A 70,816-nucleotide genomic window follows, 5' to 3' on the forward strand; every position below is an offset into this window, starting at 1 on the left:
AACTTCCTTACCTCTCCACTGGATAAGAAACAAGATCGGTGCTTTTCCTTGTGTCCCCAGTGTGGCCAGGGTACTGGAGGGCGCTTCGTGTCTCGCTGCAAAGCATCAGGTTTGAGTATCGCCTTATGGATTTATCTTTGCTCTACAAACATCTTTGCTCCTCCCCAAATCAGAGTCTTCGCCAGCAAAGCTCCTCTGACCCATATTAGTCCCAGGAAATACAGAGCAGGTCTCCCTGGCGGTGTCAAGGCTCTGGGTGACTTGGCAATGATACTGTTTCAACAAGATTTCAGGGATGTTTCTGCGCTCAGACTTTCTAGCCCATTTATTTATTCCTTCTTTCATTGCTTCATCATGTTTTTGGGTCTGCTGGGGACCAGACAGGCAGAGATGGTCTCTGGATCCCTCCTCCAGTCTCTTCCTGTGTGTGACTATGAGCTTGGCCATGTGTTCGCCTGGGTGACCTTGTGAAAGTCCCCTAACCCATCTGGGTCTCAGGTAACTCTTTGTCTTGTTTCACGGAGTAAGTAAGGAAATGCATGTAAGGTGCTCATCAAAATGCTGGGTGGGTGGCACTGTCCGGGACCCCTTCCCTGGCTTTCGTTTATCGGTAAGCTGAGCTACAGGTCCCGGAGGTAAGAGCCACGACCTACCGAGCATCTGCTCTGTGCCAGCCATGGAGCTCTGCGTGTAGGAGCAGAGTCCCTTTTCATCTTTGTGCTGACCACCCAGGTGAGTGTTTTTATGGGTATTTCGGAGAGCGAAGTGACGGGTTCCAAATCCTTGGCCTTCGGGACTCCAGAGTTCTCTTTCTGCGCTGCTCTGTGGGGTCTTAGATCTCCTCCAAGGCCCCTGTTGGCTTTAGCAGGCTCTGTGAAGAGGGAAGGCACAAGGCTGCTGGGAGTGGGGTGAGGGGTATGGGCTCCCCTGGTGGAGCTGGTAGTAGTTCTGGGATTATCCTCTTGCAGACATTTAAAAGAGGTTTCCAGCAGCAACGGTGAAAGCCAAATGGGGTTTCCAATATCCAGAAAACACAATTTACCAGATAATTCCCATCCCTGGGCACTGTCATTATAGTAGGGGTTTTGTTCAAAGGCTGTTTTGCATGGTGGGGGGGGGTTTGACTTGTCAGGATTGTCGCCCTGGCCAGAGCCCAGTCCTTCCATCTCAGAAGGCTGAGTGGCCAGGTGGGCCTGATTCCTTCCGCCTCGCTCCAGGTTGGGAAGCCAGGGCATCCGGCTTCCCTTGGGGGGGGTGTTGAATATGAGTTTCTGCAGGTGTGTGTGCGTGCTGGGGATAGGGAGTTGGCAGCTGAAGGAAGGAATTGGGCTGCAGGCTCTGTGCCCTGGGGAGTCACCTGGAATCTGCCTCAGTCTCCTCTTCTGTAAAACGGTAGTAGTCACCGGTTCTATTTTCATAGACTTGCCGGGATTCAGTGAGTGAATAGAGAACACTTAGAAGATGCCAGGCGAATAAGTACCGTATAAACTAATGTTTACATGTTGCGAAGCCCAAGAAGTGGGAAGAAAGGCCGCTCCCCTAAAAAAGGTCTAGAATCTTGTGAGGTTGGAGCTCTGAGTGACCTGATCCAAACCTGAGTCAGCGAGTGACTGTACCAGAGTTGAACCCCGTATCCCCATCACAGGGCTTTCTCTGTGGAGACTTCATCTTCTGAAACCCAAGTCCAGAGCTCATATGGGGTCGCGTTCTCTCTCAAACTTCCCTGTATAGCCTTTTACATCTGGCAGCCACCCTCTCAGAGAAAGAAGAGCTCCTGTGTGAGTCATGCCTGTGAGGCTTTTGGGGTAGACCAGAAGCCCGAGCCCCGGGGAGGGCTCCCACAGGTGAGCGGAGATGGCCCCCTCCTGCTTCCTGCCTCTCCCCCCTGGGCAGGGCACCCTCAATAGACTCTTTGTTCTCAGGACTCGCCCCAGCCCCGCCCAGTGTTTAACTGTCCCACAATCTGGGCTCAGAGCTTTACTTAAGCCACCAAGCCCTTGCATCAAAACCACAAGAAGAAAACCACATGCCCTTTGAATTGGGCTGTTTTCTCTTGTTTTGTTTTGTCCTTTCTTTCTTCTTGCCTCCCTCTTCCCTTCCTTACCCCCACCCCCCCACCCCAACACACACACACACCCCCTTTCTCGCCACAGCAGCTTTCCCATCAGGAAGCTGTTTCCCGGTGTCACGAAACAAGGCTGCTCAAGATTGGGTCCAGGAACGTGTAAGCAAAGGGGTGCCCATAGCCCTTAGGACACCCAGGGGACCAGCTAGCCCCTGTCTTGGACCTGGGGGCTCACCTCTGCTGCTGTTGGCACTGTCTGAAGGCAGGGCGGGGCTGGGATGGGAGCTGCCTTGGATTGGCGCTCCTAGGGCCAAGTGGCAGTGACCCAGCCTTGCACCCAGGGGCCTTGGTCAATGCCAGGCCTGTGGCCTGCAGGATCTGGTGAGGACTGTGGGATTAGTGCTGACAGCCTGGCTCCCCTTGGAGCTGCCCACACTCAGTGGAATTCTGGCCTTGGGAACACAGGCTGGCCTGTGTAAGACTGTTGAGTCCTTTGCAGGGTGGGTAGGGAGAGAGACAAGGTCGGTGGAGCAGGGGAAGGGGGAGTTCCATCAGGATAGCCGGCTCCTTAGTCTGAATTCTCACTGCAGGTGAGACCGTCGTAAAATACCTTCTGAGGAAGAGAAGACAACGTGCCTTTAACACAGAAAGGTGTCAAGGCACCAGCCTGAAGTCAGAGCAGAGTGAGATGGGCTTTACTGGGGCTCATAGGTTCAATGCTTGCTGGGGCCAGGCAGTGGATAAATATGGGAAGAACCAGATGTAAGGGATAGGATACATGGCTGGCTAGATATCTAATTTAAAATTTTTTTTTAATTTTAAAAACAACTTTTTAGCCAAATAAAACATATTTCCTGACCAGATACACTCCTGAGGCTGTGAGTTACCAGCCCTCTTGTATGCAATCTACACTTCTGCTATTCTGACCTAGACGTTGTAAGGGAAAGTATCAGAGTCCCGTGATAGTTTCTTCTTCTTCTTCCTCTTCCTCTTCCTCTTCTTCTTCTCCCCCTCCTCCTTCCCCTCCTTCCCCTCCTCCTTCCCCTCCTCCTCCTCCTCCTCCTCCTTCTTCTTCCTCTTCTTTTTTTTTTTTTAAAGATTTATTTATTTATTTTAAGGGGGACCGCAGAGGGAGAAGGAGAGAGAAACCCAAGCAGACTCCTTGCTGAGTGCAGAGCCCAGTGCCAGGCTTGAACTCACACCCTGAGATCATGACCTGAGCCAAAATCAAGAGTCAGATGCCTAACTGACTGCACCACCCAGGTGCCCCCCCCCCCCGTGAGGGCTTCTTAAAACACAGCATGGGACTGGGCATTGGTTGAGGCAGTGGTTAAAAACACAAGCTTTGGTGTCCAGCTCTGATGACCATCCCTCCCTTGCTTCATTGTAGCTGTCTGATCACTGGATAGGTTACTAAACCTGGCTGGGTCTCAGTTTCCTCATCTGTCAAGTGGGAATAATGGGACCATCTATCCCCTAGGATGATGAGCCGTCTCCAGAGGGGTGTGGCTCAGTCAGTGGCTGCTGGGCCATACTGCACCCCGTCTGCTACACCCACACAAGGAGCTGAGTGCCTTGTGCCGAGGAGCAGTCGTCTGGTGGAGTGAGGGTTAATGTCTTCTGTGGTTCTGGTCCACAGCGAGAGGGGTGAGAGTCAGGCAAGGTCAGATCCGCACAGACCGTTTCCCTGTGAGCACAAAACAAACAGTCTCTTTGCAGCTGGGCTGTTCATTTGAAATTCAGCAAAGGACTGCTGCTTGGGGCAGTTTTGCCCTGGGGTCTTGGACTTTCTCACAGACCTCTCTTGCTCATTTCCAGCTGGGGGTAGCCTGCCCATCTTAGGAAGCAGTGGCCCATTTGCCCTCGATCTTAGCAGAAGAAGTGGGTGGACCTAACTCCATGGGGTCTGGGAGGGGCGGAGGAACCCATACTTCTAAGTGCCCTGGAGATATTTGACGGAGGGGCTGAGCACTGCTGCCCTCCCCCCACAGGACTGTGCCCTTGCCCTTGTTACTTGCAGCCTCCTTGAGGGTAGAAACTATCTGATCTGCCTGGGTTGTCACAGCTCCTAATAGCATCCTGGATAAAGAACAGGCTTCGTACGGGCTGGAGTAACTACACCACACCCTGGGAAGCAGGAGCACAGAGACAGTCTTCACTTTTCTAAAAGGAATCTCTATTTCACAAAACATGAAAAGAGTACTTCATTTTATTTTTTTTTAAGTTTTATTTATTTAAATGATCTTTACACCCGGAGTGAGGCTCGAACTCACGATCCGGAGATCAAGAGTTGCCCTTTCGACTGAGCCAGCCAGGTGCCCCTACAAGGGTACTTTAAATAGAAACTGCTTTGGTTATTGAACAGGAGATTTTGAGGACCTCAACCCTAACCGGTGGGCAAGTTGATTGGCGCTGGCCTCCCGCGCCTTCTCCTTCCTGGCCCCCTCTGCAGTTCGCGTCCCACGGTCCTTAATCACAGCGAGCTCACGAGGACTGACGTGCTTTGCCGTGGACAACCTGCTCCGTGCTGTGCAGCTTATCGCATTCCACCATCATAGCCGCTGGCTGGCCAGCTGTTCTTGCCCCATCTTACAGAGGAGAAGATGCAGGAGGGAAGAGTCCAAAATTACTTGCTCGTAGGAGGGGCGGAGTCAAGACCCACCCCAAGCCCGAGGGCTGAGCCACTGCTCAGTACCAGCTCTTAGGACGCACACCAACTCCTCCACAAAGGCCTTCCTGACCCTCAACAGAAGGGAATGTCCCATTTCTCTGGCTCCCGGCAATCTCTTCTCCTCCCGCCCTGCACTGTGCCCTGGGCGGCAGCCACTGCCTGCCCCCTTCTCCCCCCAGCGTTCACGCAGACCCCGAATCGCCAGGAGAGTGGGGAAACTTGTCCCACTCCTGCATGCTTTCCCAGCAGAATCCGTGCCAGCCCCCCGGGCCTCACCAAGTACTGAGTTCCTGGCCTTGTTTCCTGCCCCTGAAGATGGCACCGATGTTCTCCAAGGGGGAGTCTGGCAGAAACACAGAATTTTCGGTGGGAAGCTCATGCTGTCCAGCGTTCCAGGCAACACCCTGAGGTGTTCTGTGAGGCTGCTTTAATCCTGACATAATCTGGGAGCAAGCAGGAGGGTCCCTATGGCCTTATAGTCCCCTAGCCACCTGCCTAGGCTCCTGAAAGGCCCCCCGCCAGCCCTGGAGGGCATCCCGAGTTTTGGCCCTTCTCCTCTCTTAGCCAGTGCTGGACCCACGCCTGTTTCCTGCGGCCCTGTGTGCAGACCCGCTGAAAGAGGGACAACAGATCCCAGCCTGGCCTCACCCTGATCACTGCAGGCCTGAGTACGCCACGTCCCTGCCCCTTCCTTCGTCAGCGGAGCAAAGGTAATAATAATAAATTAACCTGGAACCCTCGGCGGTTCATCCTGGACTTTGCACCCAACGTCTCCCTGGCTCACACTGGCAGGCCCCAGACAGTAAGCAGAGGTCATTATTATCGTTCTCACATGCAAAGGAACTGAGGCTCAGACTAGTTAAGGGAAGAGGCAGGGATGCAGCCTGGACGCCCCTCAGAGACAGGGGCCTTGTGGCTGGGGAGAGCTTGCCCGGACTGAAAGCCAGCAGCGTCTTGTCCCTGGGCCGGCAGGGGTGCGGCTTTGCAGCAAACCTTGGCAGCCACTGGAGCATCCCTGGAAGGGACAGAGTCGTCAGACTGTGATAAAAGTGGCCCCACCTGAGTGCCCACTCCAGACCCTGCCCAGGGACTCCACAATTACGTGGGGGATACAGGAGGTGAGTAGTTTGCTTGACTCTGCTCCAGGACTGTTGTCAGCTGCTCCCCAGGCCGCATGGACTTGGCAGCCAGTTTCCAGAAAGGGTCTCATGCCAGCAGCACCTACATCACCTGGTGAACCCAAAGGAACTTTCCTGCAGTGCCCACTGGAGGATGGGCAGGCAGAAATCTAACTGCTGTCTTCTCTCTCTCAATCTTTCTCTGTCTGTTCTCCTTTTACTGGGAAAGAGGTGTGGACAAGAGGGAGGGGTACCATTATATCTCCCTTTGCGGTTTCTGCCTTGCATTTGGAACATTCCAGCTCAAACTATCCATGGATCGGATTCGCTGGGAGAAATGAGATTTTACAATCTGGGGTACCAGGGTGACCCACTGTTTACCAAGATAGATGAGTCTTGTGGGGCCTCCAGACACCTCCTTCCATGCTCTGAATTATGTGCCTCCTTTCTTTCGGACACTGTCTACCCCCCAGGCACCACTCTGTTCATCCATCCTGGCTTGGGTCATGTGTCAACCATGAGCGGCTGGACGGGGCTCCTTGTGGCTCAGCTGCACGGGGACAGCTCTGGCCTCTAGATCTGGCGTATGGCAGGCCTTCAGAACAAATGGTGTAGCTTGTACTTGACAAGGCATGGTGCCTATCTGAGATTTAGAATCCTTTTATTTTTGTAGAATCTTAGGTTATAGAATCTTGCCCAGCAGATGGGAAGCTTGGGTTTCCATCTCTGCACACATTTCCCCTAAATCCAGAGTTTTGGATATCCGAGTGTAGTGGGCTGTGGGATTACTTAATGGGTTGGAGATATTCTATCCCATTCAATGCATACTCATGAGGAGTCTACCATGTGCCAGGCACTGTGCTGGGCCCTGAGGGTGTAAGGCAAGCCCTGGGTGTGTATACGGCTGATGCCAGACCCAGAATCAAGGCGGGAAGCATGCTTCGTCTATTACACTTCTGGGTGGATTTTCTCATTGTTAACCAGATCTACTATGGGAGAAGTTGGGGAGTTGGGCCACAGCTGGGCCACAGTTGGGAGTCTGAAGGGACCTTAACCATGGGCACTCTTCTGGGGACTTTCTGGATTGCTTCATCCTTGGAGGCCCAGTTCGAGTCCTACCTCTGCTATGCAGTTTACCTTTCATTCATTCATTCATTCATTCATTCATTTATTCATTCATTCATTCAGCAAATAGAGTGTCAACTGTGTGTAAGATTCTAGTAGGGCATTCTAGTAGGGCAGATTCCTCCATTCAACAAGTACTGACAGAGGGCCCATCAGGATCTGGGCACCACATCAGGCTCAGGGCATAGGGCCAGAACTAGACTGATGTGGGTCCTCCCTTTCCAGTGAGTTAAGCCCAGTGACAGACACAGACGTGTAACTAGCCAATCCCACGACCCTGTGCTCAGGGGCACAGTGAAGGGAAGTTCGGGGAGCAACGGAGCACGCAGATAGGCAGGCTTCCACCCCCAGCCAGAGGCAGGGACTCACCTTGTACCTAAGTAATCATAAGAGGAGGTGGTGATGGCTCGATCTCCCCACCCCCAAGCCCCCCCACCACCAGAAATGCAGACTGGGATTAGAGCTCCCCCAGGTGTGGAGAGGGCTTCCTTGAAAGGTGGGCTTTGAGTTGGGCCTTAAGTCTTCCAGAACAACTCCAGCCCAGCCTAGTCGTTCTCCAGAAGCACTCCCGGGCTGTGTCATAAAGTTAACTCAATTTTTAATGCTGTGATTGCACAATTATCCTCCGTCTTCCTTTGTCCTGTTTCACGTGTGTGTCCCCTGCCCACCCTTACATCATAAAACCCTGCAAGCCTCTGAGGATCATGGCTTTTCTTGGTCCCACCCAGACCAGCTTGATGCTGGGGGCTGGACAAAGGGCACACGTGTGCGAGCTTGCATGGGTGGGCAGCTGCTCCCCGCTGCCTCTTGATGCCCTTTCCGGGACACATAGTGCCCGAGGGAAATCAGTGTGGTGCCCAGGGATGGGGCCTTTTAAGTAGGTTCAGGGAACAGCCTAGGCTCTGCCCAGGAAGGGTCTTTAAATAGAGCAGACGAACATTGTCACCACAGCCTGCGAGAGAATTCGCTTACGCTTTAGATTAGTCATTTATATTGGGAACATTAACTGAATTAAGCTTTGAATAAAAAGGACTATTTTCAGAACAGCCGTGAGGACAATTAAAGGACAGCATCCCCCCCTCCCATCCCCAAGATCTGCCATCAAACCACGTGGCTTCGTTTTGGAAGCCATCACATGTTCCAGTCATGCGGTGTGGAAGGGTGTAGAAGCAAGAAGTAAAAGAAGGGTCCTGCCCCCCCGCAGGAGAGCCCAGGTGGCCGCCAGCCACCTGCGGCTTCCCAGGTGCCCAGAGGCATACTGAGGGGCAGAGGTGGAGGTGGCGAGCCTCAATGCTGACTCCTTTGTCGAGGCCTTTGGAACAGGTCAAGCCAGGAGGCCTGAACTCAGGCTTGAGCTCTCCAGGGAGACGGGGCCTGAGCTAAAAGGTCTTCCAAGCTCTCCTGCCCTGAGCTTTATCAGTGGGAGGTATTGCCCCAGGGTCCCGGTCTGAAGACCTCTGCAAAGAATGTTCCTGCTGCTCCTAAAATATCTTCCCACCTATCTGCTTCTATGCGTGACATCACCTATAGACGAGGTTCATTCTTTTAGGTGAGGGTATGTTTTTCCTGGAGGTTCTTTGCAATAACACAGCTCCCTCCGGCAGGCAGCGGGCATCCTTCGTCGTTCGATGCACACCTACTATGTGCCCAGCGTGAGAGTAAGAGCTGGGGACCGAGCAGCAGCCACACCAAGCTCTTGCTTTCTTGGAGCTTCCCTTGCAGAAGGGAAGACAGACTGTAAACTAATATAGAGTCAGGGACATCAGACTGTGGAGAAACGCACAGTGGGGAGATGGGGCAGCGTGCTATTGCAGGTGGGGTGGGGAGGGAAGGCCTCTCTCTCGGCCCAAAGCTTTCAGCATGATGGCAGCCCAACCTTAAACCCCCCGCCCCCCGGGGCTGTAGAAGCACCCCGATTGTCTCCTAGAGTTAAATCAGTTGTTTCTGCTGTGGTCACATACTCCGTCTCCGGTTTGCTGTGTCCTATTTTATGTGTGTGCTCCTTGCCTGCATCTTATGTCATCAAGCCCTGACTTCATTATTTATCATTTATTACAGTGTCTCTGGACGCTTGAACAGAGACCCAGGAAGGTGAGCCTGAGCCAGTTGGATCTCTGAGCGAAGCTTCCAGGCAGAGGAACTGGCAAGTGTCAAGGCCCTGAGGTAGGGGATGCTAGCATCTTGGGAACAGCCAAGAGGCCAGAAAGCTGGGTGCAGGCAGGGGTGGAGAGGGGCAGTGGTAGGTGCTGAGGGCAGATTGTGGGGCCATGCAGGCGGTGCAAAGGGCCTTTGCGTTTACCGTAATGGCACAAGGAGCCATGGGAAGGCTCTGAGCAGAAGAGGGACCCATGATGATGCCTTAGAGACACTCATTAGCCATGACAACCTCGGGCGTTGCGTGAATCTCGGCTAGAGAGAAGGATGGCAGGGGCTGAGGGGCATCAAGGGCACTTCAGGCTAAGTGAGGGACCTGGGACTTTTTCATGAGGTTAGTAGGGCTCCATGGAGGATTTTAGAGTAAGGGAATTAGTCCTACCCTTCATCTTGGAATAGAGGGTGTTTGGCACAGAGAAAGGACGTCATCTATCCCAGAACACACAGCTGGATAATGGTGAAACTGGGATGGAAAGCCAGGTCTTCGCATTCCCATTCCACTACAGTGTGAGGTTTTTCCTGACGACGGAGAGGAGACGTTTATCGAGCAAATTCTATGTGCCCACACTGCTCAGGTGCCCCGCCTACCCCAACCTCTGACCCACCTGCCAGGTGGACACGATTATTATCCCCATTTTACAGATAAGAAAATGAGGCACGGGGTGAGGGGGGTTAAGTAACTTGTCTGAGGTTACACAGCTCATCAGAGCTGGGGTTTGAACCCAGGGAGCCTGCATCCAGAGTCTATGCAGGCAGTCAATGTGCTACAGGGCCTTGTTAAGGCTTTTGGAAATGTGGGGATGTGAAGGTGGGGGAGGGGGACCCAGGACGGGTTAACATGGTGTTTCCAGGGCCGAGCCAGCTCCAGACTTGTCTGGACTCAGGTCCTGTGCTTTGGTGCTAAGCCCGATCATTGGTGAGAGGACGGACTGGCTGCAAAACGTGGTGTTGGCTGTTGCTACATCGTCCGAGATCCGATGAGGGCCATGCTGCTGTTCCGGAGGCCGGAAAGGGCTCTGCTCAGAGGCTTTATAAAGAGACGTTTCCTTAATTACTTCAACCCTTGCTGTCCTGTGCTTTTCTCTTGGCTCCAGACGGCTTTCCACATGTGTTTCCTGGATCCAGGGCTGACAGCCCACCCAGCAGGGCCATAGTAGGGACAGTGCCCCAGGGGCTCTCAGAGACTTCCCCCTTCCCCGCCTACCCCAACCTCTGACCCACCTGCCGGATGGAGGCCCCCGAGCTCAACCTGACTGTGCGTGAGAACGATATAGAGAGTTCATAGAAAGTACTCGTGGCGGGGTCCTGCGCTCCACCAGATGCATCCAAGTCTCCGGGGTTGGCCTCAGGCAACAAAGGGTAACTTACAAAAAGCTTCCTGGGTGATTCTAATCTGCAGCTGAGTTGACAGCCACTGGCTAGACTCCTAATTATATATAGAAAAAGTGGCTTGTCCATGGTCACGTGGCCATCAGTGGCAGGATGCAAATGGAAATCAGATCTTTGACTCCTAGAACCAAGTCCTTTTCCAAAAGAAACATAGGTTGGAAAAGGCAAGTCACCCTGGGAGAGGCACTTGAATGTTAGTGCCCATAGATTTTTGGATGGTGGAGGGTGCGTCATGAGGCTGCAAAAGTGGGCTCAAGGGTGGGGAACAGCCTTGAAAAAAGCCCAGGGGGCCTGGAACAGAAGCTGAGTTTTCCCAGCAGCACGGCCCAGCCAAGGCCTCGCATCGCCAGAGGTGCCGACGGCAGCAGCGTAGCCTGGAGGAACGGGCCGCAGATCCTGCCCTCTGGTCGGGAAGGGAAACATGTGGACAGCTTCCGTGGAGGGTGGGGAGCAGAAAAAATTCACCAGAGCAACTGATCAGTTGAAACAGGCATGCTCACCAGAAAGGGCTTTCGTAGTACATTTCACACATAGAAGAAGACTGTCCTTTCCCACTGAAGAAGGGTAACTGTCCTTTTCCATTGAGGCCCGAGCTGTGGGAGACAGTGAAGGAACAGGAGGGGGTGGGAGGTGGGTAGATGCAAAGGAGAAACCACCCCCACAAGGAAAATTTGCAGCTGCAAATTTCATCCTTGAGGCCTTTAGAAGATCTTGGTGCCTTCTCTGCCATAAACAGTCCAGAATGCCGTGTCTCTTGGGCAGTTTGACGATATGAATTACCCCAATTAAAAGAAGGAAGGGGATCAGATTCGGGATGAAAACGATCCCCCTGCAAACTCTGGATGCATGCCAGGATCCCCAGAGCGGGGTATGAGTTTGCATTGGCAAAGGAGGAGCCTTGTAGAAATCTCTGCCCCTGATTCTCATACCTTCCCCCTTCCTGCCAGCCCGTTTTCCTTGTGTAACAGGTGCCAAGACTTTCCAGGGACAGGCCACCAGAGGGCACCCATAGACAGAGCCAGGGAGGACACTCATGGTGGTTGGTGTCATGGCACCTCAGAGGGAAAAGCAGGCACTCAAGCTGAAATATACAGAGCAGGCCTGGGAAATGGGAATGTGGCACCAGAAGCCACACCCAGCCCCTGGCCTTCTCCGTATGATGGCCAGGACCACCCTCCCTTCCTGGTGGTTACCCCTGTGGCTTATGTACCGAAACAATACCTGTAGGATCCGGCTCCGTGACAAACTGGGATTATGTTTGTCCTTGCTTCCAAGATTAATTTGAAAAAGTCAAGTCCTCTGTGCATGTGCAAAGATCATGGCTGGAAGGGACTAAAGATACCACTTCATTACTCCACCATGAAGGCCAACCGACCCACCCCCCAAATTAATGATCGGAATCCTGATGACAAGGGCCCATGATGGTTTCAGCCCAAACTTACATACATGTACCTACATTTTTCTTGCACTTATACTGAATGAGAATTAACTGATTATTTTCATGTCTCCGGAACTCAACAGGTTGAGCTTTAGAAACCATAGGCTATGAGTCTTTGTTCCCAGTTGAACCAAAATTTATGTCACGTACATAGACCGTTGCGTCCATTTCTCCGGTGAGGCCTGGAAGACACAAGCAACACAATGCCTGATTGGATCTCAAATAGAGAAAACTTTTTATTCCATGGCCTGGAATTATTTACAAATGGGCTGGTCCATGAGTCTAGGACAGAGGTCAGCAAACTCAGTCCTTGAGCCGGATGTGGGCCATTCCCTGTTTTTATAAATAAAGTTTTATTGGAACACAGCTATGCCCATTCATTTAGGTGTTGTCTGTGACTGCTTTTGTACTACTGCATCAGGGTTAAGTAGTTGCGGTGGAGACCATGTTGCCCACCAAACCCAAAATATTTAATATTGGGCCCTTTATAGAAAACGTCTGCTGAANAACCTGATTCTAGGAGGAGAAAATGGTGTCCCAGGATCTGGCTGGCAGGAGAGCTCCTCCCTCTGCACTCTGAGGCACAGGGAAGAGGGTGGAGCTACCGAAGTCCCCCGGAGCCATGCCCCAGGTGCGCCCACCGCTCTGGGGCTCAGAGCCTTGCTGAGGAATGGAGGGTATGCACGAGTCCTTCCAGTTCCTGGTGTTCGGTTACCATGCTGGCGTCTCCTCGCACAGCACGGGAAGAGACTGGCCTTCCTAGAGCAACTCTATTGTCTCTCTCTAAAAAAAATGTGTAAGCAGTTTTCCTGAGATAGAATTCACGGACCACCCAATTCACCTATTTAAAAGGTGCAACTCAATCCTTTGGTTCTTAACCTCCTTGGCTTGCAACTTTTTTCCTCCCCACTTCCCGAGGCTACACCTGTATTCACTCATTCTCTAACGAATTCAATGAATTCATTCACACTTGGGTGTGAGTGGTAACAGTATGATCACCTGACTCGTCCCACGTTGTATCCTTTTGTCTCCGGTAGGGTTTTCCAGAAGTGGAGGCTGATAGGGCGTTTGAGGGGCTGAGGAAGATGTTGAACAGTGATGGGGACCTAGCAAAGCCTCAGCCAACCTAGCCCTGAAGTGAGCAGGCCCAGGGGTCCAAGCCTTTACACCCCCACCTCTCCTTGTCTAAGCCCCAGGGGAGGAGGCTCCCTGGAGCTGAGGCCGACCCGGAAGTGCTGACCCTGGAGGCCGTGTGTGCCCACACGCCACACAGCCGGGCGGCGAGTCCTTCTTCGGAGGGATCTAGGAGCCACATCTCTGTGTGGGGGTGCCACAGCTTCTGGTGGCACAGCCATTGCCCAGTGACCAGCTGACTCCTGCCACTACTCTCCCGGGACCAGGGCTCTCACTTCCTACTGAGGCAGCCCCTCGCCATTTCACAAAGTTCTGCGTTCCCCTCCCTGGGCCCAAAGCTAAAACAGGTGAGCACTTGTCTGGGTCCTGCCCTCTGGGGCTACACAAATGAAAAAAAAATCATCCCTGTGACAACTGGAAGTATCCCCCTCCCCCCACGGCCTACTCTGGCCTCTCCACCCAGTCTGCATGAGAGGCCATCCATGACCTCTGTCTATACGGTGGCAGGTTAGACCGAGTCCCACTGAGGTGTGGTTCGTCCAGCTTTCCAGGCGACCTGCTGGGACTGGGACCTGCAGGACTGTGTCCTTATCTGGAGCAGTCGAATCATGCTGTTGACTCGATTAAGGTTGACCAAAGTCCTCTGCTGCTCTCTCCAGCTACCGCCTATCTAACAGCAGGAACCGTTTTGCTGGGACTGGCTTCCCAGACCCAAATATAGAACCTTATCCTTGTCTTAGTTTGTCCCAACTTCCAGGCTTTTCCCAAGGGAATGGGCATTTTAACAGAAAAGGATAAGTATCTGATGAGGGAGTTCCGGTTGGATCAAAAGACTCATTTTTAGCCCTGGAAGCTCCGGTGTCGGTGAAAACGCCGGTGGATAGTTGTTTCAGCTCGAACAACTTCAGCATGAAATACTCTGCTGGAGGGCCACTTTGTTCTAAGACTGGGGCATGAAAATTTCTATTGTAAAGAACTTAGTGATGGTAGAAAAGAATGCAAAATTTACACGAATTTCTAAGGGAGGTGAGAGACTTCAAAGTCATTTCATACCTCCTTTGGGCAGCCGTTCCCCACCTCAGGCCTCCCTGGAGCAGGGCTCGTAGGCACTCTCCAGGTAGGAGGTACTTGATGCTGATAATTATTTGTCCAGTCCAGGTAAAGATGGCCACGCAGGGCCAAGACACACAGACAAGAAAACCGACCAAGTGATAACCAAACCAACACACCATCTGCTATTCTAGTCTCTCAGAGACCAGTTAGTGGATTCCTTTGTTTTACAAACAGTGAGAGGAAATCACTTGCTCAAGGTCACAGATGGGACCAAAAAAATGGTGCCCTGATTCTGGGTCCAACTCATGGCATTTATTTATTTATTTATTTTTTAAAGATTTTTTAATTTTTATTATTTGACAGAGATAGAGACAGCCAGCGAGAGAGGGCACACAAGCAGGGGAAGTGGGAGAGGAAGAAGCAGGCTCACAGCGGAGGAGCCTGATGTGGGGCTCGATCCCATAACGCCGGGATCACGCCCTGAGCCGAAGGCAGGCGCTCAACCGCTGTGCCACCCAGGCGCCCCCAACTCATGGCATTTAATATGGTGTTGCCAGGAAGGTGCCAATTGGACTATGAGGCTGGAACGTGAAGGTGGGAAGGAGCTTCTCATGTTCTGTTCTGGGTGATTGTGGGGTAATGGGCCTAGCACAGATGGAAGCTTCCAGAAGGGGAGCTGCTGGGAAATCCCTGTGCATGATATAGAGATAGATAGAAGCTCCCTGAGAGATCTGGCAGCAACCATAAACACACGAACTGGTTGCAGGGAGCCTAAGCCATTTGGTTACAACCCTGCAGCTGATTGGCAGGAAGCACCATGGGCCATGCATTTCATCTCTCTACCTAGAAAATGGTCCATTCTCATTTTTCTAGCTTGGGTTATGTGCTCTTCTTTTGGTTGGATATTCAAGTTTATTAGTGTGAACAGCATGTTAGTTATGAGTCTAACACTGTTTTATGGTGTCCAAAAGAACTGTAAAGTATCCTTGCCTATAGGGGGGCTTGTAGTCTAGGGGAGACATGATATACGTGTGAACTAGCCAATGAACACAGTATCTAACTGTGGAACAGAAAAAAGAGAAATCTCCCTATGGGTTGGGTTAGCCTGGGTCAGCTGCCCCGGGGTTCACCCCAGATCCATTGACTATATGTAAAGCTAACAGCACAGCCACCTTCTGTGGCTTGAAGAGGAGGCCAAACTTCTTGACCAAGTCATTTCAGACGGTTGAATTTTTTCCCCCGATCAGTTTTTACAAAAAACAAGGAAGCTTTCCCCCAAGTCCCAAATGACTGTTTTCTTTGATCCTATCCCTGGGGCGGAGCTCATGACCCCGTCATTTGGCAACAATGAGGAAATCCAGTGGGATTGGGGTTTCCAAAGTCCGGCATAATCCCTGCTTTGGAGAAGCAGCTAGTAATCTAGCTGAGAGAAGGCTACCATGCGTTTGAGAACAGTAAAGAACGAGGTGGTGACTCAGACTGGGATTGGGAGAACCGTTCTTAGATGGGAAGGTTGATGGCGACTGAGGAATTAGGGAAACCTTCTGAAGTGGGGTCATTTGTGTCCGGTCTTGGGGCACCAGGACAAGAGTACCAGGCTTGGAGTTTGGGGTACATGTTTAAATAGGGAGTCACTCAAATCAATTTTGCAAAGGACCAGTTCCTCTGCCCTCCCAATTCCCCACCCGTGGTGTCTCCTGTGCCTCACAGTTGTGTTACTCCCTGAAGTCAGGACAAGTCTACCCTACCAGCACGATTTCCTCAGACTGGCCCGGCTTTGGGCCACTAGAGGCTCTTTCCCTACAGTTGTGAGTCTCTGCAGCTTCCCTGGACCGCAGTTTTTCCACATATGGAATAGACTGGAGGTTTCTTCCCCTGCTCCTTTCTCAGAAGGTTGCGAAGATAAATGGCATAGTAAGGCAGACCAATCTGACACAAGCCCGGTGAAATATTGTGCAGGAAAACTTCATTCAAGCTCTTCTTTGTCCGTCAAGCATGGCCATAAAGACAGCTGGAAAAAGAATTTCAGACAAGCCTTTTGTTTTTCATTCATTCCACAAAAACGAACATTTTTGAGTCCAAAGAACGGAGGAAGGACAGCACGAGGCAAGTCTACAAGGGGGCGTCCCTGTCACCTTTCCTGAGTGGCGGAGCACTCGGGGAGCGGGCGGCGGAGGACGTGGCACTGGGAGCTGGCTCGGCTGCTAGGGCAGACCACAACCAAACCAGCAAATGCTTTTTCCAGACGCTGCAAACCAGCCTTCCTGGGCTGGAGAGTGCAAGACGAGCTGGAGGAGGGTCAGGAACCTTCTCAAGACTGATGTCCCCTTTCCAAAGAAGAGGCCAGAACACTTCCAGGACGAGAGCCTGGGAGGAGCCAGGCTTTGGAAAAGTTGGCATGAGATCTACCTTTTGCCCCCGGGCCTGGATCTGAGCAGGGTCCTAGAGTCTTGGCAGGAGGCAGTGTTTCGATTGGCACTCTCTGGCATGGAGGAGGAGGCCGAGCGGAGCAGGATATCCTGTGCCGGTTTGGGAGGGCTGGGAGTGCCTCTCAGAGGAGTCCCGAACCCCGAGCACACACAATCCTGTCGCTTTTAATCAGCAGAGAAGTGCTGGCTCTCAGGTGAGCACCAGATGTGGCTTTTAAAGAACGCATAAAAGGAACACGAGACTTCAACAAACAGAATCCCCTGCGGCATGGGGCTTGGGTGGAGTGGCCGTCTCCGGCCTGAAGTCATTTTGGCCACCCTCCTGGTAGAGAAACCAGCCCCTGGGTCTGTGCACTGCCTCCCAGAGTTGGATTTGGAGGGCTGAAGGGGCTGATTGTCCCTTGTTTCCCTGAGCCTTGAGGGGGCCAACCAGGGTACGGTCATGACAGGGTCCCTGGATGGGGATTTGGGGGTTCTGGAATAAAGTCCTTTCTAGGCCACTAAATGGTATATGGCTGCAGGCAATTGATTCCTTCCCTGGCTGGCTAATTCTAAGTTTCCTTTTAACTTCAAAATTCTAAACAGGGGTGTTCCAAGTGCAAATGAAGATTATATTTTTAGGGGCGCCTGGGTAGCGCAGTCGTTAAAGCGTCTGCCTTCGGCTCAGGGCGTGATCCTGGCGTTCCGGGATCGAGTCCCACATCGGGCTCCTCTGCTGGGAGCCTGCTTCTTCCTCTCTCACTCCCCTGCTGTGTTCCCTCTCTCGCTGGCTGTCTCTCTGTCACATAAATAAATAAAATCTTAAAAAAAAAAAATTAAAAAAAAAAGATTATATTTTTATTTCTATTTATTTATTTAAAGATTTTATTTATTTATTTGAGAGAGAGTGAGGGTGAGAGAGATCACAGAGGGAGAGGGAAAAGCAGTTTTCCCGCTGAGCAGGGAGGCTGATGTGAGGCTTGATCCCAGGATCCTGAGATCATGACCTGAGCCAAAGGCAGATGCTTAACCGACTGAGCCACCCAGGCACCCCGAAGATTATATTTTTAATATGAGCAGGGGGTTGTCAACAATCCCCAGTCAAGTGAAAGATTTTCTCAAGTCCGTAGATGTTTGATTTCCCTTGAACTTGTTGTCTACGTACTAGATATAGTTTAAGGACAGTTCTAGTTGGAGATGGGTAGGTAGAGATCCACTCCGACTAGTTCAGGAATAAAGGAGGTTTATGGGATCCCATCTAAGGTCCGAGCAGGTGTTGCAGAGGCTGGAGCTTGACACTGGAGAGTTACCTGACATGCGGACTGCCTCCCGTCCCTCTACTCTAAGCGTCTTCTGCTGACCCAGAGGCCCTGCTCCCTCATCAGTGTCATGGGGCTTTGACTCATCAAGGTGCTGACTTCGCCCTCCATTTTCCCTCGAAACCTCTCTCCGCCCCCCTCCACAGACACAACTGTGGGTCAGGCATCCGTCTTGGGTCTCATCGGCCTCCATGGGGAGGGAGAGTAATATGGCTCCTGGACTATGAACCGGGAGGCTCCTCTAGAGAGAGCTGGGATGGGGCGCATGGAAAACCTATCCAGGAGAGGAACGTCTTGGCCGCACCCCACGCTAGACATCATCTCTCCATTTGGCTCCTGGGAATGGACAACCTGTCGTTCTTCTCTTTCTCTCATGGCTACTTTGATGGCTCCTTTGATGGGCTTCTCTTGCTGCCTGTCTTAGAGGTCTTGGTGCTCCCCAAGCTTCTGTCCTCGTTCATCTTCCTTTGGCTAGGTCCTTGTAAAGGACCTAGTATGTGCCAGCCACTAGGGATACAGCAGAAAACAAGACACAGCCTCCACCTTCCCAGGATTTACACCCAGTGAGGAAACAGGAAGTAGCCGCAGTCCATGACGACAAGCCTGGGACGGGAAGGGAGGAGAGGGTAACAGCACGTAGCAGGGGTCTGAACACCATCCACCAAGGCCTTTTTCAGCCTCTTGCCAGCTCCCCTTCTCTCTTGAACTATAGACCTGCACTTACCACTGCTTGCTAGCCAACCCCACCTTTGAATTCTTGAGTTCATTTTATTTTTTTGGGGGGGGCAGGGAGAGGTAGAGGGAGAGGGAGAATCTTAAGCAGATGCTACGTCCAGTGCGGAGCCTGACGTGGGGCTCGATCCCATGGCCCTGAGATCATGACCTGAGCGGAAATCAAGAGTCAAACACTTAGCCGACTGAGTCACTGCAAGTTCTGCAGCAGCCTTAGATTTAAACATATCCACAGTGGAAATAACTGTATCCTACCGAGAGCTGTTGTTCATCCAGTATGACTTATTAGCGACTAATATTGGTGCATCGTTCCCGTCTGCAGGCTGTGTATCTGGGGGTCTTTGGACTCTTCTCTCTGGTCACCCCATCTGGTCAGTCCCTAGATTTAGCAAGTATCCCTTAGAGATGTGTGCAGGACCCAGGCCCTCTCTCTAGCATCCCCCTCCTTTTATTTAAACGCACATCGTCTCTTCTCCTCACCCTTGTGATGGCCTCCAATGGGTGTCCTCAGCTGGATTCTCCCCACGTCCCCCAATCTGTCAACCACACGGCTCCCAGAGTGAGGTTTTGTTTGCTCTTCTGTTTTTACCTAGCTCTCATTCAGCATATAAAAACTTAAATCTTAAAGTTTTGCTCTTTTTCTAGCCTTTTCCCTTAAAAAAAAAATCAACATTACATTCAACGTCCATTTTTCTGTGTAGATAACCCATCATCCCACCGGCATTTATTTACGGTGTGTGACAGATGTCTCCAATGTTTGTCACATGTTAGCGTTCCATTTGTGTATTGATATCTCTCTGGGCCCTCTAGTTGCTTCTACTGGTTTATTTCTTCTGTGCCAATAGCACACCTAATTAATACTGTTTTCTGGAAAATCTTAATATCTGGCAAAGCAAGTCCCCTGCCAGTTTGTTATTCAGTTGTTCGTTGCCTTGGCTATTCTTAGATCGTCCTGTGCGTGTGTGTGTGTGTGTGTGTGTGTGCGCGCGCGCGTAGCATGAATGTTTCCTCGATTTTGGAACAAGTTATGCTAAATAAGCACAAACAATCCAGAAGATTGAGCATATATGACAGAGCGGTGACATTTCAAAATATCAACCAGATTATAAATACTGACCTGTGCTATTGTTCCTGTGTCTCATTAGCTGGGAAGTACCTTTTTCCTCGTATGGCACGTTCCAATTTTTCAACCTGATAGAGTGGTAAGGGCCGGCATTATTTCTACCATTTTATCTTTTAAATTTTATTCTCATCAAAGTTATACATAGACAAAGCCAAACGGTTTTATGTGCTTGGCTATGAAACATAGCAGCCCCCCCCGCCCCCGTCCTTCCGCTCCACATCTCCCTCCCTAGTGACGATCATTTTCAGCTCTGATTATTTGGGTATTTATTTCCACGTCTCCAAATAATGTCTAAACTTTTGCTACCTCGTAATTTTTTTTTCAATTTTAATCATTACGTTTAAACCATGAATCTACTGGGGATGTCTGTGCTCCCTCCCTCTCCCAGCCCCTCGGTGTGGGGTGTGATTGTGGCCTCATTTTGGCTAGATCCGCATTTGGGGTTAACATGAATTGGTAGTAAGTCCTGAGGACTTTTCTATCCACACAACTTCTTGTTTCTCCTGGGAGTAAAAACAAGCCTGAGGTTTTGTTTGCACAGCTTTCTATTTACGTGGATGAATGTGATCGCAAGGGTTTCAATGGTTGTCTGGTCTCTCCTTCATAAACATCAGATGTTCAATCAATTTCCTCTTTTGAGAAGTCTTTCCTAGAGATTTCTGGTCTGCTTCAGTGCAGCCCCGCAGCCTCTGTGTCTGGTCAACAGCCATCGTCCTGGGCCCATCCTTGACCAGGGTAATCTGTCTTTCATGGTAGATCTCCTGCGGCCCATTCTTCTTTAATTCCTGGTTTGTTTCCTGGTTTGGGGGCATGTGTCCTCCGGTAGCTTCTTGGAGAGGGGTAGATGGGAGGTAAATGTCTTGAGATCTGCCACATCTGAAAATACCTCTCTTCTCCCTTCCCAGCTGATTGCTACTTTGGACGGTGACCCAATCCTCGGTCTATACTACTTACCTTCAGAATTTTGAAGGCATCCACCATTATCTTCAAGCTTCCAATAGTGCTGGGGAAAACTCCAAAGCCATTCTGATCTTTGTAAACTTGTAGGATTTTTAAAAACAGATTTATTTATTTGTTTGTTTGTTTGTTTCTTTATTTATTTCGGAGAGAGAGAGTGCACACATGAGCAGGGGGCAGAGGGAGATGGAGAGGGAGAAGCAGACATTCTGCTGAGCAGGGAGCCTGATGAGGAGCTCGATCCAGGATCCTGAGATCATGATCCTTGCCAAAGGTAGACGCTTAACCTACTGAACCACCCAGGTGCCCCCGCCCTTTTTTTCATAGACGGTGTTCTAAAATTTCACCAATTATGTTTCAACCATTGGACTGGACACTTGGTAAGTCCTTGAACTCTATAAATTCAAGTACTTCAATTCTGGGAGATTCTCTTCTTTCTTCCCTCCCTTCCTCTCCTTTCCCCTCCTCTTCTCTGTCTCCTCTCCTATCTTCCCCAGTCTACTACACTCACCTTTTCTCTTTCTTTCTTTCTTTCTTTCTTTCTTTCTTTCTTTCTTTCTTTCTTTCTTTCACTTTCTCTTTCATTCTTCTTCCCTCCTTCCTTCCTTCCTTCCTTCCTTCCTTCCTTCCTTCCTTCCTTCCTTCCTTCCTTCCTTCCTTCTTTCCTTCCCTTCCCTTCCCTTCCCTTCCCTTCCTTCCTCCTTCCTTTCTTCCACTTCCCTTTGATGATTCCTCTCTCTCTCTCTCTCTCTCATTTCCTGCTGGAGCTCCTACTGTGTCTGTATTGTGACTCCTGGACTCAGTCTCTAATTTTCCTCCCTCTTCTGTTGTCCATCCTTTCTCTTGCCTTCTCTCCTCCACTTTGCCTTCTGTTCTTCTACAGGATTTTTCATTCCCACTCTGATGTTTTTAAGTTCTCAAGAGCACTTGTTTTGCTTTCCGAATGCTCCTTTTCCTAAGGCCCTCTCATTGTCCTATGGCTTCAGTATCTTCTCTTCTATCTCTGAGGATATTCATTGTGACATTATCAGTGCTTTTCTCTCCAAATCAACTTTGCTTCTTCTAAGTTGTTTTTTTCCCATATATTCATCTGTCTTTTCTCTTTCCTGTTGGTGGCTTTCCTTATGGGTTTGGAGATCTTTGTGCACTTAGGGAGACAAAAGGCCAGTTGGAAGCTCTGGGTATGTGCATGCAGATTGTCCTGAGACGATCGGGCTAGATTAGATCTTCTCTTGGAGATTTTCGGTTATCAGTATCTTTAGGTTTCTCTTTTGGGGCTCACCAAATTGTTTCCTGTCTCGAGGGTGAATGCCCGGCCTCCATGGTTTCTGGGGGAGGGGGGCACAGGAGGGCTGTGAGTCTCAGCCTCCTGTGCCCGCAAACTTGCGAATGCTCTGGTAGCATCTTTCGGTAGGAGACTCCCACCCTCGACTCTGTCCAATCAGGGAGCCTCCTGTTTGGGAGAATAAACTTGCACGCCTCCGGCCAGGATGGGCAGACAGCGTTTGCTGTGCGCAACTGGGAGGGAGCCTGGGAATCTGTGACCCCTACAGACTTTCAGCCATTTATTTTAGCCCTGTCTTCCTGATTTCCAGTGATAACAGGTTCTCCCCTTTCCTGGGCCTTTGGATACTTCTAAAATTTAATCACGTTGCTTTTTGGTTTTCCCCACTATTGGCCTAGAACTCTGTTTTCTCAGATCTACTGAGTTGCTAAGTTATTTATTACTCTCTCATCTGCTTTTTAGTTTCCAAAATTTTGTAGCTGGGATTCTGTCCCATTCTCTCATTCTTTCTTTTTACTTTACTGGCACTTGAAAGAGAGTGGGATTTCGAGAGGGAGTAGAAGTGGAAGCATTGGATCAATCCACTATCTTTACCTTTAATCTTCTTTTTCTTCTCTGATTTTTCCTTAATACATCTTCTGTCTTACATGGTGTACTACTGTCAGGTGTCTTCTTAATAATCTATCTTATTCCTTCACTTGTTCCTATGCACTTTAGGATCAGGTCATTAAGTCACATACAACAACAACAATAAAATGAAAAACAACCTTGGAATTTTTATGGAAATTTAAATAATTTATGCAACACTTTGGGGAGAATTGGTATTTTTTATAATTTTTTATCTTCCCATCTATTTGAATAAGGTACAGTTCTTTATTTCAATTCATCTCTCTCTCTCTCTCTTTTTTTTTTTTTTTTTTTGAGAGAGAGAGGGAGAGAATGAGAGTGTGTGAGCCAGGAGGGGCAGAGGGAGAGAGAGAGAGAGAATATTAAGCAGGCCAGAAGCGGGGCTTGACCTCACGCGACCTTGAAATCATGACCTGAGCTGAAATCAAGAGTTGGATGCTCAACTGACTAAGCCACCCAGGGCCCCTCCATTCATCTCTAATAATCAATAGGAATTTGTGTGGCCAATTGCTTGCAAAGGTGGTCCTAGAACTTGTTCGTATTCAAAGATGCACAACACTTTGCAATGCGAATTTGCCAGTCCCTCATCCCTTCCATCTAGGGCTGGACTTAAAAGTTTGCTTTGATCAGGAAAATGCAGGGGAAATGCTGTCCTATGTCTTCGATGCCTGTTCCTCACTCAAGAAGGCTTGCAGCTCCTGCTTTTCCCCTCTGGGAACTCTTCTACCGCAGAACTGTGATACACCCTTCACCCAAGCTGAACCAGACTTTTTTTTTTCCTGGAGCATGACAGTCAGTCAGTGACACTGCCTGAGGGAGGGAGGGTCCAGCGAGTTTCTTGCAGGAGCTCATTCCTTCCATCCTTGGGGTCTTTAGACCCTCCTCAGCCCTCTCAGCTCTTACGGAGACTTGGACTCTGTGACCGCCTGTGTCCAAGGTGCGGGTAACCGGTAAGAAGCCCGGCACACGACCGAGTGTTCCGCGAGCACCTTCCACAGTGCCAACACTGTGGGGCTCTGAACGGGCTGCCAAAGGGGGTCCGACACAGTTCCCCACTTCACGGAACCTCCCTCTCCCTGGGAGGCAGATCTGGGCTCAAAGCACGATGATACAAGGTGGAGTTTGACCTATGCTACCTGGAGGGGACTCATTCGTGTTAATGAGATAAAGGGTGACAGATCGGCAGTCATTGGATCATGGAGCAGGAGGGTGGGGGTGGGAGATGGGTCAGGAGGCAGGGGGGTAGGGAAAGGCTCAGGTCATGGCTTCCCTCAGGGGCAGGCAGGTGGGCTCCCACATGGAAGAGTGGGGCACATCAGGATGCAGGGGTGAGAGGTGGGAGGGGTTGTGCGTTGGGGAGGGAAAGATGATGACATGGAGGGAGTGACAACCGCGGAAACAAACTTTCCCACTGCACAGTTGTGCCCAGGGCCAGCCCGGGGCCTGTGAGCCATCTGGCAGGACCTGCAATTTCACTCACATGAAACTGTCTCCTTTCCCTTCCCTTCCTTCTTGCCCTTACTCCCGCCCATGGGTGTGCGCATGATGGCACAGTGCAATTTACAAAATTAGTACATTCCGGCGGACCCCACCCCGGCCGCCTTCCTGGTGGCCCTGTGATTTCATGGGTGACGTGTTTGGCAGGGTCCCTGCAGCCCACGCGCTGCTGAGAGAAGTCAGAGCCTAGGGCTGGAAACCCACAAAGGTTATGGATCCCCTCCCCTCTCCTTCCCCAACCTCAAGGCATGCCAGGGAGCATTTTTATTGAGCACCGATTGTGCACGGAGGTGACACTGGGCGTGGGGGCTGCATGAAGGAATGACCAAGATCTGATCACTTTCTCAAAGTTTTTCTGGACCTTTCTTCTCCAAGAGTCCTGTGTGTTGGGTACTTTCCAATTTACAAAGCGCTTCCCTCTTGAACGTTACCGCATGTCCCTCTAGAGGTGTGGGGGGGGGGTTGTAGATCCCATTTCACAGGTGAGGAAACCAAGCAATCTACCCACCATCATGTCGTGAGGAGAAGGCCCAGCAAGGAACTGTGGATCTTCTAGTTCTAAATGGAGAGCTATCACGTCTCAGAAAGGAGCAAATGTCCAGACCCCGGTCTGAATGGTCACCAGGCTCACGCCACGTCAATCTTTTAGAAGGCTGTATTTCCTTCATCTCACCCTTGGCTTTTGGTATTTCTGGAGGAAAGAAATTGAAAAGGCCAAGAGAGACGTAAATAAGGGCTGGTGAGCATTAGGAAAATAGCCATGTGCCCGCCTCTCTCTGTCTGTCTCTCCCTGACTCTGTATCTCTCAAAGTTCTTCCACACCCAGTGTTTCATGGGACGCCTGCAACCTGCGGGGAGCTAGCTGACAATCGCCGAGCCCTTCCTCCGTGGCGGGCGTTGTTCTGCACGCCCCACCCCTATTACTTCATTGCCTCCTCAACAGCCCAATGAGGTAGGCACTTTATTATCCTCATTTTGCAGTGGAGGGAACAGAGATGGTGAGCCATGTGCCCAAATTCACACAGCTAGGAAGGCGGGGAGTCCAAATTTGAAACCCAGGTGGTCTGCCTGCAGGGCCCAGGCCCACAGTGCCATGGAGCAATGGGCAAGAGAGGGAGCACAAGAGAGAGAAGAGGTAAAGGGTCTTCCTTGAGGTTCCATACTTGGTCCCAGAAACTGGGGCTTCATCTGGTCTCTGTGCACCAAACTCCTTCCCTCCACACCATAGCCAGGAGGAGAGAGTGGAGCGGGTCTGTAGCGGTCTCTTGTTCTGGCTTCACACAATGGGGTTCAAAGCTTTAAAGCTGTCACAGTGAGACAACAGGCATTGGCAGAAATTGTCCCCCTAGATTGGGTCACACCGTACCAAACCTTCACCGAGGCCCGGAATGTGGCTTGCAGGGTGCTACGTGTGCGGGATTCAGAGGAGAAGAAACCAGTGTCCATCCTAATGCAGTTTATGTCAGTGCGGGAGGCAGAAAAAGAGCCTCCCCCATCCCCAGGTCTTTCTTTCACTCCACAGCTGTGGATCAAACCTGCTGTGTGTCTCACGCCGTTCAGACCGCTGACAGTCCTCAGTGAGTAGAAGATGTGAACAAACCTGCACTATGGACTTCACTCTAGTCGAGAGAGACCATAAAAATAAACGTCATAAATGAGTAGTTCATAGAGGGTGTGAGAAGCTGGTAAATCTTCTAAGAATAGAGGGGGGTCGTGGGAGGGACAGAGAGGGGTCTTGAGTGGTCAGATCAGGCCTCACTGAGATGTCACCTCCCAATGAAACCCCTTGCAGTAGAATCCTTTCAGGGTGTGATTTGGCGGGGGGGTGTCAAATTTAAAATGTCTAATATGGTTCTTTTGTTCATAGAAAATGAACTCACTTAGACCCTTTGGGAGACCCCGAGTTGGCTTTTGGACACACTGTGTTTGAGATCCTGGTGAGCCCTCCAACTATAATGTCTGGGAGGCGGCCAGACATCTGGGTCCTCGGCTTCAGAAATCAGTTGGGGCTGCAGAGGCAGACTTGGGGGTGTCAGGACAGGAGCTGGTCAAGCCACCCAGGCAGAGCATGCAGTGCGAGGAGGCCACTGCAGGGGTGGAGCATGAAGAAACACATTCAAGTTCATGCAGGTGGAGGCAGGTATGAAGGAGGGGGCTGGGCCTCCCCCCAGCCTGAGAGGGAGGGACCAGAGAGATGGTGGGAGTCTTGGAAGTTGACAGAGAGCAGGGGCTTATGGGGGAGGGAGTGGCCAGAGCATCACTCACACCAGGGGACCTTGCAGGATGGCCTCCTGCATGGGACTTAGAGCTTGGGGTGCTGTCAGTGGGGACAGGCTCTGCAGTGGGACGGGGTAGGGCCACATGGCCGAGAGGTGAGGGCGGAGTCAGCAGGTGGAAAGGGGCCCTTTGGGAAAATTGCCCTGGGTGGAAAGCAGGAGAGATTGGAGGGTGATGGAGATTCCTGTATGTTCAGACACTGAATGGGAAAAGCCACCATGGGTAGAAGGAGTGTGGAATATTCAAGAGTGGGTATGGTTGGGAGAGCGTTTTTAAGGAAGAAGGTATAGGAGTTGTATTGATGGAGGGCAGACACGCGAGGAGCCTGTGACTCTTCAGATCCCTTCACATCTAGCCAGGACCCTACGACAACACCGCGAAGCAGGCAGGGTCGGGTCTCCGTTTCCCAGATGGGGAGCGAGGGCACAGATGGGTTCTGTGCTTGCCCCAGGTCACACAGGGGGACACCTGCAATGTCTGATTCCTTGTCCTGGGCAGGACAGATCCCTCACCTTCTGAATTTCTTCCTGCACTTTCCAGATGCACCTTGGACCCTGCAGGTGCCGCCTTCCAGCCTCCAAGATGCCTTGAAAATGACACTCCAGGCAGCGCGTGATTGACAAGACCATCCGGAGAACCACGAGCTGGTAAGGACGAATTTCTGCAGTGTGTGATGGCAAGAGGGCTTTCCCAGGAGCTGGCACACCTCAGCAGGGGCCACTCATTCATTCCTCTAGTGTCTGCCGAGGGCCTCCTGTGCACCAGGCTCTGCACCTGGTGGAACTGGGAAGGGAGGCACTGGGAGTGCTGGTGAGCCTGGAAGCCTGTGAGGGCCGTGCAGTGGGGAGGCTGGGGGCAGCAGTGCTGGGTGCTGATTTACACCCTTGCCAGCCAGGAAAGGTGCAATCAGTGAACCAAGGGCCAGAGCCCTGGGCTGGGAGTCCAGAGACCTGGCTTCTGGTCTTGCCAGGGTGGAAGACTTCCCAAGTAAGCCTGCCCCTCAGAATGTGCTCGAATAATATAATGCTGCTCAACAGAATATTCTGTGAGGATAGAAATGTGCTCTTCTGAGCTGTCCGGTATGGCAGCCACTGGCCACACGTGGCTCCTGAGAACATGTAATGTGGCTCTTTGGACCGAGGAACTCACTTTTAAATTGTATTTAATTTTAACCTTAATTTCATTGTAACAGCCACATCTATAGAGAAAGCCATCTTTCTCTATTTTTGGGCTAACAATTGGGAAGGGGTGTGTTCTTAAAATGCTCGCTTTCCCTCTGTATGTAATAAAACCTATCAAGTCCAGGCCAGATCTTTCCCCGAAAGCATCCTTTTCTCTGTATCTTCACCGTTCACGCTATTATATGTGTACAGCTGGCTCTATAAGCTGTGGGTCCAGTGCCAAATGCAAGGCCCTGGGGTGACAGGGGTGGGGGGAGTGGGGCATCACTGACTCACCCCTGATGTGTCATGGCACTGCCAGCCCCAGGACCACTGCTCTGCCCTAGCCTGAGACGCCAAGGGGCATGTGCCCAACCCTGGACCTCCTTGAGTTTGCCTTGGCCTCCGAAGGGGATGGAGGGCAAAGCAGAATGTGACCTCCACCACCAATGAGATAGGGGTCAAGTGATGGGGGTTGGGGGAGGGGAAAGTGTGTGCAGCCTGAGGTGCCAGGGGGCATGGAGTAGACAGCTGAGAACCCATCCTAAGGAGGCCATGGGAGGTGGGACTGCTGAAGACCAGAGGCTTCAGGCCCTCAGTACGTCTCCGTTGTCCTGAGGACTCTATTCACAAAACACGAAGTCAAAAATAACAGGATCAAGAATTTCAAGATGGTGCCCTCTGAGCATTAAAACCCCACTTATAGGGCCCATCTGAGTATGGAGTCCTGGGCGCCTGCTCTGGTCTGGATGCCCCCCTGCCCATGTCCTGACCCCTCATGCTCACTGTCAGTCTCAATCACTGTTCACCTTGCTCTTTGTTCTTCCTGAACTACTCAAAGGAACCAGACCTGAAGGAAGTTATGAACTAGAGGTTATAGTTATATACGGGTTCTGTTGGGAGTGCATCAGGTGTGCGGTGCGGTCACAATGATGGGACGTGCCGATGGATGGAGTTTCATCAGGCAGGGGTTAGAGGTGCTTAAATGTCCCACTGTGTCTGCAACAGTCCTGAGCCCGATGGCCACCGTGCCCCCCACAGAAACACTTTCCCAGAAGCTGCGACGTCCTGGTGCTGTGGTACGTGCTGTTCCTTCCCGGGATGCCTGCTCTGGGCTCTTTGTCTTACACAAATCCTTAGCTATTCATCCCGAAGCCTCAGAAGCAGAACCAGTAACTCCTAGGTGTCTACCTTCCTGAGAGTCCCTACTCCGTTGTGCCGCAGTCGCTGACCCGCACGCCCTCTCCCTCACAGCGGCCTCTCATGGAGAGCTTCAGTCGGGAGGAAAGAGCCCGGGGCATTGGGGGGCCAGCCCTTCCCTGGCTGCAGTGCTGTTCATGCCGTCCCCGAGCGGGGAGGACCCTGTAAGTCGTCTCTCCCCTCCGAAGTTCGATTCCCTGCTCGCCACATCCTCGTCTTCATTGCCTCTGTCTTTCTCCCCATCCAGCCTTGAGCTGAAGACATAAGTCATCTTGGCTTTCTCCAGGACTCACACACCTCTCGGAGGAGAAGGAAGATGGAAAGAGAGGAGAGCGTGAATTAGCATTCACACCTGTTGAAAATAAATTATTGTGGTAAAATATACATAATATGAACTGTAACCTTTTAGCCATTTCAAAACGTATAATTCAGTAGCATTAAGCACATTTCCAATGTCGTAAGACTGTCACCATGACTCATTTCCGGAACGTATCATCATCTTAAACAGAAATTGTACGCCCTCGACACTCGAACTCCCCATTCTTCCCTCCCCTCAGCCCCTGGTGACCACCAGTCTACATTCTGTCTGTGTGAATTTGCCAACTCTAGGAAACTTCTGTAAGTGGAATCATTCAGTATTTGCCCTTTTGTGTTGGACTTACTTCATTCAGCGTAATGTCTTCAAGAGTCATCCATGGTGTAGCTCGTGTCAGAATGTCCTTCCTTTCTAAGACCAAATCATCTTCCATTGTCTGTAGAGACAGCGCTCTGCTTATCCATTCATCCCGAGATGGATATTTGGGTGCTCATTAGGGTTGCCCACCTGTTCTTTTTAAAGAAAAGTGTTTCTGGATAACCCATTGGAGTCCGGGATGGGGGGAGTGGGTCGAGAGAAGAATAAGCATCAGACCCCCAAGTAGATGGGATCTCTCAGGAGCCTTCCACCTCAGCAGTGACTGAATCCAGGAAGAAGCAGGGGGACAGAGGGAGTGGTCCACGGGGGCTCCAAGGCAAAGCTCCATGGCTTCAGGGTGCAAGAGGGCAGTGGGTGCAGATAGCAAGTGGAATGAGCGGAGTGAGGAAGAACCCCGGGGGCCTGGCTGTCAGCCGAAGGAAGGAGGGGGAGGTGAAATGTGTCCAGGAAGGTAAGTAGAGAGATGTGGCTGCTCTTGGTTAAGAAAAGGAAGGGGGCGGGAGAAGTTGGTAGGGGAGTGTGCAGAGGACCTGCTATGAAATGTCAGGGCCCAGTGCAAAATGAAAAAGCGGAGGGAAATACAGTTTAAAGGGACTAAAATTCAGAGCTTTTCCTTTCTTCTGCCATCTGTCTCAACTTAGGTTTTGGTTTTTTTTTTTTAAGATTTTGTTCATTTATTTGAGAGAGAGAGCGCCAACAACTGGAGGGAGGAGCAGAGGGGAGGAGCAGAGGGAAAGGGGCAAGCCGACTTCGGGCTGAACCCAGAGCCCAACAAGGGGCTTGATCCGACAACCCTGAGATCAGACCTGGGCTGATACCAAGAGGCAGACATCTAACCGACTGTGCCACCCAGGTGTCCCTCTCGATTTAGGTTTTTAAAATTCTTTTTCTATTTAATATTATAAATAAGGAAAAATCAAACATTTAAATTATTTGCATGAATTTTGCCATTCATCTTTACATTGTGCCACCTGTATATTCATTCGTTTGTTCGTTCATTTACTATTTTTATTCTTTAAAAATTTAAGAAGATTTTTATTTATTTATTTAGAGAGCAAGTGGGGGAGGGGTGCAGGGAAAGCATGAAAGAGAATCTCAAGCAGCCTCCAAGCTGAGTGCAGAGCCTGAAGCAGGGCTCGATCTCATGACCCTGAAATTATGACCTGAGCCAAAATCAAGAGTCAGACTCTTAACTGACTGAGCCACCCAGACGCCCCCATATATTTGCTCTTTTTAAGTTGCAGTAAAATATACACAACGTAAACCTTAACCGTCTTAACCATTTTTAAGAGCACGGTTCAGTGACAGTAAGTACATTCACACTGTTGTACAACTGCCACCGCCATCCACCACCCATTTTCTTCATCTTGCAAAACTGAAGCTCTGTTCCCATTAAACCCTAACTCCCCACTCTGCCCTGCCTGCAGCCCCCGACAATCACCATCCTACTTTCTGTTTCTATGAGTTTTGTTTATTTTTTTAAAAGATTTATTTATTTATTTTAGAAAAAGAGGGAGAGAAGGAGCGTGGGGTGGGAGGGGCAGAAGGAGAGAGAAAATCTTAGGCAGACTCCCCACTGAGCACGGAGTCCAACGCAGGGCTTGATGGGGCGGGGGCGTCTCGATGGGGGGTGGCTTGATGGGGGGATTCTACTCAGGGCTCGATCCCATGACTCAGAGATCATGACACAAGCTGAGACCAAATCAGACCCTTAGCCGACTGAGACACACAGGCACCACAGTTTCTATGAGTTTGATAAGACTAGAAATGTTCATTCATGCACCGACAGATGCTTTTGGCTGTTGTGAATAAGCAAAGGCAGTTTTTAAATTATTTTATATTTTTAAAGATTTTATTTATTTATTTGTCAGAGAGAGAGAGAGAGAGCACAAGCAGGGGGAGCAACAGGCAGAGGGAGAAGCAGGCTCCCCACTGAGCAAGAAGCCCGATGCAGGACTCGACCCCAGGACCCTGGGATCATGACCTGAGCTGAAGGCAGATGCTTAAACTGACTGAGCCACCCAGGCGTCCCAGCAAGGACAGTTTAAATGAAAGTGTAAAAACATGAGCTCCTATGCAGAATCACCAAAATTACGTGAGTCATATTTCATATCCTATACATACACGTATATTTCATTCTTACCACCAACAGGAAATGCTGGATAAAACTAAATCAGGGCGCCTGGGTGGCTCAGTCGTTAAGCGTCTGCGTTCGGCTCAGGTCGTGATCCCAGCGTCCTGGGATCGAGCCCCACTTCGGGCTCCCGGCTCCACTGGGAGCCCGCTTCTTCCTCTCCCACTCCCCATTTGTGTTCCCTCTCTCACTGGCTGTCTCTCTGTCAAATAAATAAATAAAAATCTTTAAAAAAATGAAAATAAATAAAAATAAATCAACCATGTTGATTTCACTTTTGGAAAGGCACACCGACCTCTACCTTTGGTTTACTGGTTGGTGAGGAAAGAAGAGAAGACTTTAAGGAAAAGGAACTTGGGTTGCTGTTTTGTTTTTTTTTCCTTTCTTTTTATGTCATCATTTACGTCATAAGTGGCTGGCTAATACAGAGAAGTAACGTAAGGAAAGAAAGGATATGATAGGGCTCCTTGGTCCCTTGTGGTTCCTAGAAATGCCATTGTCATCCTTCCGGATTTGAAGCAAGTCCTGGTTTGAACAGAAGGAGTGGCCCCTTGGGCCATCAAGGTCCGGCTCACTCAGCTATAGCCATGTGGACACGGGATGTGAGCACGGAACTCCTGTGGGCCCACAATGCGTGGGAGTTCAGCCAGACTCAAAGGCCGGACAAGGTGAGGGCATCATGGAGCCACAGAGCGGGCATAGCTAACACTGCATGCGTGGCAAAGGGCAAAGACACACACATTCGACGTATCTCCTCTCTTGTGACCATGCTCCCTTGTCCCATTGGTCTTCACGTAAAACACGCAAATTATAGATAAAATTATTAAGAGTTCAAGACAGCAATGGCAGAGCAGTGAACCAAGTGCGGGCCCTTCTGAGTGTGGGGTCTTAGGTAATGGCACAGATCCTGGAGGAAGATCCAGTAAAGACCCGCCTAAAAGGAAGGAGGGGCAGCAAAGCACGAGGGAAACAAGAACCAAGGGTGTACGCAGAGCAGCCCTCTTGAGCCCCAAGAGCATGAGCATAAAGAAGCAAGAAGACCAGCAAAATGGAGAAATGGCAACCGACAGTTCATAGTAAGAATGGAGGCAGAAGTACTTCCAAAATTATACAGAAGAACTAGAAATCCATGGCTTTCCAGGGCCATTCAGTGTGGTAGAGCCCCTCACACCTCAGTGAACCGTGAGCCCACGAGGGCTTTGCAGCTGAGCCCATGAATGTTCAGGAAGAGGCCTGGCTCGCAGTCCTTAAGAGCAGGTGGCGTTACAGCGAGCATTTTTTGTTTTAAAAACATGTATGCAAGGGGTGCCGGGGTGGCTGAGTATCCGACTCTTGGTTTCGGCTCGGGTCATGATCTCGGGGTCGTAAGATCAAGCCCCTTGTTGGGCCCCCTGCACTGAAGGCGGCACCTGCTTGAGATTCTCTCTCTCCCTCTCCTTCTACCCCCCCTTTCTCTTTAAAATAAATACATCAATCTTAAAAAACAAATAAAATAAAAATATGTATACGATATGTTTTAGAAAGTTTTCTTTCCAATGTAATAATAATATGTATATGTTTTAAGTTCTAATGGCAAGAGAATTAAGCTTTATATTTCTAGAAACCTGCTTGTGTGGCATACCACAAAAATGAGAGGCTATTGTAGTTTTGAAAGTCTGCAGACAACAGTTAAAGCTCCAGATAATTGCGGAGAGAAGTATTCGGAGAGCATGAGCTGTGTCTTCTCTTTCTTTCAGTAACCGGTGCTACTTGGTTGAGACGTACGTTGGGTTGTTGGTGAATTTGTGTGGAAGGGCTGTGTATGGCTTGAGGAGGGACTCAAAGTGAACCTGGTGGGTGGCCTTGTTGATTCTACCTTCATTTAAAGTTGGTTTTCTTGAAAAGCTCATAGAAATATAAAAGTGATCACAAAACATTAAGAAGTACGGCTTACTTTGTGTTCTTCTAAAAATTACTAAATTGTTTCCATTAAAACTGTTAATTCTAACAAATTAGTATTGAGTGAGTGAATGAAAAAGGCAAAGAAAAGAGATAGCAACTCTGTCGGTAATCGCCGTCTCCAATTCCTTGCCTTTAACACGAGTGTTTTAAACTGTATGGCGTATTCCAACTTCCAATTCTATGACTCTGGTAATATTTATAAATGCAATTAAGATGGTCACTGCTTGATAAGAGGAAATTAAGTACATTTATGTAACATGGCAATATATTGACTACCAGGTATGAAACCGAACATGATGGTGTTTACACAACAGAAGAGTAAATGGCAGGCAGAGAGGAGGAAGAAGATCCACTCATTTCTTTAACCGGGAATTGCTAAATGCCTATGGCTGCCCCATGCTAGGTCCAGCGTAGGTTAAAGTGGAAGCTACCATCCCGGACCTCAAGACATATGAATAAAGCCAGTGGACACAATGTCATCAAGAATAAGGTTACAGGAGAGAAGGTGGATGGCCAGAGGAGTGGTCTCCTGAGGGCTCAAGGGCATGTTGAGCTTGCATGGTTCCCACTTGTTGAGAGCCAGGGTGGGTGCATCTGCTTGTCCACTCTATGGGAAGGATTATGGACTCTTTTAATGAATCATTCATTCAGCAAAAATATTTCTTGAGCACCTACTGAGTGCCAGGCACCACGCTAGGAACTGGAGATGCAAAGAGGAGCAAATGGACTTCTGTCCCCAAATTGCTCGAATGGTGATTAAGGACAGTCGAGGTGACGAAGGGCAGGGCAGCGTGGCAGTTGGGGTTGGAAGGCATAGCTGTAGGCTATCTGGCTATTACCCACCCAACTGCCTTCCCTAACTGGTGATGGCAAGAGTCCCCTTGTGTCTGAATATCGCCTCAGCATCCTTCCTGACACAGCAACCAAGCCATCACTACCCATCAATCAGACCTAGAACAAAAGATGGAACGTATTTGCTTCCTGGGCAGCAAAGGACTGCAATCACCCGGCACACATTTGCTCGGGGAGCACAGAGGAGCTGTTGGCTAGCACTCCTGGGGTGGGACTTGGGTGAGAAGTCACAGAGAGGACAGCGAATCAACTGGACCTCAAAGGATGAATGGATTCTGTAGGTTAGAAACCGCTAGCTCCCTTTCACTGCCTGCACTGTTGCTGGCTTTTTTGCAACGTGGAGAGAAGCTAATGGTCCCTGGGAGACATGGCCTCCTTTTCTATAGTGTGGAGCCTATTTGGGGTCTCTCAGGTGGACCCTGATGGAAGTAGCAGACCCCTGGGAGGGATGGAGACTTGAGGTGGGTAGTGTGGCAGAGCCAGCCTGTTGGGGGAGGCCAGGTTGCTGGCCCAGCCACTGGGTTTTCTTTGGCAGAAGAATGTCCAGCCTCTTCATGTAGCTGGTGCCCAGCAGGCCAGGCGCAGTGAGCTCATGGCATTCTCTGGGTCTTGGAGCTAGAGAACTTAGGGTGGAGGGAAGTGGAGGGCTGGAGATAGCTTCACCGGCTCGGGGTTTGCAGAAGGCAGGGCACTGGGCCAGTGGAGACAGGAAATCTTCTGGGCTTTCAGACATTGTGTCATATGATTGTTTATTTGGGAAGAGGAAGCCATCCAGGGAGCACTGGTGCCCATCACCACCTCCTGAGAGAGAAATCCAGCTGGCGCACGTGCTACCCTCCTCACCCACATGCCCACGGACTGCGTGCGCACACGTGTGCACATACACACACACAGGCACGTATCCCCTCATCTCCCGCCCCACCGCCCCCAACCCTGTGCACATAGGTGAGGTGAGTTCGCCACATTCAAAGAGACATAACAGCTCCAGGGCCCTGTGCCTACATTTCTACTCAGATTGTGCTGCAAGGGATCCAATTCTCTAGTGTCTCTTGGGCAAGTCATGATTTGCTGAACCTCAGTTTCCCCATCTTTAAAATGCAGAAAGGAAAACTCCTTTCACCCACCACCTGAGAAGACAGACAGGAGCCGTGAGGAACAGAATAGCCCCATCCATACGATGAGTAACTTTTGTCCTCATGGCAACCGTGAGGCTAGATCCTTACGGGGTCACAGCAGACCCTTCCTTGTCTTCATAGTCAGTCCTGCTGGACTCTTCCAGGCATCAAACAACCATCACCTCTCCAATCCCACTGCTCTGTCCTAATTTAGACCCTGGTTCTTGCTCCTCAGCCTCTGCAATGGTCTTCGTCCCATCTCTAGGCACCATGCACCCTACTGAAGAGTTGATTCTGGTCACGTTTCTCCTCTTTCCGAGCCCCCGCGACTTCCTCCTTGCTGACAGACTGAAACTCTAATTTCAAATTCCTCCCTAACTTTCCAGTCGTGCTTTCTATTTTTCCCATATCAGCCTCCTCTGTTACAGCCGCACCAGGTTGCCATTTCGACAACTAACTTAGCAAATTCTTACCTTTGTAGATTTGTTTCTTTGCCTTTATTTTGGGATGTGCTCCCCCTCCCCCAACTCATCACATCTGTCTATTTGGAAAAACAACAGAGTAAGTTCCTCACTCTGACTGAAGGAGGCTGATGGAAGTTTGGTCAGGGAGGGAGTGCTTGTCAGACCCTCACAGATAGGATCCTGTCCCATATTTGAGCTCCAGGAAGCCCCCTGCTCTGGAGTACCTTCATCAGAATTTCCTAAATTCCTTCACATGCGTTAGGTCAGCTGGGTACACCGCCCACAGCCTGGACACTTTAAGTGTCCCAGAACCTGTTTCTCCCCTAAAAACTCTCTGACCCTCTACCCCATGCATGGGGTGGACTAGATGTCCCCAAAAAGCTCCAAGACTCACACCTACAGAGCCATCCCTGGGCTCTAAGGGAGGATGGGCTGGTAAGCGGATAGTTCCTACTGACAAATGTGGTCTGTGTTTTGTGGATTTGTGTGAGATCGGGTCACCAAAAAGGTGTAGACATGCTGATTTGTGGTGGCTCTTATGGATGCAGGGTGAGTTTGGGGGTCTAGGCTACTGAGGGTCCACTGCTGAGCCTTGGGCTTGAGCCATGTCTACAGGTCTGCCCATCAGCTCTCACCCTTATAGGCAATCAGATCATGGTGCCCCTGCTGCTGGTGTGTGACACTTGAGGGTCATGGGTCTGGTGGCAGGCATCCTTTATCCCCGTGTCCCCACCCCAGCCTCCAGGGAAATCACGCTGTGTGTTCAGAAGGCTCTGTGTCACAGGGCAGAAAGTCCTCTGGGGTGGCAGTGGATTTGAGACCACTGTTCCAGAATGCCTACGGGCTTTTCTCATCAATGTCCTTTCTAACCTCTAACTAATATGCAGTGTCATGCTTTTCCAGGTCAGTCTTATCCCATGTTGGACAAGGGATAGGCATTCCTTGCAGAAGTAGTTTCTCTTCTCATTCCGCCCACGGGCTCCTGCCTTGCTTCCCGCTGGTGACAGTCTGCAGCAAGCAGGACATATTCCTTTTCTAGGGCTGCTGTAACAAATTACCATAAACTTGGTGTCTTCAAACAATAGAAATTATTCTCTTACAGTTCTCGAGGCCAGAAGTCTGAAATCAAGGTGTCAGCAAGGCTGGTTCCTTCTGGAGGCTCTGAGTGAAAACCTGTTCAGTGCCTTTCTTAGTTTCTGTGTTGCCAACAACCCTTGGGGTCCTTTGGCTTCTAGATGTATCATTCTAGTCTTTACTCCGTCTTCACTGGTATTACCCCTGAGTGTCTCTGTGTCTCCAAGTTTCCCTCTTCTTATAAGGACACTGGATTTAGGGCTCACCCTGATACAGTATGACCTTATCTTCACTTGCTCACATCTGCAAAAACCTTATTTCCAAATAAGGTCACATTCACAGGTTCCAGGTGGGCGCGAGTCTTAGGGGGACACCCTTCAACCAAACCTACAGCAATTTGGTTAACGATGAAAGTGATCACTTGCTAGGAATGCGGTGATTACAGCCTTAGGAGTTTAAGAGAAGACATGGGTGGGAAAATGTATTGTTTTAGGTTTACATCATATAATTCTAAATGGCAAATTTAACATGATCTGGAAATGAATGATGGCTCATGTGTTCCTGCATACGTCAGGTAAGACGAGCATGTGAAGTCCTCCTGAACAGAGCACAGTAACAGCTTTTGAGAGCCGTTGGAAGCCAGTGTTCGCAGACCTCGGGATGGATGATGCAACGTCATGAGTCAACAGTATTAGGGGACTGCAGAAGCAAGAAGAGCTGTACCGTTTCAGTACAAATAGGTTCTGAAGAGCCATGGCCTTATGAGTAATAATGGCATTGCCACCTTTTCTCACGGTGGGGAATATGAAATTAACTACGAACAGTGTATTTGGTGTTAGTGAACAAGAAAGAAAATGAAAAGGTGGGTTTTGGACTTGAACAGGAAGAGAGGGTGCCTGGACGCTATGGCGAATCCTTATGTGCACTGATGAAACAACAAATAAATATGTAAATACCTCTTCTGTACCCATTATTCTAAATCTTCGACATTAAATCACTGTACTTCACATGGGCCATGGGTTTTGTAACGCATTTTGAAATCAGGTTGTTTATGTAGACAGGCACTTTGCAACACATATTTGCCTCGTGCCCTGCACATCTTGAATAAAAGCAGTCCTCTTCTTTCGCACAGCCCCTGAGTGGAGTGAGGACTCTCAATGAAATCACATCCCCAGGATGATTGCACAGCACTGACCTGGCGCTCGGCTAACTAAGAGAAATCCCGGTGGGGACCTGGGAATTCTCATGAGGGGAATGAGGCAACAAGATAATATAAACTCAAGGAGGGGCATGAAGAAACAGTAATTGCATAATAATATATATAATATACTATGTAATATGTGTATGTAATATGCCATACTAATTACAGAGAAGTAATACTATGGCCTTCTGAAAAATGTGAGGTGATTAGCAAATTGTTTCTCTGATCCTCATAGATTTAGACTGAATCAGCTCGGAGAATTGTCTTTGAAGATGTGTGTGGGAGTGTGAGTGTGTGCACACTTGATTCAACAATTACTCGCACACCTGCAGCTCAGACGGTTGGGAAGATCTTGAGGGAGGCTGAACTTACCTGCAGACCTTACCTGTCCTGGCTCGCTCAGCTGTTCGGCCATGCTTGGAATGCCAATGGCCATTATTGACCAGCCCTGTGAGAGATCACCTAATTAGCACCACCCCAGAGTGTCGCACAGATGTCTTGACCCACCGAGGTTTGTGAACTGTATGTTGGGAAAATGATGGAATGGGGTCCCAGGGAAAGCCTGTCCCCTGAGTTTAGAGGCTGGCTTTCCTGTCGAGAGTCATATCGAAGGGCAGATGAACAAAGTTGGGGCCAGGTTAGAAGTGGGGTGCACCATCAAGGGACTCACTGTGGAGGGTTGAATACCTGGTTGCTCTTCCCTGGAATATGGGGGAAGTCATATCTTGTACAGCTTCAAGTTGTCCCGTCTTACATTTTAATGCTCTCGAGCTACCACAACGCTTTTTCAAATCCATTGGCCAGTAGAGCTTTTGTAGGCCCTGATGTTTGCAAACAAAATAGGTGGGTACGAGGGGTGTGGCCTGCCCACATCAGCTTGTTTTTAGGGCTGTTAGGGGCTGTAGCATTTTTTCAAGGGAATTGATAACAGGAGTTTTGGGTTAGGAGCTAAAGGGCAAGGCGGGCTATGGGCTATGCTTTCTTTGGCGCGATTAAAGAAGAAATTGTTCTAACACTTGTTAAATGGTAAGGAAGACTATCCGAGACCATTGCAAAAGGGGTATTGCNNNAAGAGGTCAGGCTCCACAAGGACAGGTAAAGATTTGTTGCCAAGGAAGGGTGGGGGTCAGTGGATGGAAAATTACTAACATCAAGGGTAGGTGGATTCTTGCTAAACTGACCTAACAGGATTCTTGCTAAAGGCAAGCTAGGGTGATCAAATATCAAGGGTGGGGGGATTCTCAGGAAACTGACTTAGCAAGATTCTTACTACAGCTGGGTTTGGCAAGCTGAAGACAGGGCTCAGGGGTGAGGCCTCCCCAAAAATAGGGCTCAGAGAAATCTGTGGAAAGGTTGAGCAAGGAGATTGTCTTTGGGACCCCATATGGACCATACATGCATGACCATTTAAAAGAAGAAATGAAAATTGATAATATTTATTTTTAATAATAAAAATATCTTCCCAAGAGATGTGACAGCTGAATGCAATACACTATCTGGATTGAATCCTGACCAGATTTTATTTATCTTTCATTTTTGCCATGAGTGAGATAATCGGTGAAATCTGGGTATGGTTTAGATTAGATAATAGGATCAAAGGCAATATCCCAATTTTAATTATGTAAGAATTGTTTGAAAACACTCATTGAAGACTTTACCAGTAAAAGAGCATCATGTCTTCAGCTTACTCTCAAATGGTTTAGGACAAAAATAATATGTATATAGAGAAAGCAAGATAAAGCAAACATGGGAAATGTCCACATTTGGGGAATCTGGGTGAAGGTATATGGGAATTCTTTATATTATCTTTGTAACTTTTCTGAAAATCTGAAATTATTAAAAAAAAAAGAGAGAGAGAGATGTAAACCATCCAAACTTAAAGGACTGAGTCAAATGCCACCTCTTCCAGGAAGTTCCTCTTAACTGAGATTGCGTCCTGCCCACCCTGCCTTGTGGTGACATGGACCATGGCTATCTTGTAATTCTCATCAGCCTTGATTTCCTCAAAGCCTCTTCTTTCTCCTCTAGAGGCAGCACAGCTGGATAGAATGCAGGTGAAATAGGCTGGTGACGGGTATTAAGGAGGGCATGTATTGCATGGTGCACTGGGTGTTATATGCAAGTAATGAATCATGGAACTTTACATCAAAAACTAGGGATGTACTGTATGGTGACTAACATAATATAATAATAATAATAATAATAATAATAATAATAATAATAATAATAATAATAGAATGCAGGTGAATTCCCAAATTCACAAACCTGGGCCCCGATGCTGCCTCTGTCATTTCCCAGCTGTGGGACCTTGGTCATTACTACTGTTACTGATGCCAGATTTCTCATTGAAAAATGATCATGAAATATACTTTGTGCAGTTGTCAGGAGGAACATATGACAATGCCTGTCATGAGTTCTGATTCTAGAGGGAGTTCTGGAAATGTTAATTCCCTTCTTTTCCCCTTCTCTGGAATCAGCCTTTCACCATCCTTGGGACAGAGGTAAATTTTGAACCCAATTCTCTGATAATTTCTATAAAATTTATTCTAATAACTAGTATTGGTAATTTGCAATGTATCCACCATGCTCAACACATAGACGCTCCTTAATGAATGCTGTTCATGGGGCAACATTTGCCTGCAACTTTTCTCACCTAGTCATCCTGGCATTTCCATGGGGTAGAGAAGTTCCTATTATGATCCCCTTTTTATAGATTTGGAAATGGAGGCACTGAGGAGATGAATGACATGCTCTTCTAGGTTTCACGGCTGATAAAGAGGAGTCTGGCAGGAGCCAGTAGATCGTATTACTTATGTCAAAGTCTACTGTTGCAGTTACGTACAAACAAGTAAACTGCAAATGAGCTTACAAAGTTCTCTGGATCTTTGTTCTTATGTATTACCACCGCCTACTTTACCATTCTAAAATGACTTTTCATTCATTTGGTTCATTCATCTTTTAATGAGCACCTATTAAGTGCGAAGTGTGTTAGGATGCCAAGATGGGGAAGGAGCTGAGTCTTGTAGGAAAAAAAATCAAACAAAAATCATAAATGCAGTGTAATAGCTGCTTTCTTTAAAAATATTTTATAATATCACTAATGCAGACCATTCTCGTCCTGATTGCTCTTAAGTTTAGGAAAGTTTTGTGTGTATGATTAGCCTCAGGAGCACTGAGGCTCACTGTCCAAACACGGAGACCTCCTCCCATAGCTCATGGCATGGAGAGCCGTCAGTGATCCATAGCTACAAACATCTTCCCTGAGCCAACTGTACCCAGAGAAAAAGGAAAATCTTTCCGATTTAGAGACATTTCTAATTAGTAGAAAATCTCTCTTTTCTCAAACAAAATACCCTTTTCATGGCTGCAGCTGCCCTCAGCCCCAGAACCGTAGTCATATCATCTGCATGTTCCTTGCCATTCCAGGGCTTAGATCTTCCAGGTACTGCCCAAAGGCACCCCCCCCCATGCTTCTGGCTTAGAAGCATCAGCTGGGTCAGCAGTACCCCAAATTGCCAAAGACCCTTGAATGAAAGGAAAGGAGAGAGTCCTAGGCAATGGCTCCTAGGGCTTAAAGCAAGGATATGATTTTGCCCCTGGAAGCTCTAGCGACTTGGAAGTGTGATATCCTGAATCTGAAAATCTCTTAGTTTCTGGGACGGACCTCCCTAGACTTCTATGAGCCTTTGAACGGTTTGGATAAGGTTGTTGCTCAAACTGTTGAATGAATGACATTTGCTTACTAGGAAAAGTCAGGCCTCTCTAGCAAATGAAACACGATATACACAACCCTAAGGTCCAGATTCCCCTTTCATGTGTGTATCGTATTCCAGAGTGTTTCCCTTGTCTCCACTGTCCCAACGTGGTGCCTTACAATGTGCATTTATTACACGAATGAATGAAACGATAAAAGTGGTAATGAGCGACACTAGGAAGAAGTGCCAAGCAAAAGGTCCACAAATTAATTTTTGTGACTTCTGTAAAGGATGCCATCGAGTACCTCCAACGTTAAAATCCATTACCCAGATGGCAGGCGGCAGTCCCACTGCTCTTTCATTAGTCAATGGCCAGAACAGGGACGGGGAGGAAGGGATTCGCTTTCTCGCCGCCTGTCCTGGACGCCCCGCGCGGCTCCGGAAAGCTCAGCCCCAGCAGGACTTTGGGGACCTCAAACTTCCCTGCGTCTGATGGAGGAGCCCCTGAGAGAACCCGCTGACATCCGAAGGTAGTCGCGCCAGGGCGGGCAAGGGTTCCGACGTCTGCCAAGAGCGCAGAGGGGTGAGTTGCAAAAACGTAGAGAGAAAAGCCAGTCCCTGTGTGCCCTGGCCTCCGTGGCCTGGCCTGAAACCGCTCACGCCGTCCCTCCCAGCCCGAGAGACCCCCCCCCCCCGCCCCCGCCGCCGCCTCTTCCCTGGGATGGGCCCTTAGCGCTGTCTGTCACCACTCCTCGTTGCGGTCCCATCTAGACTCTCCCGCGGGTACTGTAACAACGGGGGCGGGGCTTGGCGGGACAGGGCGGAACCAAGCCCTCTCAGGGCCCGCCCCTTGGCTGATTGGATGCTTGGGGAATTGGATGCTTTGGAAGGCCGCCTTCTAAGGCCGTCCAGAGGAGTGACCGGTGGCCGGGGGCCGGTCCCTGGCGCGCCGGGTGCGGGGTGCGGGGACTCAGCCCGGCGAAGGATGGGAGACCCTGCGTCCAAGCGGTCTCTGAGGGGGGTTTCCCACAGGGATCTGGGCGCCCTGAAATGCCGCAAGCCCGTAGTTTCTCGTGTCGGAGAGGTGTCTTTCTGACTCGCTGGAATTCCGAGAGCATTTAGGAAACTTCTCGCCCCCACTCTTTACTCCCTACTTTCGGATGGGAAAGCAGTTGCTGAGTTGTTTTATTTCCTCCCCCAACCGGACTCTGTAAAAATAGCCGTGCGCCTGGGCCAGCGAGCCAAGCTCTGCCGCACCGCTGCCCCGGGCCGGGTGTGGACCTAAAAATACCCGGCGGTCGGGAGACTGTGCTCCGGGTGCGGGTGGGTCCGGCCTGGCCGCAGAGGGCGTCTGGAGACCAGAGAAACGGCGGCCGCCTGGCCCCTTGCCTCGGCCGGGGCTGTCCCTTTAAATCCTGGAGGAGGCAAAGAGAAAAAAGGAAAAGAAAGAAAAAAGCCCCGAGCGGATGGTGGCTCTGCCCGGCCCCCCCACTCCGCCCCCGCGCCGGGTCCTGCCAGCCGCCCGCCGCCTCCGCGGGTCCTGGGCGCCCCCCGCCACGCAGCCCCCCGCCACAGTTACTGTCAAAATACAAATTCCGCGGAGCCGGGGAGGAGGTCGGGGCGCAGCAAGTGCAAGTGTGGCAGGCGGGGAGGGGGCGCCGAGGAGGGGGCGGGCGCGCGGAGACGCGACCGTAGACATCCGGGCCCTTTAACCCCGTGCGCCCCCCAAGCGGGTGGCGCGGGCCGCGCGGGCGCCGGGCGCGGGGCGCGGGGCTGACAGCCGCGGCGCGGGAGGCGGGGCGCGAGGAGGGCGGAGGCGCGGCGCGGGGAGGGAGGAGCTGCCCGCGCGCCCGCCGCCGCCGCTCGGCTCCACACCCGCCGGCGCAGCCCCGCCACGAGACTCTGACAGCGCGCGGCCCGCGCTGCTCGGGCGCACAGGCACGGACGGACCGCGGCGGCGGCGGCGGCGGCGGAGGAGGAGGAGGACGCGAGGACCGCGGCCCGGCGCCAAGTGCGGGAGGCGCGCGGGGCTGGCGGCGCGCAGAGGTAAGTGGCTTCGCGCGCCGGGCTCGGGCACGGGCTGCGAGGGTCACGGTCTCCACCGCACCTCGGCTGCCGAGGCGGGTCAGGGGGTCGTGGGGCTCCCGGAGGGTGGCTCCGCATCGCCGACGCCGGAAAGCTGTCTCGGGGCTGTTGCTAGGAGGCCGGCGGTCCGCGCGCCCAGGGGCGCCGGCGGGGGCAGGGGCGCCCCCAGCGCGGCGGGCAGAAGGCGGGGGGCTGCGGTGGCTATTCAGGGGCTCCGTGCGGCAGCCATGCAACGGGAGGAGGCGGGAGGAGGAGGGAGGGAGGAGGGGAGAGCCAGCGGAGAGCGAGCCAGCGAGCGGGCGCCGCGCCTCCTGGCTGGCACCGCGGCCCGGAGCGAAGTGGCGCGCGGGGCTGGAGGGGAACTTCTGCGGGCGCGTGCGGCCCCGGGCTCGGCGGCGCCTCGGGGCCCGGACAGGGCGGGCCTGTCGGGAGCCACAGGTGGTTTCTGCCAAAAGTTTTACCGCACTTCTGCCGGGAAGGCGCGGGAACATTTTGGAGAGTGACGGTTTCCTGAGACTTTGGCACCCGCATCTCACACTGGCTTATCTTGAAGATTAGAAAGGGGGCTGGAAAGTCGGGGATCCCGCATCTCGCGACGCGGCTCACGGGCTTCGTGGCGGCCCTGCCCGAGGTGGCGCCCTTGCGGGACCTTCAGACTCCCGCGGCTGTCCATTGGGAAGCTGCGGGCAATGGGCTCACGCACACGATTCCTCCGTGCCTCGGGAAAGTTAAGCTGAGGCCAGCCCGATACCTGTCGCCCACACGGGGCAGCGCAGGGTCTCTTCCTGGGAACCGCGCGCGGCTTCGCTCAGGGCGTGCGCATCTCTTGCTTCTTTGAAATCGAATTGTCTCTGGCCGCTGTGCTGCTTTGTTATTCGGGCTGCTTGTCTGATTTCATTAGGAGGAGAGCTAGGAGGAGCCAAAGAAAAGCAAAGCGCCAGCAACTCTCGTTGCCTTTGAAACCAGCTGTGGAAGCTGGTACCCAAATCTAGGCTAGGAGGGTCCAGCGACGAGGGGAGCCAGGAGACGGTGGTGTGTGCTCCCTGTGCTGAGAGCTTCACCGGGCCCTTCGCAAGGCTAGGGCTGGGATTTCTGGGGTGTCTGGGACAGAAAGAAGATGAAGGTGGGAAGGGAACACCCCTCCGCAGAGGAAGATGTGCCGTGGTGTAGTCAGCTCTGGGAGAGAGGCTCTGAGAAGTCCAGTGGTTTGGCCCGGTTCCTCATTGGTCTGTTCTCGAATCCAGGGCAGCGAGGTTAGAACCACCCCGGTAGGTCCGTCCTGGGCTGAAAGGAATCTTTATGCCCGGAGTGGGTCTGATACCCAGCTGGTGCAAGTGTGCACAGAACTGCGTGGGAGTTGGTTGGAAACACTGAGTCCTTCATTCTCACTGCTCCTGCACCCACTCCCGACTCCCCCAACCCCACCGAACACCTGAGCAGAAAACGTGCCCTTTGCTTTAAAAAAAGGTCACAGGATTTTGGAGCAGAAAGATGTCCTAGAGATATGAGGAACACTCATTTTACAGATGAGCAGACTCAGGCCCAAGGGAAAGTGACCTGCCACAGTGGTTAGAAACCCCAGGAGATGAGAAATGACATCAGCCTCCCAGACCAGGGTGGAGAGAGTTCCCTCAGCAAGGCCTCGGAGGGCCTGAGATCAGAAATGCCACCCCACGCCCCAAGCCCATCAGGGGCTCATTATCTGGTACTTTCTATGGCCATGCTTGCCAGCTAATGTGGTATATTTCCTGTTCTCTGCCCTTGGCTTAAAAAAAAAAAAAAAATCAGGACTATCACTGAAGATTCCAGTCTGACTCTATTCCAACTTTTCCTGCTCCCTCCTCACCCCAAATGCCTCGAACTCCTTTTGTCTCATAATGCAGCTTGATCGGCCAAGATGAGTTTGCAGCTTGTCTCATTGTGAAGCACCCTCTTTCCGTAGGATGCCAGAACTCTGTTTTCCTGGTAATTAGGTTTTACAGATATTTTTGAAAGGGAGCCCAATTCTGGATCAATTACACTTGGACACAAATGTTGTGCTGTTGTGGATACCAAATGAGAAAGATGAGCAATTATCTGGGGGTGTTGGAATAAATGTTGTTATGAGTATTTGACACAGCTATTAGACATCAATGAGTGGGTTTTCAGTAAATGTTTTTTACGCTGTATTTTATTGAGCAAACAAAGTGTCTTAATTAAAAAGAACTGGGAGTTGGCCACTTAGATTTTAGCCACTAGTTTCTTACCAGTGTGTATGGATGGGAAGGGTTTGAATGGTAAACAGAATGATTGTTGAGAGCTTCCCCCCCTAAAAAAAAAGCCCCCAAATATTCTAGGGCAATGCTCATCCTTCAATATATACTGTCCTGTACGGTCCAGCAGAAGTGTATTAAATCAGAATAGGTCTGGGTGCGGTGTATGTCAATCTGTATTAGTCAGAAATGACTTGTAAGGAGAATATTTTGTTTTATTGCTTTCAAGGTCATGCAGTATCAAGAATTCAAGGCTAACGCAATGCCACCAAGTATAATTCTTCTGCTCTCATGAACAGATAGGGATCAGTGTCCCCACAGCCGTGCTTGGGGCTCCTGTAGAAGAAACCAAGATCTGACATCACCATGACAGTCCAGGGTTACATTTTGACAGCGCCTTTTCACTTTCATCACATGCTAATGTCATGGCCATCCCCAAGTGGTACGGAGTTCAGCTCTTTGTCCATCTTACAGATGGGGAAGCTGAGGCAGAGGGAGGAGAGAGTGTTCTTCCCATGCTTCTTCATTCAGTGCCTTAACATACTCTGGGCATGCGGCTCAGGGTTTCTGGGGGTGACTGGCGGTGGGGGTAAGAGGTCCCCTAATCATTTTGCCCCCTGCCCCTCTCCAGCACTGCCATTACAGAAGGGTGCACAGGTGTGGTGGGGTGACAGTTATAATTCATGGGAGGCCACTCGCTCTGATGGGGGCCTGAAGGACTTTGTTCCCCACCCCCACAGTGGGTGAGGAGTTTCCTCCCTCTTATAGCAGGCTGTGGGAACTTGGGGAAGGAGGGACCAGCTGGCTGAGGCTGGGACGGGGGTGTGGGATCTGTGCCTGTGTAGGGCTGAAGGAGTCCAGGCTATTTATAACCCCTCCTCCCCTCCTGGGAAGAAGAGACTCAAGGGTCTGGAACCATCCTCGGTGGTGACTTCTCGCCGGGATGGCTCTGCCCCACTGGCAGAAAACCACCACCCGACTGCATGGTGGGTATCAGTGTGGACCCTGACCCGTGTGGAGGGGCCATGCAGGGCTCCTTGGGACTCGGGCTGCCCCGGGGGGTTTTAAGATAGATTTCCTGGAGCCTGTCTGTGTGTGTGCACTTTTTCTCAGGCAAGGCCCTCCCTTCCCACAAAATGAGGCACACACTAGAAATCTCACAGAGCAGAACTTAAGAATCTGCAAAAGTGGGGGTACTTGGCTGTTCTGAGTTACGGCAACAATGATTTGTACACGAGAGGGGATTCTGAAAGGGACCTAGCAGATGCGCCTCCCTCTGACTGGAAGCCGCGGCCTTGCTGCGTGGTGCTTGGGTGGGGAGGTGTGGGGCATGCACGCAGAGCTCTCTTCCCCCCTTGCCCACCCTACCCTGGACCAGTCCCCCATGGCCCCCTTGCCCTTGCACTCTTCAACCAACATCTGAGTCCTCTTTTGTCTTCAGATAAATAGTGTCTGCCTTTCCACTCATTACAACCTCATCGCTGCGACTGGGCACATTTTCTCCCTGGGCTGGTGGACGCAAGAATGAGGGTGGGCGGTGGAGGAAGCAGGCAAGGAAGGCACTGAGCTCGTCTCTCTGTTTAGCCCCTCGCAGTCAATTAATCCGCCCAGCAGAACCATTTCAAGGGCTTGCGGCAGCTTTTGCCAGGGAGAGAAGACAAGCCGGAGGCCCTAGGTGGGGAGGCGGGTGGTGCCTGGTGAGACTGGCGCGGGCATCCCATGGGGGGGGCTCCTGAGGGCGGGACTCGCGTGTTGCTCATCGTCACCCCCTCAAGCACGTGGCACGAGCCCTGGGCTCGGCAGATGTGCCCCGAGCAAGTGTTGGGGGGCACTGGCAGGTGGACGGATGGTGGGCAGGTTTGCTTCTTCCTTGCCGTTGGCAGTGTTTCTTGGGAGGGTGAGGAGGCAGAGTCAGAGTGGTGAGAAGAGACAGCATGCCACAGGCGTTTTGAGAGCCCCGGGCCAAGCTGATTGGCCCCTGCCCAGTGCCAGAGACGCTGGAAGCCAGAGACAGCCAGGGAGTCCTTCTCCAGGAGCTGCCATGGCCCAGGCCAGCCTCACAGAGCCTGCAGAGCGAGCCTCCTTTCATTAGGCAGATAGGCCACTCCTTTGCTTACCCTCCTGTGGGCCCTCTGGAGTCTGGCCCCTGCCTGCCTCTCAGACTCCCTCCCCCCCCTGGACCCCACCTTGCTGGGCCCTCTTTGTTCCTGGAATACACCACGCAGCAGCAGTGCTTCTCCTCTGTTGTTCTTTTCTTCTAGCATGCCTTTCCCTCTGATCTCGCCCCAGCCGGCCCCCGCCCCTTGTCATTCAGGTCCCAGCTGAGACAGCACCCCGGGCTATAGTCTTCACAGCACCCACCTCTGTCTGGGACATCATCTTGAGTGTCCTCTCATTTATCACTCGTCTCTCCCACTAGAATGTAAGCTCCAGGAGGGCAGGGACCTTGTCTGTTTTGTTCCCCGTCAGATCCTCCGCCCCAGAACGGTGCCTGGCATGGAGCGGTGCTGGAGGAAATAGATGGTGAGTGGGTATGCCAGTGAGTGCGGGCGGTCTGCGGAGCTGACCCAGCCAGGGGCCCTGCCCTCGGGATCTCTTCGGCCTGGAGGCAGAAAGAAAACACGCTCCTGTATGCTCCGATGGTGGCAGGAAGGGGGCATGGCATTCACGGGGCACGGGCCGGGAGGGAGGGCCGTGGTCAGCCGGCGGTAGCCCTGACTCCACGGCGCTCATTGGCTCGGGCAGAGGGGTCTTTTTTTCTGGTGCTGTGTGAGGAGTCGGGAACCCTGGCAGCTGACCCACCTCCAGGACCGAAGTTCCTCTAGCTTGCTTGGCTGCCACCTCTCCCTCTGTTTATTTACTTCTTTGGTGAGCGAGAGTTCCAAGCATAATGCCATCCTTGGAGAGTCAGGAATGTTGTGTTTTTCCACCAGCTCCATTCATTCGCTGCCTCCTCGGAACAGCTGTGGACAGCTGGCTGCCAGCGTGGATGCAGGGAGGGCCTCTCTTCAGGGCCAAGGGGTACACTCAGCCCTGCAGGAATGGGGGATTTCATTTGTGTTTCACACCCTGCTGGTTTCCAAACCCCACTGAAATGGTGCCTGTAAAAACAGATTCTTGAGGAAATTAAAAAACTATTAGCATTCAGTTTACTGCTTCTTTTCTGATGATAAAAGCACTGAGAGTCATGATAGAGAATTTGGAAAATAGAGAAATGGGTAAAATTAAACCCCCAAACTGTGACGACACCCTAATTTTGGTGTGTTTCCTTCCAGTCTTTCTTCTGTTCCCACCAACACACACACACACACACACACACACACACGAGCGCGTGCGCATGGGTGCACACGCACACACCCCTGCACGTCATTTTCTGACATTTTGTAAACCCGTGCCATCTCTTCATAAACAGAAAGTCTTCTTCTCTGGGGAGTCGGAGCCATTCCCACTGCAAATCACTGATAGTCAGAAGAAAGCGTATTTTCTGTGTCTCGCCACAGGAAGGGAAGATTCAGCGAGGTTTACCTTATGCAGTTTAAATCAGGAGAGCAGCCCCAGCCTCCGGCACGGTGTGGTTGTGCTCAGGAAGGTTCTGCTCACTCCTGGCCTCTCTCCGTCACCATGTGAAGAGCGACCGGTTTACCGTGTAGCAGCAGAAGCATCTTGAGAACTATGAACCCAGATCGTTGGTTTGGTGTGGTTCGGGCATGGCTGCTTGGTGACAACCTTTGCTCCTTCAGGAGCCCAATGGCTCTGTCACCATCACCGCCGTGTTCCCAGGGTCGACGAGAATGCCCGCTGCACAGCTGGTGCTCAGGAAATATTTTGCTGAATGAAGGAAATGCAGAATCCTTCCTGTGGGAGGAGAGGCCATGATTAGGCCTGTCCCTGTCAAGGCTTCTTTTGGGAGCCAGTTTGGCTGGGGAGGGAGCCAGGGCCCTGGGGGTGAAGGGGTGAGGAAGATCCTCATATCCTGGGAAGCAGGAAAGGGCAACATGAGAAGCAGTTCTCTGACTTACTAGTTTTGGTGGGTTTTTGGAAGAGGTGATGTTTAGATGGAGTCTTGGTATAAGGGGCTGGAGGCATTTAATTCCTCCCAGTAGAGAGCATCCAGGCAGGAGAGTGGGCTGTATGGAGCCTCCGAGTTGAGAGAACAAGGGTAGGTTTGTCAGCCCAGGATGAGGAGTGAGCTCTGCCGGGGAATGGCGAGAAGGCCCTTCAAGATGGCGGCTCCTCATGAGCCCAGAGCCTAGTTCCAGGGGAGGATGGGTCACAGGGCTCCACCCTGTCTCTGGGCTAGTATCATTGCCATACTGCAGATGAAGAAACTGAGGCCTCAAGAAGTTAAGCGATGGTGAGAAGCATGGGTTTTGGGACTGATGAGACCTGAATCCTCTGGCTTGGCCACTTTCCTGTGGTCCTCTTGGGAATGTTGCTGAATCTCTCAAAGCTTGAGTTTCCTCATTTAGAAAACAGCGAACACCAACTTCCTGAGGTGGGTGGGAAAACGAGAGACTATGATACACCCAAAACCCTCAGCACGACTCCCAACAAAGACTGAGGCATGCATCCATGAAAGCCATTATTTTCATGTGCTCTGTGAATTCTACTCCTACCCTAAAGGGAGAGGAGGGAAGAATGAGAATTGGGGCCCCCAAACATCCAAGACTGCATTCTTCTTCCTTCTACTCCTCCTCCCCAAGCTACCACCATACTTCAGGGAATAAAAATCCAGTCTACAGGGGGGCGCCTGGGTGGCACAGCGGTTAAGCGTCTGCCTTCGGCTCAGGGCATGATCCTGGTGTTATGGGATCGAGCCCCACATCAGGCTCCTCCGCTGTGAGCCTGCTTCTTCCTCTCCCACTCCCCGTGCTTGTGTTCCCTCTCTCACTGGCTGTCTCTATCTCTGTTGGATAAATAAATAAAATCTTAAAAAAAAAAATCCAGTCTACAGGAAAGACAGCTGTGGGGAAGTCACGGCTCATGTAGGTAGAATCAGTGTCACCTGAGGGGTGCCGGAATCCCTCCCTCCATCCCCCCCTAGGGAAGGGGAGAGACACTTGCAGAAATCATCCTGAGGCTTTAGAGGCTTGTTCTAGACGTCACTGGCGGGGGCACATTATTTACCCCTTAACTCCTGGCCATGGGTGGGTCTTTAGAATAAAGACTGTCTGGCTGCACAGAGAATGGCACATGGGGCAGGTCAGTTTTGCTGATTGGGAGCTAAATGGGTAAAAGCATATGACCTGGGGCAGTGCAGCCTGGTAAAAATACAGCGCGAGTCATCTATGTAATTTTAAGTTTCCCAGTAGCCACATTTAAAAAAAGTAAAAGGAAACAGAAGTAAAAAGGAAAAAGGAAATGCCTTTAATTTAACCCAATATATCCAAACTATCACCATTTCTACAGGTGCCCCATTTCAGGTACCTGGGTGTCCCCAGATCAGCCCTGTCCACCCCTGGCCTGGGGCAGCTGGGCGGGCCAGTCTGGGGAGGCTGGTATTGCCTGGGTCGGCTGGAGGGGGGGTCCCACCCTGCAGGCAAGGCAGCCAGGCCTCTGGGCAGGAATGCATGAAAGCAAGTACAGTTAGGGAGAGGAAGCAAAGGCTTGTGCGTCCTGGCTTTTGTCCTGGCCGGGTGGTGGGTGTGTTGTGTATTCCAGAAGGAGCCCTCGCACCTTCGTGGGCCTCGGTTTCCCCATCTGCAAAATGAGCTTGCATTATCTCTAAGACCCATTCTGGCTCTTGTGTTCTAATTCCTAAGAGAAAGGCAAGGAGAACAAATTTAGCCACTTCTTAAGTTGGAAGAGGGCGGAGGTGGGGCTTGGAGAGAAAGCGCAACAGAGAGGATGCCCAGGCCCCACGTTTCTAAGTACCTCATAGAAAGTTCTGTCTGGGCAATTTAGAGAGACATAAACCTCTCTAGCAATGCCAATATCCAGTCACCACCATTAAGTTGCCTTTATCTGAAAGTACGTTTTGAGGATAGAGGTGGCTGGGCGTGAACTATTATTTTTAAAAAGCAACATGTTTTCATTGTCTTTAAGTTTCTGAAGCGACTTCTTGTTCCTGGGTCATCCCAGATGGCTGTGAATGGCAGCCATGAAAGAGGGGAGGGGCCCGCAGGAAATATTAGAACAAAAAAGGAAATATTTCGGCTCTGTCATAAATGGGCACTTGGCCTGTCCAGAGAGGATGTGGGAAGAGGGAGGAAAAAGGCAGCAGGTGTGTTTGGAGGGAAGGGTGTGTCTGCAAATGTATTTTAAGCTCCTGAAGTGAGACGCATTGGTTTTATTGCACTCTGGTGAGGAGGGATTTGAGGTTTTTATCTCCCTGCCACAGACTCCTATGTGGTGGGTGGGGCACTCCCTCTCTCCTTTTAAAGGACTGTCTGGTCTTTTTAAATTAGATTGTCACCAAGTAACTAGGTGTATCTACCTGAGGACCTCCTACTCCCCCAGGGGGAGAGGGCTTGCCTGCTCTAAGAGCTCTAAGAAACACTTGCATTCACAGAGGAGGAGACTGAGGGTCAGAGAGGCCCCAGCATGCTCAGGTCACCCGGAAAGCCATGGCATCCTTTCTGCCATGCAAGGGTGCCTTCAAGATTTTGTCTCCTCCACGGTTTACAGATGACTCAACATGCAGCCTCGAACCATTTTTTAAAATGAGGGTTTCTCTTTTATGTTTTCCTAAACTAGATTTTTTATTACTTTTCTACACATTGTTTGCTTTGAATTTTTAATTTAATTTTTTCGAATAGGTCAATACTTACATGGTTTAACATTCAAAAGGTACAAAAGGGTATTCAAAATGAAACATCTCTCTCTCTCCTCATCTCTTGGTTCCCTTAGTTTAAGGCAACCACTGTCACTGGTTTCTTCAGTGCAAAAATGTTATGAATATTTCAGGAAAATATGTATATGCGTGTATATGTATACACATGTGTATCTGTAGTTTTGAAATTTTTTACCCAAATGGAAGCATACCGTACACACTATATTTCACTGTATATTTTCCACCCAACACTAAATCTCGGGGACATCTATCTGACTATGAAGAATTTCTTTATTCTTTTCTGCTTATTTGTTTCAACTACATAGATTCCATTGTATGGGTATTTCCTGACTTAGTTAACCAGACCCTTATGAAGATAGATATTTTGCTTGTTTACAGTCTTTTGCTAATCTAATACTCTTGGTTTTTACCCAATGATTTTTTTGTGTGTGTGAGAGCAGTCCTTGAGTTTTCTGACTGTAGACAAATTGATAGCATTCTAAGTTTGCTAATTTATCATTTGCAAGATGGAAGAGTAAAATTGCGTATTTGTTTAAGGGTTAAGAGTAGAATAAATAATTTTTGCATCGAACTTTCTGGAAAATGAATCATACAGTCAACATTCATTTCTTAAACCAGTGTTTCTTGCATTCCCACTATGTGCTGGGCACTGGGCTCTGGGCCAGGCATTTGGTGGGGTGGGGAAAGCAAAGAAGAGAGGGCATGCAGGATGGCCCTCGCATTTGGGCAGTGAGTGTGGGGGGATGCATTTGAGGGTGACTTTGATAGGAGAAGAGGACAGTTAATGCAGCATTGGGGACCACCTTGATGAAGGGACATAGAAGTCACAGAGGGAGTGTCGGGCTCTTTGACTTGGGGGTGGGGGTACGGAGTGCCAGGGAGGAGGCTCTGGGCTGCCCAGCTGTGTGCGAGCAACAAGGTTTCCTGGCCCCAGCTTGCGGCACCATGTTCTTGCTTTCTCTCAGCTGCCTCTCTCAGTCACTGCCCATCTGTTCATTTCAGAGCGCATATTCTTTCCACTGCACTTAAATGGACACTGAGTTTCCTGGCGATTATTTGGGGAGGGAGGGGCAGCCTGTGCAGAGGAATGATGGTAGTATAACATGACCTGTGTCACGCTCCCTAAAGAAGTGGCTCTTCAGCAGGAAGGCCCGCGTAGGAAGCAGGAGGAAATACATTTGGTGGAGGGGGTCAGACTTGGAGAATTGAGTGCAGCAAATCTTAACTGCCAAGCGGCTTATCCCCTCTGTTCAGTTTACTTCGTTTTGTTTTGTTTTTTTCTCCCCTAAATTCTGGTATGCTTCAGGAGATGTCATACTGTTGATTTTTGCATTAAATGATAAGAATTTAGGAAGAAATAATCCATATCATACCAACTATTAAGAACATGTATTTCAGTCTAGAACCAAACTGGGATGATTTTTATTCATTGACTGATGTCTCTTTCCTGTGGCATTTTAGGAACCTGCTTTTGGAGCTATTTAAATCACTGTTGTAAAAATGCAACTACCAGCACATAGGAAGACCAGGTCACTAAAATCCCAGACACGTGCCTTTATCCATGTTTTAGAATTCTGTAGATGGATGATTCCATATTTCAACTTCTGCGAGAACCACTTGCACACGACCTTGTGGTTCATGGTCAAGGATGAGAATTCCTCTTTTGTTATACTTGTTTCTCTGTGTGATGTGGGCCAAACAATATGTGTTGTCGGGGTGATGCATGGATAGGAACAGAAGAGAGGGTTTGGGAGCTAGTGAATCCTGTGTCATGCTTAGGTTGTGAGATGTGCTGGAGAGATTCAAGGACCCCGTTCCAAGGCCCAAGTTTGCATAAGCTTCCCCCAGTGGATTTATATCGGTCTTTGTAATCTCAAGGTTTCTCTGTCCTAGTACTAATTTACACATAAATACAAACCACTTGAACAAAAAAAAAAGCCTGCCTGTTATTTTTCTGACAGTTAGGAATTTGTGTCTTAATGAAGTATTAGTAGATTTAAAGCTCACTGGATGAGCTGATGTCCATCTCAGGCTCCTTGCCTTAACTTTGCAAAATACAGAAAGCTCCCCAAGGGAAGGAAATGCTTTTCTGGCTAACTTCTGATGTTAGATGTGCCTGTGTCCATTCTGCAAATCATCTCCTAACTCAGATTTCAGCAGGCTTCCAAGAACTCAGAAATCGTGTGCACAAGCTGGGTGGCACGGATGAGGAAGGGGGCGTGGGGGCAAAATCCTAGTCACTGTCCTACCAGCTGCTGGAAAATCGATGAGTGCTTGCTTGCCTTTGTCTACCTGGAGCCCTGGATATTTTCCTAAACTGCTTTTGAGGGGGGTGGAGGTGGAGAGAAAGGTTGTAAAAGTGAATTATTTGATAAAGTAATATTTCTGCTTACATTATAGAAAACTAAATCACACTGTGTTCTGTCTTCGTGGCTTTGCCAGAAATTTCTCATGACAGATTTCTGATGCACCAGACCAAGCCTCCTCGCCCAGCGGCACCTATTTGCAGAAGTCATTAAAAGCCATTGTTTAACTAAAGGCTTTTCTTTTCCTTCCTCACAATTTTCAAGACCCTGCATTTGCACAGACCTGACTCAGCAACATTCTATTTGGGGAATTTGTTACCTCTTCTCAGATTCTGGACTGCGGTTCCCTAGTTTTCTGCTCTTTGCTCAGGAATGGCTCTTGCCTAGATTTTGGCTCCGGGTCTGAAGTAGTCTCATCACAAAAGGACACATCTTTGTACTAGGACTCTGCCCTAGCCACTGGGCCACCTGGGTGACCTCCTTCCCCTTCTTGCCTGCCTCATGGACAAACTAACATTTTCACCGTTGTAAATGGTTACATTCTCTGGGAAAGTAGCCATTTGACAGCGGTAAAGGCTTTGAATAGGATACACACACACACACACACACACACACACACACACCCTTCTCCCCTCCCTCTCTCCTTCCCCCCTTAAATGGGATCATGGGTGGCAAACACCCAGTATAGTGGCTGTCACAGAGCCCAGAACTTAATAAATATTATCAACTGCTACAAATAATATAATATCATGTTCAAAAGGCAAGTGTAGCCCCAAGTTCCTTTGTGGTCATGCTTGAGAATCAGAAAGCTCTCTTAGCCTAGTGACCCATTCTATTGTTTGTTTGGTTTTTTTTAATACTCCATCCGTACACACACAGCACATTAAGAGTCTGTTCATTCTTGGGATGTGTGCGAAATTCCAATTCCTGTCAGGAGAATTTATGTGTGGTTTTAGAGGGGATAATCGACCAGTTAGCATGTGCGCATGGATTTTATACACATACACGTCGCCGTTTACAGCACACATTATAACATCTTCAGTCTCTGCCAAGAATGTGTATTTCTTAGCCCTGTGCATTTGCATATTATGGGTTCGTAATTTCAAATAGCTGTAAAGATCTCTACAGAAAAATGTAGTCACTATACTCTGATGTTCTAAATCTCCATGTAGTAGTAGAACTTGGCTAATTTTTGCCCTCGTTCATGGACCAGCCCTATAATTTTTACACACACACGCGCGCACACACATACACACACACGCCCCTAACTACCTATGACTTTACCCTACTTCTAGGCAAAGATTTACTGGCTGGGAGCTGAGTTATGCTGCCTATACTCCGGACTTCATTACCTTCCCAAAATATATCATACACACGGCACAATGTCCTGTGGTCTTATTACAGGTGATTACGAAGGAAAGATTTGTCAAAATAAATGAACCCGCTGCATCTGATCTTTTTCTGCTTTGGGTCTCTTGGGCCCCCCGACGCTGCCGCGTGGCTTTAGTCATCAGCCATGCCTCTGGTGTAGCAGAGCTCCCTGCCAAGCGGAGGGCTCCTCGCAAATTGCTCTTTCAAGCTAACATCGCCAGAAAATCCAGCCACCCACACCCCACCCTCTAATCAATCATTAGAGAACTTGCCATGGGCAGCGCTTGATTTGACCAAACAAAATAGAGCAGCAGGAAGAAAAAGAAACTCAGACCTTTTCAAGGTCTTCCAGGTATGAGTCTCCTGAATTTTAAAAATGGCCCAATGGGAGATTTTCTTTTTGAAGTTCAGAAAAAAAAAGGATGCCAACTTGAAGTCTGTTCTACCCCATTTAAGTGTAGGGAGTGTTAAATAGCAGAACCACAAGGTCTTCAAATGTGGCGGGTGCAGGGGAAATGCTGTCCGAATCCACGGTTGCATGGTGAACCTGGGGAGCGCTGGGCCCCAGACCTGGCCAGGGCTGGGAAGGGCTTCCAGCAGCTTCTTCACTGTGTGGTCCGCATTGCTCATTTGATGTTCCATCAGAAAGTAAATGCTGTAAAGGGTGCTCTGCAGATTGGGAACCATATGCCCTTTTGGGTCTCTGGGAGGGTCCAGACTTCCTGAAGGCAAAGGAATGTCATTTTCTGGGTGCCCAAGTGGCAGCCACCTGTTGCCTCAGATGCCCCTCGTTGCGGACCTCGGGATGCCTGTGGTCCCTTGGCGGCCTCTCTGCTTCTGCCCTTAGTGCTTGTTTTTACTCAGCAGCATTTGCTATAGTCCTGTGTGTGTATGTAAGTGTGTGTGTGGTCATCTCGAAGACGTCCTGCCCAAAGTTCTTTCGTTTTGATTCAGAGCTTGACTGCGGCAGAATCAAATAAGTCTTTACATTTAAAAAATTACTATTCTTCTTACTGTTTTCAGTAGGCTCCACACCCAGTGTGGAGCCCAGTGCAGGGCCTGAACTCTGACCCTGAGACCGAGATGTGAGTTAAAATCAAGAGTTGGACACTTAACTGATTGAGCCACCCAGGCGCCCCTAAAAAATTATTTTTAACTGCTTTATCGAGGTATAATTTACATGCCATAGAATTCAGTTTGTTTTAGGTCTGCGACTCAGTGGTTAATTTTTAACCGCATATGTATTAAGTTAATATGCATATGTCAGGAAAGGGGCATGTAGGTGAGGTAAAGACTGGGAAGGAGAGGAAATGGGAAAGGATTCTTTTTGTCCCATGCAGCCCGCCCAGGTATGTTCCCTCAGTCCACCTTCCGTGCAGAAGGGAGCCCTGTGGGCTGGAGGTGGGGTGGTCAGAGCAGGCCCATGGGGCGGTGGGGGACAGACTGGGGAGGCCCCCACTGATTCCACAAGGTCCTGCCCTGGCTGGTGGGGCTCTTCAGCTCTCGGACAACAGTAGTTCCTCCCTGGTCATGCACAGTTCACAAAGGCCAAGGTATTGTCACATCAGAAGCATACTCATTAGCACATTTGGCCAAACTCATTTCCTGTTCTCACTAACAGACTGTGCTGAAGTGGATTTCTGAGGGCAGCCAGGCCCATTGCCCTATATACACACAGCCAAATATTGCCCCTGGAGCTCAGGTAAATGGCCCAGGGACACTCATTGTTCAGTGGTGGGGCTGAGGACTGGGACTAGATCCTGGCAGCCCGCCCATGTAGGCCAGTGGCAGGGCCCTCTCGTTGCTGCCCTGCCAGGATGGCCTCGTGGACACAGGAGAAGTGGGCAGAAAGGCAGAATGGAGGTCACCAAAGGCCCATGCATCTCCTTCCAGGGGTCTGGTGATGCAGTTCCTGAGCCCAGCCCCGGAGCTCTCTTTCGCTGCTTTAAGGCACTCTCAGTAAGGACACCGCACTCTCCCAGTCTGATTTTCAAGCAGTTCTCATCAGCTAGCAACCCTGAAAGGAATGGAGATCAAGTGAAGAACCCCCTAACTTAGAGCTTCCTTCAAAAGCAGCAGTCCTTTGACTACACCCAACAACTCCAAGCAAGAAATTAGGCCAAACAGAGAAACACAGTCAGAGCTCACACTTGGACTTCTGTGCAGAAACCACTGTTTAAAATCCTGGTTGCATTCTGTTGGTGTGTGTGTGTGTGTGTGTGTGTGTGTGTGTGTGTTTGTGTGTGTGTGTGTGTGTGTGTGTGAAAAGTTCTGAAAAAGCTGTATTTTGAGATAAAAAAAAGAACATTTCATCTTGAAGAATTCAAAGCTTTGGAAAAAAAAAAAGGTTAGTGAAGAAACCAATTGTATGTAGATGTAAGTACTTATTAGACACCCAATGTATGGTGGAAAGGGACGATCTCCTGCTTTGAAAGGGGAACAGCCTTCCCTCTGATCCAAGGGCTCATCATGGGGAATTCTCCCTGCTGGGATGCTTACTTAGAAGGCCTTTTCTCTCAGCCTTTGCCAGCTGGTGTGGAGCAGAAAGCCAACTAATGGGGCAGAAAGCCAAGCTCTCCCTTGTGCTGAGAGCCAGAGGGGGAGAAGTGGGTAGATGGCCTACCCTGAACACAGGAGCAAACTGATGACAAGAAAACAGTGGCAGTTACAGCCGGGACAATTGAATGCTTGAGCCAGTAGGAACTCGCTGAGCAAGAAGGCAGGAGTGATTCTCTAAATGGGGTCCTTGGACCAGCAACATCAGCATCTCTTGGGAACTTGGGAGAAATGCAGATGATCAGGCCCTACCCCGCTGAGACACCCTGAACCAGAACCTCTGGGGATGGGCCCAGTGAACTGGTAGTGTAATGAGCCTTCGTGAAGATTCGTATGAGCTCACTCCCAGTTCTAAATGGGGGTTATATGAGGCTATGATCCATTGATAACAGGTGGGGTTCAGAGTATTGATTCTGTATTGTTTTTGTGAGTATGGTAATTCATTAACTCATGTCTGGTCAATTTAATAAAAGGATTTTTATTATCCTAGAGAATATCTAGGTGGCTGAATATCAAAAACCCAATGAATTGGATGTTATACGGTTGGCCCTTGAGCAGCACGGGTTTGAACTGTGCGGGTCTACTTCTGTGCCAGATTTTTATTGATAAATATAGTACAGTACTGTAAAGATATTTTTAAAATGATTTTCTTAATTACATCTCCTTTTCTCTAGTTTGCTTTATTGTTATTTTTACAATATACAGTATATAATACGTATAACATACAAAATATTGGTAAGGCTTCTGGTCAACAGTAGACTATTAGTGAAGCTTTTGTGGGATCAAAAGTTACAGGTGGGTTTTTGACCGCATGGGGCGTTGGCAACCCTAACTATTGCGTTAAGAATCTACTGTACTTTGAATTGTAACACATGAAGCCTAAAATATTTCCATGCATTTCGAATAAAGTCTTATTACAGGTGCTTCAAGAAACAGAACAAAAAATAAAAATCCAAAGAACTACACTCAGTGCCCGACAGAGGTCTTGCGAATCTTAAGATTTTTGAGCCTCCTTTTTTTTTCTTTTGTGGTTGAAAATCACCTGCTTTCTGGAGTTCTTGGGAGTCCAGCTCGGAGCCTCTGTCCGGCAGGCCTGGACACAGAGCTTCCCTTCCCGAGGCTAGCTCCGCTCCCAGGGCACTGACGTCATGCGGTGGCAGGTGTCCCCAGAGGACCGTGGATATTGCTTGTCTGGAGGAGAGCGCTAGTGTTGGAGGGGAATTTGGTGAGCCAGGCCACTTGCTTCATTGTATGGGTGAAGAAACGGCAACGCGGAGGTCTGAGGCCACACCACGAGTCATTGGCAGAGAGGCCCTGGGCCCAGGTCTGCTGCAGCCCAGCTCCGTGGCTTTCTTGCCCATGCCGTTGGTCCGTTTGTCCTCACATGAAGGCCCAGGTGAGAGCCAGAGAAAGGCTCCTTTGTTTGTCCCAAAGGCCTCTGGGCGGAGAAGGAGTCCGAGGGGCGGCCAGCTCTTGCCATTCTTATGTGCCTCGGATTTCTCTGCGTGGAGAGCACAGCCTCCAGGGGGATTAAGAGGTGTCCTTTTGGGAGGTGGGCATCTGCCTGGCATAGCCGCGGCCCCCGGGCCGGCCGACCTTGGAGCTGGCGGAGTACAAGGCTTATCCCACCAGCGGGAAGGGGGAGGCTGCAGAAGGGCAGGCCCTGGGCGCAGGGAAGAGCTTGGAATTGACTCGGCATGTGAAGCTGTTGGAAGAGGTTCAGCAGGTGAGGGATACGCTGTGAGGACAAGTTTTAAAACAGCCACCAGCAGTTATAAAATAGTGGCCTCTAAGTGTTACCCCTGGGACCCTGACTGGGATGGTAATGGGGTCGGACTTTTCCTTTGCGTTTTATTCATTACTCTTTGTTACCGTGTGCCTTACTGTGACCATGTCTTACTTTTATCCTATGTGTGAGCGTGCGGGGGGGGGGGGGAAGCTAATTAAAAAATGAAGTGCTTTTCTAGACCAAAGGAAAATAAATTCTGTGGAGAGTATGTGGTACTTTGGAAAAAAATGATCAAAGTAAATTGCTCAACAAAAGACACTGTTTTTTGGTATGATGCCGTTTTGATGGAGATGTATCTCTATGTAGGAAAAGTCTGGAATAATGAATATTAAGATAGTAGGAAGATTAAAGCTTTCTCGTTCTTGCCTACCTGTGTTTTCCAGTTTCCCAGTATGAACAGAAATTACTTTTGTAGTTAGAAAAAATAATTATTGGGGTGACTGGGTGGCTCAGTCAGTTAAGCATCTGCCTTCTGCTCAGGTTGTGATCCCAGGGTCCTGGGATCGAGTCCCACATCGGGCTGCCTGCTCAGCAGGGAGCCTGCTTCTCCTTTTCCCTCTGCCCCTCCCCCTGCTCGTGCTCTCTCTCTCTCTCGCTCTCTCTCTCTCAAATAATTAGATAAAATCTTAAAAAAAAAAAGAAAAAATAATTATGGATTTTAATTAAAACAGAAAAAAGCTCTGGTATCTTTGGGCAACCCAGCGGACTCTTTTTAATAAGGGCTCCGAGTTCAGCCCTTGCTCCTTCCTGTGGAAGTCCACAGTTTCATGTAACATCAGTGATGGGATCTTTACACGAAAAATGTTTTTCTGTTGGAACTCTTCTGACTGCAGCTTATTAAGCACAGGGCACACCCCCATGTGGAGAAGAGACTCTAGACTAGAGACCTGCAAATCGATAAATGGGTAGTTCACTCATTTCATCATTCATCCAAAAATCTGTATCAAGGGCCTTCTGTGTATCAGGTCCTGTGCTGGCCTCTGTAGATGCAGTCGTGCATTAAGGAGCATGGTGGCTTGCTTTCCCTCTGAGCCCTCTCCTTTTCGGTGTGGATCCAGTTCTTCGATATTCATTAGGAGAGAGCCTCACTGCACTTGAATGTGACTCCGGCAGGCCTCTCCGGCAGGGTTTGCACCTAGGGTGGCCTGGAAGGAGGTGAGGCTGGGAGCCCACTGGGGGAACACCCAGAGGTATCTTGACCCTCACTATTGTTTATTGATTTTTCCTAAGCCAGGCACTGGGCTAAGTGCTCCTACATATTTTTAATCTTTGCAACAACCTTTTGGATGCGAGAAAACGCAGCATCGGGAGTAAAGGACCTTGCTTAGGATGGCACAGCTAGGAAACCCCGGAATCAGGGATGGAGTCTAATCTTTTCATCTGTCTGAGTCCCCGTGTCCCCACCTTGCACTTCTGCAACCCGGTCTCCTGAGGCAGTCCGGGCCCTTATGTGCTCGTAAGGTTCTCAGGCGGGCCCACCACACACACACATACACACACACACACACACGCACACACACACGCCCACGGAGAAACAGTTAAAAGGCACTGGGCATCACTCTGAATAAATGACCAAATGCGCTTTTGCAGCTTGCAGGGTAAACCTGCTTCTGCCGGCCTCGAGCCCGCTGCTCAGTTCAGACCGCACGGCGGTTATTTAGAAAGCATGATGACTCAGACAGGGTTGGGCTGAAGTGCGACTTGGTCCAAATAAAGACTGGAGGCAGGGGGAGGCCAAAGTAGTTCTGTAAACAAGATGAGAGTGTGCAGGGCTTGAATTCTAGGAGAATATAGTTTCAAGTACCGACGTGCACCTCCAAGCACTCCTTTATCCCTGCCTGTTCTAGATCACTCATACCAAGTACTTCCGTGAAAGCCGGAATAAGTGGCCCACATGTCCCTCCCCTCCAGCCACAACTTCTATGATGTCAGCATTTGTCAGTCTACGTAAGATATTTTCAAATCAGTTTGCGAAAGCCAGCCTCTCTCATGGATTTCCCAGTATAGAAAAGAAAGCAGTACAAGCAGCTGCTCTATTTTATCAAAACTTAAAAAAATCTGCAATGGTTTATTCTGCTCTTTCTATGTGGCCAACGTACTGCTAGGTGCTGTGGGGAAGTCTGGGACAAGACAGGACACCTGACCTTGAGAAATATGTCCCCTCATTGGGGAGAAGACGTGAATGTCCATTGAAACAAGATGAAAAAAATACAAGACAGCATGGAAATCAGGTGGCAAACGGGTATAATTGGTGATCAGGAAGGGGGACAGCTGGGAAGGTGGGATGATGAGGGCAGCTCTGGGGCTGGGGTGGGTTTTGAAGCGTGGCTGGGATTTTGACTGGAAGGAGGAAACGGTCTTATGCAACAAGCCTGCACAGCTAACTAGTACAGAGCGCAAGCTGCGCTTTCTTTCTTCCTTCGTCAAATGGTGCCATTTATGATAGCACGCTATCAGCTGCCGTGCCACTTCAGGCCAGGTTACCCTTCGTGCTAGTGTCCTGGACACAGGGGCCCAGGCCCGGAGCCTCTTCCTGCTGCCCCTCCCTCTCCGGCCCATCTCTCTGCTTGTCTCTGAGGGAAGGTGGAGGCAGAGACAAGAAGGTCAGGCTGGATTGTTCTGTAGCTTCCCAAGGTTCAGGGAAGAGATGCAGTGGAGGAGGCCGCTGGCTGTATAGCGATGCTGTAGTGAGACCTGAGAGCCGGCTGTGGATTTCAGATGACCACCTTTTCCAGCTGTCTCCATTACCGCTGCCTCGTAGCAATAAGGCCAGTTTGTTTTGAGCATCTGTTAAAACGGAGGCTGGGTTGGTGGCTCGAGGCAATACATTTCATGCTGGTCCCCTCCTCTCCAACCTAACCAGGGGGTCTTCTTGGAATGCTCTTTGGCTCCCCTTACCTTTCTACCAAAAGACCTCCAAGGAGTACAGGTGTCTGTCCTCCCAGTTCACTCTTGACCAAGCTCTTGAGTCGCATCATCTCCGCATCTTTGCATACCCCGGCCCCAGCTCCTTTGACATCCCTGCACATGACAGGGCGTTCCATTACAGCCTGTCAACCCAGACTGTATGTGAATGCTGCTCTGGCAGCTTCTTCACCGACTCCTCCTCTAGGAAAACCCAGCTTATCTTTTAAAGTTCGCCGTATATACCTCCCACTCTCAGAAGTCTTCCTGCATCATCCCCACAGAACTAATTGTTCCCACAGCCCCATGGGCTGAGAAAAGAGAGGGAGGATGGAGAAGGTGCGTGCTGGGCATCTGAGAGGGTTTAGAGGGTTTGGCAAAGAGAGGCTCCAGAGAGGTGTGGGAGACTTGAGTGTGTGTGTGTGTGGGGGGGTGTGTCTGTGAGTTATCACGTGGTGTCTGCTGACAGTCGAAGCAAGACAAGACTGGAATCTCCTTTCCATTATTGTAGGTTGCTGGACTCTGCATGTTTGACAAGAGTCCTCACCAAGACTGGGTGATGTGGGGCCCTGGATTTATTCGGGTTACCGACTGGATTATGCCCACCGCGTCTACACCCAGGCCTTATTTCATCATTCTGCATTCAAGGTTCTTTTGTACACTCCCTGCTCTTCTATGACCTGGGTTTTCCAGAACAGCTCTGATTTGTGGCTTGGAAAATATGGGGACTGTGGGTTCACCCAGCGTCTGCAGCTTGGATTGCATTCCCCTCTGCGGTAGGCATCCGTGCTGCTCTGTTTGCCTCCACCGTGCTAGCGTGGGTAAACACTTGTTGAATGGATGGGAGGCATGGGCTCGGGGTCCAAGTTCACCTGGATGTCGGGTTGGCACATGTTCTCCCCCTGGGGACTCTCAGCATCTGTCCTCTCTTCTTCCCTCCATCTCCTCTTTCCACCTCTCAGCGTCTAGCCTGGAAGATTCTTGCTGTCGGTGGTGGTGGGGGCAGGGCTTGATCAAGCCCGCCGGCACTGATTGTCCACAGCGTGGACGGTGTTAACTGGGAGAGAGTTCAGCCACAGTGTGTTAACTGGAGAGAACGCTTAGGAGACACCCCTTCCTGATTGCATCAGACAGGGGCTGGGATGTCGGGAATAATGGGCAAGGAGTTCAGAAACAGAGGGGGCTAAGCTCCTTGCCTCCCTGGTCAAGCATCGTATGAATCTGTGACTCAACCATAAGGGGTTAAAAAGAGTACATCTGTGGGGGCTGTTGGGGGGTGGGGAGAGAGTCTCCTTCCCATGGGGTAGCGGAAAGGCTACTCTGAGGGGGCTCTGTAGAGACACATGGGCCGTGTTGTCTGCCCCACTGGCTGCCTGCAGCACAGCCGTGTGGGCTGGCGAGGAGCGAGGAGCAAGCAGCGAGCAGCGCTGTGCATGTTTGAGACCACAAATCACGACTCTGCAAATATCGAGGGTTTCCTGTGTATTTCTGAACTGCTAGCTGCAAGAGGTTAAAGGGACTTTTTGTAGGCTTCAGTTGCTTCTATATGTACGTCTGTCTCTGCCCTTCTGCCTCCCACTCCAAACGGTTAGTGTTTTCTGGGCCAGCCTGCCTCTGTGTAGGGCATATTTTTACCCCCTTCCCAAAAGCACATGCATTTGGAATTGTACTGGGCGTGATTTTGTATGGGGCCATCCATCCTCTCTGGCTGTCCCCCGAGATGGGATCTGTCATTGCTGGGCTGTGCAAAACCAGTTGGCCAGGACAGGCACTGAAACCCTGACCCGAGCTCCTCATCCTGGTGTTCTAATCCACGACCCCCATCAGCCTCAGCCGAGGTTGCCAGGGGGCTCCCTCTGTGCTCTGACACAGTACAGAGCAGTGGGGGTACTCCTGGGCCTAGGAATGTCTCAAAGGCCTACAAAAATACTTGAGACCCAAAAAGAAAAATATGAACTCCAGATTGCAAAGAGATCTGCAAGCCAGAAAGTAGTAAAATGGGATAAAATGTCTACAAAAGATAATATGACGTCTGCGGCAACCCGCCTCAGCTCCTGGATCACTGAAGCCCACCTACTCAGCGGAGGGTGTGGGTACATTTGATATGGCAACTGGGGTGAGGTTATATCCAGCACCATGACTTACACATTCAACTGTGTCTTCTGCCACGTCTTTCTCAACCCCTTTCCCAGCTGCCTGACCACACCTTCCAGTTTCCATCAGTGTCTCTCCTGGGGGTGTGGCGACAGGGAGCAGGGGCGGTGGTCTTATTCCCGCCCGCTAAAGCCTCCCCTGTAGTGTTTTCAATCCCCCAGTTCCCAGTGTGGGGGGAGCTCGGGGACAGTCTGGCTGGTACCAGTGCAGGCTGAGCTGGCCAAGCACACTCACTTCAGCAGCCCAAGACAGTGGAGGAGACGTGTTCTCCCCTATCAGGGGCTGTTGGGGGGCTCATCCTGCGCTGGGGGCGGGGGGGGGGTGGCGGGAGTTAGCCCAAGCTAACTCTTACCAAACGTTGTTTCCTACTTCTATCCTTCTTCCCTTTACCTTTCTCTTTGTAGCCGTTCTCAAATCTGGACCATCTCAGCATCTTTGACTTCATCACATTGCCTCTACTTCCACTGTTACTGTTCTAGTCCAGGCTCTTGTGATTGAAACACGAGCTCATGCAAGAAGGACTGAGGACACAAACAGATCCCTCCTCCCCACTAGTTCTGACCGCTGGGATTATTCAGCCCCCAGGATTCTCTGTCTAAGACCTAAATTTAAAAGTCCAGCCCCTGCATCACAGCATGAGACTTTTTTAAAGCCTGGCTCCGGGAACTCCCTTCCAGCCTCACCCAACACCACAACCCTGGGGATATTCTGCTGTTTGCTGTTCCTAAAACATGCTAAATTCTTCTCTGCCATTCTTCTCTGCTTCTCATTCCACCCCCCCTTCTGACACTTTAAAAATTTTTTTTTAAATTTTAAGCAATTCAGATGTCAAAAAGTATCACAAGAAATGCAGTGGAAAGAGTATTTATTCTCTTACCCTTAAGCCACACCAGTTTTGAAAAGATTGTCATTGAATTAATTTTCCACAAAAGTTTTTACTTTGGGGAATGCATAAGGAGTCATTAATGAGAAAGATTCTATATTGACCTCAGCCAGTAACCTGGTAAGACAGTTGACAGGCTTGTGTGAGGTTGGTATGAGGTTGACTCACGGTCTTTTGAGACTAAGATACTGTTATATCCAGTTTTCATTATGTTATAGAAATCAGTTGTGATGTAATGCCTATAAATGAAAGTTCACATCTAGCCTAGCTAAGTTGAGAAGAAAATATTAGGCCAAATTTGAGTTCCTATGAAACATTGATTGGTTTTTACTTTGCCTCCCATGTTTACGTCTTTCAAGATGCAGCATAGACCTTGGGAGTGGGGGGGTGGGGGGGAAGGAATGTTGACTCTTGGTCAGCCTCACGTTATGTCCTTTTAGGAAAATTTATATTTCCAAGCTCTCTTATTCTGAGAGCTACTAGTACAGTTCTTCCTAAACTAAACTGTGCATAGGCAGAAATTTAAAATGGTGTTTGGAGCTATGCATAGTTGGTAAGGCAAATCACCCCCACAGTAATAACATGGATGCATTCTCAAGCCATTCGTGTGACTTCTGAATTATATTCCGTTATGGGTTTCTGTGTTATTATCCTTTTGTGGCTTGGATAATACAGAGCTGACTGAAAGAAAGTAGAGAATATTTAGGTTTTACTTATGTAGGAAGGAGTGTCATCACTGAGGATGTATGACATTAGGTGGTGGGTTTTGAAGGGCTGTTAATATAATAGTGGCTGTCAGTGATTTCACTGTCTTCGTCTTAAAGTGAAAAGATTTATACACTCTCCTACTATCAAAACAGAGTGAAAAGTAATCACGGCACAGTGAAGTTTAGCGATTAAGAACTGCTTGGCCTTTGTTGTTATTTGTCATCTTTTGGTTATTTTTATCAAGTGGTTTTATAAATTTATTATAAAAAATAGTAGGCCCCTGCTCCCCCACCCCCATTTCCTCCCCTCCACAGGGAGCTGTTTTCAGTTCTCCCTCCTGCGTTATTATACCTTCGTCCATATTTCTAACTGGCTACTTCTTGATTTTTCAGTGTGAGGCCTTCTCTACTGGCTTCTTCTCATGCGGGGTGAACCTTTAGCTCTCTTCCTGCCCCTAACCGTCATCTGGTACTGTGATACATATATGCATTCCCCAATTGTGTTACTGCCTCCCTGTAAATGGATAATGTGCCTGTTTACATTGTCATGCGACTAGCATCCGTAGGGGAGGAGTACCATAACTGACATTGAGCTTGGCCATGTGACTAGCTTGGTCAGTGGGATATGAGTGGGAGTGATTATGCCACTTCCGATCAGAAGCTTTAGGAGCCGTTGCATGGTCTATGTGAGTTATTCTCTTCCCTCTGCCAAGCAAATGGACATGTCCCCCAAGGGGGCTGATCCTTTAGCGTAGATCCTGCAATGAAGGAAACGGTGTGGTGTAGCCACAGCTGACCTACAGCTGTGCTGCAGTGTTACATGAGTGAGAACTTTTGTTCTTGTAAGCCATTGAGGTTTCTTTTATTACTGCATTATAACCTAGCAAAATCTGACTGATACATCATCTCCTTCATCCTCCCAAAATATTTATATCATAATTTTTGTGAGAGAAAAATTGAATGTTTACATTGTTATGAGTAAATACATGCTCTTTCCTGGTGAACCATCTAGTAGCTCTATGATGCTGTTCCTTTCTTGAATCACTCTTTGTTTTCCCTAGAGTTGATCATTGCATTACTTTTCACTAGTTGATGCTTACATGTTCTCATTACTAATTCAACCTCTAAATTCCTTTCAGTGGTCTAAATCTCTTCTCCGAACATTCAGATTTCAATTCATTCAAAAATCTCTCTTTGTATCTCTGAAGTGCTCCGGTCTGGACTGATGGATCTCTGCGCCAGGTGGATACCTATCATCTTGGGGCCAACTTTCACCATCTCCTTGAGATTCCCTTGGACTCTCTCCTGTGTTGGATTTTCTGTTTCTCATATCCTATGGTCTCCTGTTTCTTGGTTTACATCCCTGTATTGGTGGATCACAGCCTTCAGTAGCTTCCTAAGAAGAGGTGCCAAGGACACACTTTATTTGAAACTTTGAATGTCTGCAAGTGTATTTATTCTGCCATCACACTTGATTGATGGTTGACTGGGTATAGAATTTATTTTCCTTTAGAAATTATTTTCTTTTAGAATTTTGAAGACGTTTTCTCATTATCTTTCAGATTTCACTATTATTATTGAGAAATCAAACTATTCTAATACCGGATCCTCCACTTGCTCTGTTTTTTTCTCTCTGGAAGCTTGTAAGAACTTTTTAAAATAAACTTTTAATTTTAGAACAGTTTTAGACTTATGGAATTATTGTGAAGATAGTACGGGGAGTTCCCAAATATCACATACCTAGTTTTTTCCTATTTTGAGCGTCTTATATTAGTATGGTACATTTGTCACAATAAACTAACCACTATGGATATATTATCATTTACTAAATTCCATTCTTTATTCAGATTTCCTTAGTTTTCCCCTAATGTCCCTCCCTGTTCCAGGATCCTGTAGGATACCACTAGTCATATATCCTTAGATTTCTCCAGGTTGTGATAATGTCTCAGATTTTCCTTGTTTTTGCTGATCTTGACAGTTTCAGGAGCACTGGTCATGTATTTTGTAGAATGTCCCTTAAATTGGGGCTCCTAAATTGCATATCCTTAATTGGGAAATATCTGATTTTTTTTCTCATGCTTAGACTGGGGTAATATATTTGGGAATGAAGAGAACAGAGGTAAAGTGCCATTGTCATTACATCATATCAAGGGTACATACTTTCAATATGACCTGGCATTGTTGATGTTAACTTTGATCACCTGACTTGAGGTTTGTCAAGTTTCCCCACTTTAAAGTTCCTCTTTTTTTTTCTCCCTTTCTATAATTTTCTCTTTGAAAGAAAATCACTATGTTCACCTCCTTAAGGACAGCGTATCTACATAAATTATTTGGAATTCTCCCACACAGGAGATTTGTCTGTTCTCTCCCATTTATTTTCTTGTTTGAATTATTTATTACTCTAGACTCATTTTATACTTTGGGTATAACCCAATGCTACTTTATTTTGTTGCTTAAATTGTTTCAGTATTTGCCATTGGGAGCTCTTTCAGTTGGTTCCTGTATTCCTCTGATATACCCCCATCACTCTCTGTGGGTGTGCATGTGTGTGTGTGTGTGTGTATGTGTGCGCATGTGTGCCTCTGTGTGTGCATGTTTGTATGTCTTAGCACTTTCTTACTCTCTGGAATTAAAAGATACTCCAGGCTTATTTTGTGTCCCACTCCTTCAACCAGTCATTTTCCCAAGAAGACCTAGTTCCTTTTACTGGAGAATAGTATTAGAAACCAAGATCTGGGCACAAGATGTGCTCGTCGCTACTGGAGTGTGATTGTTTGCAGGACTTCTCAAATGACAGAGCAAGGATGGATATTCTGTATAGTAACCCAAGATTATATACATATCTGTAAATATTTCTATGTTAAGGTAACCGTGAGTTCATACGGATATCTCCAATTACCACATAGATCATCCTAGCCTTTGCTTATTTGTAACTTCCCATTCCAACAGTGAGAAACTTGGCTTCCACCATCTGCCATCCATTTATGAATACTCAGTTACAGAACACATGTGTAATAGTTTCAGAATTGTTAACCTGTACTCTTGTGGGAAACAACTGTGTCAGCTAGCATATAGTACAGTGCTTATGTGCAATTCCTTTAGCCTTTAGCCTTA

General features: G+C 49.6%; 2 long non-coding RNA genes across 5 annotated transcripts in view; both read left to right on the forward strand.

Moving 5' to 3' along the window:
- Positions 1-10,193, forward strand: part of LOC121099765 — an 11,130-nt gene extending 937 nt beyond the window's left edge. Inside the window, exons 1-4 of one of the 2 annotated variants that reach the window (XR_568885.2) lie at positions 1-498; positions 5,301-5,446; positions 9,038-9,142; positions 9,985-10,193. The exon at positions 1-498 is cut by the window's left edge and continues 937 nt beyond it. This is a non-coding gene — a long non-coding RNA (uncharacterized LOC121099765). Of the gene's footprint in view, positions 499-3,693; positions 5,153-5,300; positions 5,447-9,037; positions 9,143-9,984 lie in introns of those variants that run through there. The other variant, XR_005835400.1, reaches the window with a different exon arrangement.
- A 13,071-nt stretch (positions 10,194-23,264) lies between these two features.
- On the forward strand, positions 23,265-37,963 carry LOC103663970. Of its 3 annotated transcripts, XR_005835402.1 has the most exons (6): positions 23,265-25,047; positions 25,618-25,672; positions 25,963-26,032; positions 26,913-27,019; positions 28,787-28,896; positions 28,980-31,086. It is a non-coding gene; the product is annotated as an uncharacterized LOC103663970 (long non-coding RNA). The 3 variants fall into 3 exon arrangements; XR_005835403.1 differs by lacking the exon at positions 28,787-28,896 and having other exon boundaries at positions 28,980-31,087; XR_005835401.1 differs by lacking the exons at positions 28,787-28,896; positions 28,980-31,086 and adding an exon at positions 37,581-37,963 and having other exon boundaries at positions 23,267-25,047.
- Positions 37,964-70,816: the final 32,853 nt, after the last annotated feature.

Source organism: Ursus maritimus, unplaced genomic scaffold (genome assembly GCF_017311325.1).
Source record: "Ursus maritimus isolate PB19 unplaced genomic scaffold, ASM1731132v1 scaffold_18, whole genome shotgun sequence".
Classification (NCBI taxonomy): domain Eukaryota; kingdom Metazoa; phylum Chordata; class Mammalia; order Carnivora; family Ursidae; genus Ursus; species Ursus maritimus.